The 72,089-nt window shown below is 34.8% G+C and overlaps 1 protein-coding gene across 1 annotated transcript; it reads left to right on the top strand.

Moving 5' to 3' along the window:
- The first annotated feature begins 8,861 nt into the window (after nucleotides 1-8,861).
- LOC149538570 (ribonuclease 3-like) lies at nucleotides 8,862-11,677 on the top strand. The gene is made up of 4 exons (XM_089799877.1): nucleotides 8,862-9,041; nucleotides 9,158-9,313; nucleotides 9,605-9,800; nucleotides 11,141-11,677. The coding sequence occupies exons 1-4, from the start codon at nucleotides 8,931-8,933 to the stop codon at nucleotides 11,407-11,409; spliced, it is 732 nt and encodes a 243-aa protein (XP_089656003.1). The 5' UTR covers nucleotides 8,862-8,930; the 3' UTR covers nucleotides 11,410-11,677.
- Nucleotides 11,678-72,089: the final 60,412 nt, after the last annotated feature.

Genomic DNA, 72,089 nt, shown 5'->3' on the forward strand with positions numbered 1-72,089 from the left:
TCTCCTTACTTATGCCACTGAGATATTGTGATAGTGTACACCCATCTTGGAAATTTAGGGAAGTCGATACCCAGTACCGGCAATCTGTATAAAAATCCACGCATGTACAAACACATATATTCTAAACTAAATAGGCAATGGTGGGAGTGGTACATCATGTAGGTCCTAAATATTAGGTGACTACAACTCCCTCCCTCAACCACATTAGGAACATCAAGCATAAAGTAAAACATACAAGTACACCATACACATGCAAGTATGGGGTAAGTAACCATAGAAACTGCATATAAATCATCCATCTACTAACATCATGAGATAATTGAAATCACTAACTTATCATACATATATCATCATAGAAATAATCCTGAATACATGAACTAAGTAAGTAACTCAACACACAAATCAACTGAGTCTAAAATAACATATAATCAAATCCAGTAACCAAGTACCGATAATCATAAAATATAATCATAAAACAAGCCTAAAAGAATCTGGCAATACAACAGAAAAGTCAAGTAGGGCTAGGCACTACATCTAGTCCCCCTAGACTTAGGCTTACTCCTGGAAGCCTACAAGAAAGATAAAACTAAACTAGGGGTAGGCATTACATCCGCTCCTCCTAGAATTAGGGTTACTCTTGGAAGCCTACTACAATGAGTAGGGTAACTAAAAGTCAAAGAGAACTATCTACAATGTCAAACAAAAAACACATTTAAGAAACTAATACAAAGAAGATAACTATGTATACACTTTTAGTGACTTGGAGCAATATGATCTTGGTTTAATAATAAACCAAAAACCATATTGATCCAATATTCATCTTTTTAACAATTACCAAATAGATCCCCTAAAATACTCCAAACAAAAGATCAGCATCTCTAAAAATAGACATAAATCAAAAGTCAAGAACATAAATGTCATGAGTTTCCAAGTTTCATGTTTAAAAGTTCTACTTCTTCTAATTTTTTTGTTCAAACTGTTTAGGTTCAAGTTTGTAACTCCACTAAAAACACCCAAACAAGGACAACATAATGTTTGCAAAGACAATCAAAGGCATACTACCTTAAAGCATAATCATAAGAAAATATGTCTAAAATCCAACTCAAGATTTATACAAGTTTTCCTTTTTCTATGTTTCAAGTATCAAATCTAAAGTTTTTAGGTTTCAAGTGTTCAAGTTTCAAGTTTCCAAGTCTTAAAGTTGCAAAAGATACATAACACTATTTAAGTTTCATTTCAGTTTAACTAGTTCAAGTGTTCAAGTTTGAAATAAATACATATAACAGTTTAAGTTTTGTTTCAATTCAACTAGTTGACAACTAATGGCATTCCAACATACCTAGAGCTCCCAATGTAGAAGCTTGAGCTTTGATACCAGATGTAATGCCCTGCTAGGTGACCCAAAAGAAATTAACCTAAAGTTTCACTAAGTTTGCAAAACTTTTTTTTTTTTGAAAGATAATAACTTAACAATAATAGATACATAATATAGCGGAAGCATTAACATTCACATAAACACATACCATAAAACAAAGTATAATTCTTAAGGGTCCCATGATGTTGAATCAAATTTAGTTCTTATTAATATTAAATCTAACACATAAAAATTCCACATCATGGAAAACTACAAGTATGAATCCATTTAAATAATATACAATTACTGAATACCACTTGCAAATAAACAAAATGCACAATCATCCACTGTACAAGTCATGAGGTATGAGAGGCTAAAATAATATACATCATGAAATAGATTACATCATCTCATAAGATCTATAAATAAAATATAATACACTTAGAGTATAACCATCCATCATAGAAATACAAGATCAAATAGAAAGGACCATTTGCACAAACACATCCAGTAACAACATCCAATGGTCGAATCTCAATGGTATAAGAAAATGCACTAACACCCAACCTCATGGAACCTAAATGGCTCACTCCCATGGCGATGAGGAGATAAACTCAAGTCCCAAACATGATAACAAACTCAAAAGTCAAAACCAATTACATCTAGGTTCAAGGAATCACTTGAAAGAGAACTATCTCAAAGGGTACCAAGACACAAGTATCAACTAATCCCAGAGGCAACATAGACACATAGGAAATATGCCTTGCAAGTGGACAAGTTTCATCGTATGAGCCCACTCTAAGGTTACCCTGGCAGCCACTACGGACTCTAGATCCACCTAGTATCTCTATGCAGCATCAATATCCTTTCATACAGATAAGGCATACTAACAAGTCAAATAATTTAATCATCTCAGTCCTATACAAGTAATTGGGAAGCAATCAAGGATAAATGATTGAAGACTCAAAGGTTATATCAGGAAAGTCACACCATTCACCTCAGTCTCACACAAGAAATTGGAAAGCACATCAAAACATCTAATCAAACTCATCATAGACCGCACATGACACATCACCATGGCCAGATATAAAAGATCATAATTCAAAACATCATCATGACATCACAGAAAAAAACTCCCAAGCGTCTAGTAGACATCCTAAAACTCGTCAACGCTCTAAGTCAACCCCAAACCTAATATACAAGAAAACATACAACAGATAGTATAGTTTCACACTTTTTTTTGGTTTAGAAAAACACTTTTTGAGTTTACAGTAAGGTTTCAAAATCACATTTCATAGTCAATTTTTCCAATTTAACATAGTTATAAAAATTTCATTCTACTTTTAGAATCAAATGCCTATCTACCACTAACTCACCAAACCGATGTCTCTCTAAGGATCACAAATTTAAATAATAATTAACCAGTAATTATTTAACAATATTAAATAATAAAATGAATTTCATTAATTAATTTCCTTCTAGCATCCTATTAAAAAATTAATTAATTAATTAAATTTCTAACAATATGACCTTCTAAAGAAAATACTTAATAAATTAAAATACTTTAATAATTAAAAGAAAACATATTAATCAAATATATTAATAATTTAATTTTAATTTAATTTTTTAAAAAAAAATTTAATAAATTAAAGTTTAAATAAATTAAATTTTAATAAAAATTAAAAAGAACACTGTGATTTTAAAGGCCCACTAACCTGACCTAAACAGGTTGTCGCAGGCAGCTCTACTGCGTCAGTAACAATACCACGGTGAGTACTGTTGCATGCATAGTAGTTACTATCATGGATAGGTACAGATGGGGGGTGGGGGGTTTGGTAGCCCTGCCCTAATATATATATATATATATATATATATATATATATATATATATATATATATATATATATATATATATATATATATATATATATAAATTGTTTTATAAAAAATAAAACAAAACAACACGACACCCTCCCTTTCAATTTTCATTTAATTTTTTTATTTATTTATAAAAACATGATCAAATACTCTGATAGGGAAACCCAGAAAAAAATTCAAATTTACATTCTAGAATTTGATTTTTAATCTAAAACCCATCTGTTTAAAATTTAAACGAATGAGGATTTCAAAAACTCCATTCCTCAAACACAGATAAGTTTGATATGAAGATAATTTAAGATTCACAATAGGGTTTCATCAATGACATCAAACAAATCTTCAAATATCTGAGAACGGGTCGATCCAAACACAAAGCAAACAAAAGATTGAACAATGGAAATCTCATTGTGTAAATCAATCACAAGATTCTACTTGAATTTGATGCTAAGATGCAAACACACAATCACACGAAGAATGCAAGAAAACCACTTTCTTCTAAAAACTTCCTTCTCTGAAAATCGCTTCTTTAAGTCCCAGTAATTGCAAAATGAGCTCTAGATCTCTGATAAAGAGTTCTCCCCTAAATTTGGGCTCTGATTGTGCAATCATGTGAGGGAACTCATTGATCATTATCTTTTTACATTTTCATGCACAAAGTTTTAGATATTTAATTACAAAATATCTTTATTTAAATAATTAGCTTTCTCTTTAATTAATTTTCAAGATGTTTTTTACAAAACTACTTATTAAGTAATAATAATATTTAACATTTATTTAAAAATGATCTCCTAAATATATTATTATTAAATTAAATAAATATTATTACACTCCAAAATTAGAACTATTACTTTATCTTTTAAAATTTAATTCTTTTATTTAATTAATTTCTTAATTAATTAAATATGATTAAATATCAAAATTTCTTCATACTGTTCTATTAAATTAAAACATTAAATACTCTTTTAATTTGATTTGATTATAATAGAAAATCATCACAGACCCACAAGACTAAATACGAAAACCCATCATAAAGTACATAATACCAAGAAAATCTCTAGGGTCAAAATCATGAATTCATGTCACTTGACGAATTCAGAGAGGTGAAACTAACTCAAAAAACTTGTCCTATTTTCTAGGACAATTAGCTTAGGTTAGGATTTGGACTCAAGAGTTATCTCCTCGGTTATACCATTGAGATACTGTGATAGGGTATGCTCACCCTAGCAATTCAGGAAAGTCGATACTTGGTTACTGCAATCTACATAAAATTGATGCATGTACAAACACATATATTCTAAACTAATCATGCAATGGCAAGGAGTGGTACATCTTGTAGATCCCGACTAGCAGGTGACTATGACTCCCTCCCTCAACCACATCAGGAACGTCAATCATAAAGTAAAACATACAAGTACACCATACACATGCAAGAATGGGGTAAGTAATCATAGAAACTACATATAAATAATCCATCTACTAACATCATGAGATAACTAAAATCACTAACTAGACATACATATATCATCATAGAAATAATCCCAAATACATGAACTAACTAAGTAACTCAACACACAAATCAACTGAGTCTGAAATAACATATAATCAAATCTAGTAACCAAGTACCGATAATCATAAAATAGGCCTAAAAGAATTTGGCAATACAACAGAAAATTCAAGTAGGGGTAGGCATTACATCTTTAATGTGGAGTAAATTATTGTTTTACTCTCTCATTATGGTATCAATTATCATCTTATTCTCTCATATTACTTATATTTCATACATATTACACATATTCTCCTCCTTCTTAGTCCATGATTACTCCACTTAAGCCTCTTATAGCTCCTACCACATCAATTGTCCCCACTACTTTTTTGACTATTATTATTCCTACTTGCAATATTATCTATTTTACCAACTTGACTACCTCTATTTTACCACCTTGACTACCTCTATTCCATTCATAGTTTTATTTTGTGGTCCCTCCCTATTTGAGAACCTCACTATGTTTTTTAATCTATTTGCATAAGCTACACTTATTTGAATTCCTTTTGGGAAAATAGGTGTCTTATATTGTTATGGAGTCTGATCAGTCCCCAAGTAGGAGATTGTTGTTAGGTGAAGCATAATTGAACTCAAAGGTTAATTATGGTTAATTATTTCCACTTTCTTGAGCACAATTTCCCCCCAGATTATTTATATAAGGATTGGGGGTAGCACCCTCAATATGGAGTTAAGGGGCAACACCCCTTGCAAGGTCCTAGGGCAAAGCCCCAGGTGCACTCTGTATCGCAATATAGGGTGGGGTTGAGAGGCAACACCTATGAGAAAGGGTTTTGGGGGGAAATGCCCCTCAAAGATCAACTGACTTTATTATAATAAAAGACGTTGTCTATTATTTTTCTATTGGATGACTTCTTCTAGCCCCAATTTTGTAAGCAACAAAAATCTTGTATGAAATGGCTTAGGATTATGGATTTCATAATGTAAGATGAGATTGTAGAGCTTCTTGTAGTGGTATTGAGTGATTATGGATTGTAATCAGGTTGTAATCGCTCGATAGTAAGAATATTGGACTCATTGTTTGGTAGATGTAGCCTAGTGATTGGGTGAACCACATTAAATATTTGTGTCCTGTGTTCTCTTCTATGTGCTTTATTATTTTCTAATATTGTATATATTTGCATGTAATTTTTATTTTTGTCTCGTTAATCCTAACATTTTACACCTTACGCAATAATATTTTTAATTTTAAGATTCTATTCATTTTGTAATGTTGCACCTAGATGGACTTGCACAACATCTAGAAAATTATATAGAATATTATTGGAACCACATAATGTTATATTCTAAGATTGCAATATTGTATTGTTGTAATTATCTAATATTGAGAAAATTAAATTAATAAAGTACCTAATATTAAATGTGGTGTCAAGTGTTTAAGAAACTAAGGATTTCAAAACATGTGGTTGATGTAATATTACTTGATGGATTTGTGTAAGATCTTGGTTCTACAAAAGTGATTGCAAGGGTTATTTTTGAAAGGAGATAGGGTTATCATTTGAAGAGATTAAGAGCATTACATGGGATATGCATGGTTTCATTCTTGTTCACACAAAGTTCTTGTTAATAGATTGAGTTTCAAAGGATTCTTTGGATGTATTATAAATTTTTTTTTGAATAATATATGGATGATTGATGTTTTTGGAGGCTGGGTTTTTCCATTATGAGTGTTTTCCTAAGGTATATCTCAAGTAGCACATTGTTGTGAATATGTTGTCTATTCTTATGCATGTATACTCTAAGAAATTATTTGATAGATTTATCTTATGAGTTAAGTAGAAATTGGAATATGTATGGTTACAAATTTCCTTACTATTCCATGTCTTATAATAAGAACTTTGCATACACATCATTTTTTTTCAAGTTTTCTTATGTACCTTGGAGACACTCATACAAAGTTTAGATAAATTTAAAATAATATTTAATGCCATGATTAAAGGAAAAATAATCAATAGGTAAAATATTATGATTTAATATTGTTACATATCATCTAAATTTTGACTTCATGGTACATTATTGAGATGTATAATGGAACATGTGACCCAAATACATAGTTTCTCTCTTTTATTGGAGCATGTATGTACATTCTTCATATGAGAGTAAAGCTAAATTTGATCTAATTAGTTCAAACAATTATGTAATTGAATGGTTATTTCATTTCCTCACACATCCATAGGTTTTATGATTTAATTTAATTGACCAATTAATTTGTTATGATTGAGATCAATTAGTTTACTTCTAGGTACTCCATTGAAAAATCTAAGTATGTTCTTGATTTTCTCTCAAAACTTTACATGAAATATTATGAGCCTACTCAAACTACCTTAACAAATAGAGTCAAGTTTGAGACTTAGTGCTCTTCATCATTAGTTGATGGTATTTTATATCAATAACTTGTGGTGAACCTCATATATCAAACTCATACTTTTCATTTCATATTGAATGGACACACTATCGTAGTTTATGCATGATCCACATGGCCTACACTATAAGGAAGTCAAGAACAAATTCTATTATATTGAGAATGAATTCATAGTTATCAAATTCACTATGTAATAGTTGCCAATATTGATTTGGTGTAATATACACATTAATTTTAGACAATAAATCCTCAAGAACAAAAGTCCACTTTTGTTTATGCCACATCTTTTGTAGGTTTAGGTTTCATTTTATTTTTAGCCAATAAGTTATCTACTATATCTCTATCTTTTTTAGAGCATAACTCTCTAGGGGTTATATTATTAAGATCACCAAAGGTATCTTCAAGACACCCTCACAATTTTGTTACCCATTACAAAAAACCATCTTTAATTTTCATTTTGATTGAGAGAATATTGTTTAGATATCATAGAATATAGTCCACATCAATTAGGTTTATATGAAATATTTTTTAGACCCCATTAATGAACATGTCATTGATCTCTGGTGCCAACTTTAGATTTGACAAGTGAAATTTTAAGCAAACCTTTCATAGAGATAAAGCTTTTAATGCTACACATTTATCTGGGTAGAGATAAAGCTTTTAATATTACACCTTTTATCTAGGGTGAAAGAAGCTTTATCTATAAGACTACTTGATCATCTCTATCATTTTCTTAATTTTATTGGAATATTCTTTTTAGGATGATTTTATTCCTTATATTTATCCTCCTCAAATCATTTTGCAAATAAATTCTTAATACAATTATACAATTATGAAAATCAAGCTTGATTTTTTCCATACTCATATAAGCTATTCTAATAAGTGACATTAATAGTAGCTATTACACCTACAATAATAATAGTTATTATTATATTATTCACCTAAGCTAAGTTGAATACCACTATGAATAATACTTATATTAGAATGAAGAATATACTACAAACGATCCTTTCTATATTCCTCATTAAAAAAATACCCTTTAAAGAGTAGAAATAACAAACCAGCATGAAAATAGATTAAGATTGGAGCACATATCAAACCTAACATTAAAAAAATGCCACTGTATGTTTGTTTAGAAATTTGATTTAGATTTGTTTGGCACGTCTAACTGATTAATAACACCATTGCTAACAACGAATATAACATATTTTTAAGCAAGGTTTGGAATCTTACATCATGTACTCACCTTAAAATATAAATCTACCTTAAAATATAATAGATAGGCAGGTTTTGTCAGGGACTGTAGTTTGCAGTTAAAAATAATTCAGTGGAAGAACGTGTACGAATCCCATGCTATTGATTAAGCTTAATGAATAAGAAATACAATTTGCAAAGCATATACCCAATTCACATATTCGGTTTGTAAGGCATATACCCAGCGAACTAACCCTAAAATGAAAGCAACTATCGTTTTCTCAAAGCAATTAGAAACTAGAAATTGCTTGTTTATTTACTTTACAGACGCGTACACTACATCATCTAACAACAACAAAAACAAGAATAAGAAGAAGAAGAAGAAGAAGTCGTATTGGCCAATACAAACACCACCAAATTTTCTAGAATTTTGTCCCGTGAAGTTTTGGAAGAAGTCTTTTTTAGTCTCATCTTAAACTGCTCGCGCTGCATGATTAGATGCGTCCTTGTTTATTACATCGATCCTCAAAAAGCTTATAAAAAGAGATCATCACCAATGTAGATAGAAAGGAAAATAAAAGATGGGAAGTTATAATCCTCTACGTCTGATTGTACTTGTAGTGTTTCTGTTTGAGTTTTGGGCTGTTTCAACAGCCACTACTTCCTTTGATTTCTATTATTTCGTGCAGCAGGTATTAAGTTATATGGTGGAGAAAAACATGTGTTTTTTCTACTTGGTTTTTTCCTTTGGTTTTGTTTTATGTAATGTGATTTGTTCGGTAAATAGATTGTGATTGATTGAATGCAGTGGCCGGGATCATATTGTAGTACAAGAAGAGGATGTTGTTATCCTCGCACTGGGAAACCTGCATCAGATTTTTCCATTCATGGCTTATGGCCCAACTATAACACTGGAAAATGGCCACAGTTTTGTGATTCCTCTAGTCAGTTTGATTTCTCCAAGGTGATCTTTCTGTACTTAAGTAAAAATCTAAGTCGGTTTGTATGGGGTTCTTAAATCGTTTATGTAGTATCCTTCACTGAGCAGATTTTGTGCCTTCGTCTCGTAGATTCGTAGATCTGAACCTTCCATACAAAAATAATTGGCTTAAAAAGAATAAATTAACTTTGATTATTTAACACTTCTAATCTAAGAATCCAAACCAATTGTCTTAGATATATCCATTTTTTTAAATTGATATAGAAAAATAAATGTTCAGGTTACATGCTGATTTATCTTTATTATTTTTCACAGCTCTCAGATCTAGTTGGGGAGTTGAATAGTTATTGGGGATCGTTGAGCTGCCCAAGTAATGATGGGCACAAATTTTGGGGCCACGAGTGGCAGAAGCATGGTACTTGTTCTCTCAATATGAACGAGCATGACTACTTTGAAAAGGCTCTTTCTTTACGACACAAGATTGATCTTCTCAATGCCCTTAAATCTGCAGGTAATTTACGTGCTTTTTTCAAGTAGTAGAAGATTTTGTAGAAGTTTGGTATTAGTATAGTGTGATGATTAAAATGTGAAGTCTTCGTTGTTGTTATTAAGATTCAAGTTTTATTGAGATGTTACTAACAATCTATATTGTGTTAAAGATGAGCTTTATTATTTGTTATCTAATTGATTTATAGGTTAGGTGTAAATGTGCTTTTCTTTCTTATAAAAAGTAACCGCGGAGTGTGATGATTTACATGTGGCATTCTTAATCAAGTTTCATTGAGATGTTACTAACAATATATATTGTGTTAAAGATGAGGTTTATTATTTGTTATCTAATTGATTTATAGGTTGGGTGTAAATGTGTTTTTCTTTCTTAAAAGTAACTGCGTAGTGTGATGATTTACATGTGGCATTCTTATTCAAGTTTCATTGAGATGTTACTAACAATCTATATTGTGTTAAAGATGAGGTTTATTATTTGTTATTTAATTGATTTATAGGTTGGGTGTAAATGTGTTTTTCTTTCTTAAAAGTAACTGCGTAGTGTGATGATTTACATGTGGCATTCTTGTTCTTGTCATCAAGATTCATATTTCATTAAGTTGTTATTGTCGGATATTGTGATGAAGATGAGATTCCCACTTTGTGATCTCACTAATTCAAAAGTCTGATTTAGAAGTTCTATCTCTCTTAAAAATGATCACATGGCATGATGATTTCATTGTGGGGTCTGTGTTCTTGTTATCAAGATTTGCATTTCATTGAGATGTTATTGTTGATTGGTACAGTAAAATATGAGATCCCCTTCTTGTGACCTCATTGATTTATAGGTCTAGTTTGAAAGTATTTATCCCTCTTAAAAATAACTAAATGTGGTAGTGTTGTACTTGTCATTAAGACTCATATTTCATTGAGCTGTTATTTTTTATTGTTAACATTGAAGATGAGAACTCCCATTTGCGACCTCACATAATTCATAGGTCCAACTCAAGGGTCTTTATCCCGCTTAGAAATAACCTTGTAATACAATGATTTAAATGTGATGTTGTTGTTCTTGTCATCAAGATTTACATTACATTGAAATGTTATTATAGATTATATCAAAAAAGAAGACCTCTTGTTTGTGATCTCACTGATTCAAAACTTTCAAAAAATTGATACAATATAATGATTTAGATATAATATTGGTCTACTTATCAGATCAAGATTAACATCTCATTTTGTTTATATTGTCAACTTGTATGCTAGAAACAAGGTTTCCTATATATGACTTCATTGATTTATAACTCCATGTCGAAAAAATTAACATTCATCCTATTTGTCTAACAATCTCCCACATATGTGCAGGCATTAAACCAGATGGAGGAGAATACAGCGTGAGTGATATCAAAGAAGCGATTAGGAATGCGATTGGGGAGGACGTAGGAGTGGATTGTAATGTAAGTGAGGAGGGTGAGCATCAACTGAACGAAGTATACGTGTGCGTTGATAAATCTGACGCTTCCACAGTTATCAAATGCCCCATTTACCCACATAGCAAGTGCCGTTCTACTGTTACGTTTCCTCCTTTTGGAGACGACGACGAGGTTTCAACTTCTGGATCGGACGAGCTTTAGGTCGAACAAGTCCACCAATGACACAAATTAGTGAAATAAAGCTTACCATGCAAAACTTCACCCCACACGTCATGAGCACTAGCGTTTTTTTCTTCTCATTCTTGGCAATGCCATGTCTTACGCTTTCTCACCAACTTTTGTTGTTTCATAATGTCAAATAAGTGAGTGGACCTAGTCACAAGTTATTCTATAACCTTGGTCCACAATTTTCCCTATTGTATTTGGAATAAGGAAAATAAATGCACAATACAATTGACTTAGGGAATCATTTGGTGGGTACAATCAACATAGCTAATTTATATTAGCGAAGAGTTAGAAAAGTTAGAAAATACATGCAATGATAAATTGTAATAAGGTAGAAGTACAATAATTTATGATTGGTTTCTTGTAACTAGGTTGAAATTAATTGATGAGATTCTAAATTTAGTTTACTTTGAACTAAGTTGGATCTACATTTAAGTTCTTCAAAGCTTTATATCCAAATAAATATGTCTAACAATAATACACAATACTAATTAGTTTTTTTATTAAAGTTATATTTGGAACATAAGTAGTGTTGAAAAGAACCTTGGATGTTTACTTTGTTTTAAGGGACCATTTATGACTTCTTTCAGAAAAGTGCAATCAATTTCTCCCCCAAAAATTATTGATGATGCACATTAAAATTGTTGTGGTTTGCTAGTGTTGCTAGTTTGTGTTTTTTGTTGGTTGTTGGATGTTTAGCGTGTTTTATCTTTATCTAGCAAAGTCTTACTTTTTGGTTTTTAGTGTAACTTATCTTATGTAACTTGACTAGGGTTTTGATTCCCTTAAAACCCGTTTTTACCTTAATCCAAAAATAAATTATAGTTTTTATGATTTTTTTATTAGAAAAATTATGTTTTGAGGGGACTAGAAACCCCTTGCAATAAATAGAAATGATTTAACATTAAGCTTCAAAATATAACTATGTCAAACAAGCTAGCAAGACAAGACACTAAAAATCAACATTTCCAAAAAAGATAACTGCCCAACACAAACCACATGAGTAGAGCAGAGAGCCACACTAAAGAGGGCCAAAAGAGATAGGCTAAGTATAAGAAAATAATAGTAAGCCCAATCTACCAAGAGGGAAAGAAACTAGGAATCCTCATCCTACACGAAACAAGGAAAATGTCAAGATTTTCCTTTGCCCTCCTTCTTTTTAGAGCATAGAGTCATGTCAAAATGAGGTGAGAACTTCTTATGGTGTTTTTCAATAACTGTGATCCACACCTCCTCAACTATAAAAGCCTTCTCTTGCAAATCCAAGGAAGATACCCCAAAATAGAAGCATGGGAAGATCCAACTACCACGAAACTAGGAGGATCATTCTGGATAGACCCAACAATATCAGAATAAACAATATGAACAAATCCAACACTAGTAGCTATCTTAGTGCATCACGCCTCCTCCATCAAAGGGAAGACATATGATCCAACATTACCAATTGCAATAGAAAACCTATAGGAGAAACAGAGTGGTAGCAATCCATGAGAAGATTTACCAATAGACCCAATAAGTGAAGAAACCAACACTAGAACCAAAAAAACCTATAAAATTTCAAGCATCAACACTAACATAAGCAACTCTAGTATCCTCAACCAAAACAAAATGAATGGGAGAGACTTTCATAGGACCAATAGGCCTAGTATAATAGAAGGGGAATCCTACATAATAATTTAGAAAAATCTCTTCTTAGCAATAGTATAATATTTAGAAGAGGCACCCTATTATTATGTGGAGCATAAGGGTGTGTACACGAAGATGGTGTACAAAAAGGGGGGTATAAGTGAACACGTTATTTATGAAATCAGGTAAATCTAATCTTAAAAGACCCATTTAGGGATCGTGCACTCAAAATGAAAAAAATGCAAAACACAAATATTGTACTAGTCTGAATCTAGTTTCTAAAATACTAAGGTTTTTTAAAAATGGATAAAATTAAGAGAGTCAAACTTCGTGTCTACAAAAAAAATTCCTATATTTTATTGAAAAATATATCATAGTAGTTTATGTGTGCTCCAAAAAACATGCAATGATATTTAGTATTTTGAATACCCCTTTGGTAGGATGATAGGTAAGAGTGAGATCGAGAAGTTGTGTAATTCTTCATAATTTCTAAAGAGTACTTTTTTTTTCTATGATTTTTTGAAGTGACTCCATCCTAAAATTATGTTACCTCTTTGTGTGTTGGGCATAACTTACATCAAAATAATCTAGAATCAATAATTTTTTCTAAAAGTATATAGAATCAAAAGTAGAAAAATAATATATAATTAATTTTTCATTTGGTTAAGTAGATCAAAAGTTATTAAAAAAATGGTACAAGTCTATCTAAGATGACTGTCAAAACATTGATGTAGAAATTTTAACTTTACAATGCTAATCTTGTTCAAAAATTTAAAAAAGTATATGGTTAGAAAGGTAAGAAAACATGTGATATTATGGTGGTAATTTTAGAGATACCCACTTCACCATTTGCAAACTTGATGAAGTCAAAGATGATAATTGATCTTAGAAGATGAAAAAATGTCTAAAATAACGAAATGGAGGAAAAATGTCAACCCAGGCTTTTGGGTAATTTAAAAAGCCTATTACCAAGTCTAAACGTGGTCACACTTTTTTTGTTAACAAAACATGATTGTGTTATGCTTCATATGAGTAAACTATGATACTAGACATAACATGATCACATTATGTTTAGTAAAATTATAGTGGCAATAACATGATCGCATTATGTCTATGTAAGCATAAAGTAAATTGTTCAAAGGCCTAATAGTTAAAGAAGTAACTACCTAAAATGGATTGATTTCATCAAATAAATGATTGTATCAGCTAGGGCACTTTAAAAAAGTCTAAATCTTAATTTTCACACTTTAAATCAGCCATGCATGGGACACATTAGAAACATTGAATTTTTCAATTGCTTCATCATTTCATTCAGAATATCGTGAGAGTAATCTGAAAAAATATTGTAAGGAAAACATATGTATTATCAAAGATTGTGTAAGGCCCACTGCAAAAGGAATGTGGTAGAGGAACTATGCACAATGGATTTTATATAGAGATTCAAATGCTAATTCTATCAAGGAAAGTTTAGCTACTAGAACTTAGACTACAGATCTTGGAAGATCATTAAGTTTTTTGTTCATCCAAATGAAAACCCTTATAGGGTAGACCTAATTGTATTGAAACAATACAAAGTAAGGTCAGGATATAAAAGATAGATTCTTGTTGCTATACTAGAAGATAAATTATCTTGTGAAGAAATGGAAAAGAGTTCCTATGAAAGTTTTGAGTTATATGTTGATTCATTTTAGTCAACTATCTCTTTGATTTTTATCATCTAGGAAAATTTAGTAATGAGTTTTTATGGTATGTTGAGAATAGGAGGAAGAAGATTTTGAAATTGAGCCAAAGTTGCATTACCATGACAAACAAGGAAACTTGCAACAATATTTCTCGGATAGCTAGACAAACTATTGGAGCTCTTTCCTAGATGAAATAAAAATTGACAGCTGACATTGATAGCCAATTTTGTGTAGATCTTGAAAAAAATTTCAGCATGTTGATAAGCGCTATGGTAAATGTATGGATATAATTGTGGAGGTTTCCAAATCTCTCTCTCTCTCTCTCTCTCTCTCTCTCTCTCTCTCTCTCTCTCTCTCTCTCTCTCTCTCTCTCTCCACCTGCCCCCCCACCCTACCATCCCCCCGCCATCTCCCTCTCTCCCCAATCTAATTAAATTGTGTTCCATGATAAAAGTAACAATTAATTATGTATGAATGAATAAAATCAAAGAAGACATAATTAACAAATAGAGAGGGAATTCAAATCCCATCAACCAACTTGTATATGTATGTGCACTCAAAAAAAAAATTGAAGCAAGAGAGATTAAATTTTCCATGACATTCTAGTAGTTGTAGGTGTCATCTTCATCACAATTTTTTCATGACAGCCTAGTAGATGGAGGTTCCATCTTCATCACAATTTTTCCACGAAAGTCTAGTAGTTGTAGGTGTCATCTCCATCACAATTTTTCCATGACACTCTATTAGTTGCAAGTGCCATTTTCATCAAAAAAATTTCATGGCACTCTAGTAGTTGCAAGTGTCATCTTCATTACAAGTTTTCCATGATAGTCTAGTAGTTGTTGGTGTCATTTTCATCACAAGTTTTTTCATGATAGTCTAGTAGTTGGAGGTTACATCTTCATCACAAGTTTTCCATGACAATCTAGTAGTTGGAGGTGACATCTTCATCACAAGTTTTCTATGAAAATCTAGTAGTTGGAGGTGCCATCTTAATCAAAATTTATCCATGATAGTCTAGTAGTTGTAGGTGTCATCTTTTATCACAAGTTTTCCATGAAAGTCTAGTAGTTGTAGGTGACATCTTCATCACAAGTTTTTAATGATAGTCTAGTAGGTACTATAAAATACAATGAGGTATAGTTGGGAGAAAACTCTAGAATTGGTGACATTGATCGAGGTGAGATATCTAAGATTATGTTTTTCTTCTTCATTTACAAAGTAGGGTGATCCTTGCTATCCTAATCATACCATTGTCTTTTATTAAGCTCTCTCTCTCTCTCTCTCTCTCTCTCTCTCTATATATATATATATATATATATATATATATATATATATATATATATATATATATATATATATATATATATATATATATAAGTTATTAAATATGTAGTCGATGTATCTCCTCCATTGAAAAATATAATTGCTTCCAAAGATTTGTTGGCTCTAATGTGTCAAAAGGAGGTCATGAGGGGTCCTAGTGTTTTGAAAGGGACATTGGGGCCTCTAATGATCCATTAAGATCCCATAATATGCCTTAGAACTTTTTTCTAATTACGTGTGCATTGAAGACCTTCTATCACTACTTCAGCTACTAGTAGATGGTTAGCATTCATCATAATCATCTAACATAGGCTCACATGCATGTCTTAATTCTTTCCTTCATAAATCTCCCATTCCTAGATCTTTAGGTAGTTATCTATAACTTATGTCATCGGTCTAGGAAGCCCTTCCCACCCTTTCTATTTTTCTAGGTGGTCTTTGACTCTTAATCATAGAAAGTTCATTAATAGTTTCATTCTTATTAGAATTGATAACCATATTCTCCATAGCCAATGTTCTTTATGATTGCTGTAATATTTTTTCCTCAACTAAATATTTTATAATCAACTAATACACTTGATCACAATTTTCTCTCGGCCAATGCTTTAAACACGCGATTGAGTCTATAGATCCACAAAAGGGTTGAAATCAAAATCTGTTGGAAGAATAGTATTAGATACATCAAGTTGGCCTAAAGGGGTTGTACTGTAAGGAAGAAAAGGTGTAGAGAATTTCTTCCTACAATAGTCCCAAGAGGATGATTATGCAACCTCAACTAACTATTACAAATATTTCAATGGACAAATAAACATGCATAAATAAAATATCATAATAAACACATAACATAGTAATTAGCATGGGGAAACCCTTCTAAGAGAAAAACCCCACCCTCCAAAACCTACATAATAAATTTTCAAATCAAGAAGATTACAATACACTTACAATGCAAGTTCTTACATGAGTGCATCACCACAACTCGAACTCAGAGAGACTCCTCCTAGCACCTAGTCTTGAAAACTGAACTCGATGATACAAACATCTCTCCAAGCCCTCATTTTCTAGTGATTTACAACCTAGTAACCATTTTTGGTTTTACAAAACCATGGGCAAAGCTACCATGCCACGTGTTACCCACTTGTCATTTGTAATTCCAAGATGGAAAAGCAACCAAGTTAAAATATCATTTTCGTCCATAATTTTATCCTATAGTTTAGACCCCCATAAAAGTCTCACATTGAATTGTCTATACTCTAAAAATAGCTCTCATATATTCTACTAGGGACACGACACATTTTTAACAACTCATACACCTTTTTCCAACACATGAACATGTGCATAACTACCACAAACAAATTCTACAATTTCTAGAAAAAGCTTGCAAGGTTGAGACATAATTCTCAACATTCTCCCACTTGTTGAACACGTTGCAAGGTTCGACGGATCCAAAGTTTAATGAACTTAATTGCTAAGGGCTTAGAGCCCCATAGACTCTGAACACCATCTAAATTTCTCTATGCTCGTGAGCTTAGTTAATGCATCAACAACATTTTCCAAAGTCTCCACCTTCTCTAGCTTGACCTTACTATCCTCGACCATATCTCTCACAAAATGATATTGTACATCAATGTGCTTGGTTCTAGAATGAAATGTCGAGTTCTTTGCTAGGCAAATTGCACTCTTATTGTTGTGCTACACCCTATTTGAACTCTATATCATAACATAATATATTTATCCAAATGGATTCCTTTTAGGCATGAGTAGCTACCATATACTTTTCCTCTATAGTGGAGAAATAAATCACAACTTTTACCTTGCTCATCCAACTGATTGCACCGCTGAACAATGTAAACACATATGCACTAGTGGATCTTCTTCTATCAATATCATTGGTCTAGTCTGAATCCATGTAGCTTTGAATATCCAATGAATGCTCATTTCTTGTTCCATGGAAACATATAGCATACTTTGAGATTCTCCACAAGTATCCAAAAACTCTTTTTACTACATCACAATGTGCTCTTTTGTGATTAGACATGTAATTGTAAAGTACTCTCACTTATTGGGCAATTTTGGTATTGTATTGACCATAGCTTACATAAAACTTCGAAAAACACTCTAATACGGTACTTAACTCATCTCTTCCATCTCCAATGGGGATGTAGGACACTGTGAGCTAGAAATATTTGTTCCCATAGTAACAAGAACACTCAATGTTCTAGAATCCTACATATTGAATCTTCTCAGAATAGTATCAACATACTTACTCTTTCCTAGTCAAATATTTCTATTTTTCCTATCTCTTATAATATTCATACCTAGATTGTGCCTTGTTGCACCAAGATCTTTCATTTCAAACTTTTCTAAGAGCTAAGGTTTTAATTCCACAATCAAATCTTTTCCTTTTCTAATAAGCAACATGTCACCAACATATAAGGAAATAACTAGGAAATAATCACCACTAGACTTGTAATATATATAATGATCAAATTTAGATTGCGCAAATGCCAAACTCAACACATATGTATCAAACTTCTAGTACCACATCCTAGGACTTTATTTTAAACCATACAAAGATTTCTTTAACTTACAAACCAAATGAATTTTACCTTTCATGAAAAAGTGCTATAGATGTGGCATATAAATTTCTTCCTCAAATCTCGGCTCTAGATCATCCATGTGCTCAGCTTCTAGATCATAAGAAGCTGCAATAGAATGTAAATATAGAATGGATGTCATTTTTTCTATAGGAGAAATTTTTTCACCATAATCAACTCTTGCAACATAGGAGTAACCTTTTGCAACCAAAAATTATTTATACAATTTATTAATACTTCCATATGAACTCATCTTCCTTTTGAAGAACCATTTACGACCAACAGGCTTACATCCTTTAGGAAATAGTACGAGGTTCCATGTGTCATTCATGTTAAGAGCTTCCATCTCTTCTTCCATGGCTACTTTGCAAGACTTTGAATCATTCATACCAAGAGAGTCTTCTACAGATATTGGTTCATCAATAATAACATTCAAAGAAAATATACACCTCCAATCATCAAGAGAATATCCATACCTTTCTAGTGCTTTCCTCTATCTACTAGACCTTCAAAAAAGATCTAGTGCAAGTTCAGGTTCATGTTCTCCCTCTTCCTCCAATTATATAGAACTCATAGAGATCTCCTCAACATCTTATCTTTCTAAGGTCCTCAATTCAACTTTCTCGAGTGTATCAGGCATTGACTCACATATTTCTTTCTTTCATCTATTCTAGTTACACTGTAATAGAATAAGGCTTAGTTTCTCTAAAAATAACATATTTGGAATAAAATACCTTTTGTGCAATAGGAACCCAAAGCTTTCCTCACAAACAAAAACTCTCAAATTTCTAAGGCTTGTGGCCCAACCATTCCTTCATTAGTTTCTTATTAATAAGCGCTGATGTAGGAGACCTATTCACCAGGTAGCAGGCATTGGCTACAGCTTTAGCCCTAAACTTTTGTTCTATCTTAGCTCCACTCAGCATACTCCTAGCCTTCTCCATCAAGGTCATGTTCATTCTTTCTACAACTCCATTCTTCTATGGAGAATAAAAAGTCATCTTCTCTCTTTTAAAACCAAAATGTTTACAAAATGTGTCTAAATCATTAGAGCAATATTCACCACAATTATCAGTTCAAAAACACTTTATCTTCTTTCGAGTTTGCAACTCAACCATTGCTTTAAATTCTTTGAAATTACTGAAAACTTCAGCTTTACTCCTAAGAAAATTAACCCATTTTCTTCTATGTTAGTTTGTGGTGACTAATCAGGGAAGTACTCTACATACTCCATATTTCCTTGGCAGGGTTTGGGGCTATTTTATTATAAATTTTTGTGCCAACATGTTGTTACTAATTTTAACCCTAAAGTGGAAAAATTACTTGTATAAAAAGGACTTAGGGTTAGGGAATTTCATAAGGTATGATGCAAATATTGCTTCTTGCAATGGTATTGAGCTATAATCATGTTGTCATCACTAGATCATAATAATATTGGACTTAGTGTTTGGTGGATGTTTTTGCCTAGGGATTGGGTGAACCACATTAAATCTTGGTGTCTTGTGTTCTCTTTTGTGCAATTTATTATTTTTTGATATTGGTTATTTTTGCATGTAATTATTTTATGTCTCTGGTCAATCCAAACAAGTGGTATCAGAGACAGGTTTTTTTTAGTTATCCTCTATAGGAAAGTCTCACGGTTGAGTGGAAGTCTTATGGTTGAGTGGGAGTGAGGGAAGATGAGGTTAAGCTAAATGTTGAGAAGTTTAATGGGCATACATTTTAGTTATGAAAATGCAAATGGAGAACTATCTTTATAAGAAGGATTTATGGAAGCCATTGGAAGGAAAAATAAGAAATAGGGAACTATGACAGATGAGAACTAGGAGATTTTAGATAGAAAGGAACTTGGAAGCATTCGGTTATGCTAGAACCATTGGTGACATTTAACATTACAAAAGAAAATATGAAGGAAGAGTTAATGCAAATCCTAGAGAATTTGTATGAAAAGCCCTCCACTTAAAATAAGGTATTCCTGATGAAGCATTTATTTAATATGAAGATGGTAGAAGGTGGATGTATTGCAGACCATTTAAATAGGTTTAATATTGTTGCTATTAGCTTGAATATTGATGGTATTCCTTTGGAGGATTACCTTAAACATTGGAGAGTATTGACATGTTGCATTCATGACTATGTTTGACATTGATGTCAACATAGCAGTACATTTGTGAAGATTGGTAGAGTAGAAGACAGAGATCATACATGTATGGTTAGAGTTTTGAGGTACAAGTGAAGCACTTTTAAGGAAATCTTGTTCCTTTTGTCTTGATGATGAGATTAAATGTGTAGAGTCTAAGTTGATGATACCAAATTTATAAGTGATTTATAGAGAGCAGTACAGAGAGAAAATGCATGAAAATTAATTTATGATGATCATATTATATCTTCTAGTAGATATATAATATGGTGATGTGTATTCAGCCAATGATTGAAGACAATATGATGGTGATGTCAGCAAGTGTGCAAGCCCTAGTAGTGCATGTGTAAAGTTTTGTATATGTTGTGAGCTGACAGTGCTAGTGTAATTGTAAATTAATTAATTGGCTTATTATAATTGATTTAAAAAGTCTCAAGGATGACTCAAGGAATTATTTGAAGATAAGGTATAAATGAAAGATTTTTTCCTTGTTTGTAAGATGATAATTGAAAATATGTTCTATGCAAACTGTGAAAAGGAGAAGAGTGTTTGGTCAATGTGAATAAGTGACCCAAGGGATTATTGAATGTGATATTTGTGATCTGGTTACAAGATCAGAAAGAGAAAACTTCCAGTTGATAGGACATAGAAAGAGGAAGGAAGTACAATTATATTCTATTATTCTATAAGGAATAATACATAGATCATTTGGATAGTGGGTTCACTGGTCCTTCCCTTGGAGCTATTTGGATAATAGGTTTATTTTCCTTCCATAACTCCTAAAAGGGATTGATATGTACTGAATATTGTTATAGACTCCTAACAGGAATTTCTCACATGGTTAAGTTTGATTAAGGTTGATAATTATGATAATAATCAGATAACTGATTCACCCCCCTGTCTCAATTATATTGGTGGACAATGTATTCTAATAATTTGTATCAGAGCATTAGGTCCTTAAAAGAAATCTTAACAACGTTGGGAGATTAGTAGCGAGTCACTTTAGAAAAGATAGTCCTAAGTCTAATGGAGGAAATTTTGACACCCAGAATATGGAGCTTTTTGGTCAGACATTAGAAATGTGTAAAGAATTGAGCATCAAAATTCCAAATCTAGAATCCTTTTGTTGCATTGAAAAGAATAGAAGCACAAGTGAAGACAGATCCAGATCCAAAGAAGACAAGGAGATCAAGGAAGATAATAATCTGCTTATGGAAAGAGAGCCAAAAGGTATGAAAATTTTCATTTGTTGGATGGGTATGTGCAAGATCATGGTGTACCAAACTATGGCCTTAAGTGGTAGTGAAAAATCAACAAATCAGGTTTATGTCAACTTGACACATAATTTTGAAGTGGTTATGGACTTTATATCAAAAATTTGTAAGAAAATAATTTGTAAAAAATTGAATGTAGTTTCTAAACTACTAGGCCTTATCAGGAAAAAAATAATTGATTGGTCAAAAGTTTGAATTTTAATGCAGTACTAAGAAAATTTCAGGGCGAAAATAAAAAGTAGGTGTATGTCTGACCACCTTAATCAAAATCAAATCATAATATTTTTTTAATATAATTATAGATACGAAAACTAGACTCACGCCTGGATGTGACGCATATTTTTTGATATTTTTATTCCAAATAAATAATTAAATATGAATTTTCTACCAAAACTTTTTCGGATTAAAAAAAGTCCCGTGTCTGACAACCCTAACTAATAGAAAATTTGATCAAATTTTTCTTTTTTTGTTTTTTTCTTATACTAGGCGAAGTATAGAATGTGACGCAACTTTTAGATTTAAAAAATGTTATACCGTTTGAAAGTTATAGCTATTTTTCATTCAGTATGTCAATCAGCACTTTACAATAATCTTCATTGATAATTAACTAATAAATACTTATCGAACTCAGAATTTGACAGAAATTATATTGATGGAATCTAGAGAGCGATATTAAAAAACCCATTTCGTTTCATTCAATTTCGATCAAAATAACATTGTCAGACGGCTACCCGAAGTCTGAGTATCACTAAAACTCTCTATAAACACGTCTTTGGGGTTGACCGGGCAAGCTTGGTAAATACCAAGCCTGATCGGATATCTGATTTGACATAGGATATCCGATTTGGCTCGGTAGTCAAATTCCAAAAATTTTCAAATTTTGGAGGGAAATTCGATTTAAACGTTTTAATTTTTTATTTTTAAATTATTTCACTTATAGTAATATGTAAAGGCATATTTTAATATATTATATATATATATATATATATATATAATAACGTAATGTAAACATACAAGATATAATTTAGTAATATATAATAATATCTTATGTTAATCTTATTACAATCTATAAATATAATATATATTATTATTATTTTGATTAAATATAATAACGTAATATCTTCATTAAATGTAATATATATTATATATTATTATATTAATATGTATAATAATATAATATTTATATAACAACGTAATATTTTTATTAAATATTTATATAATAACGTAATATTTTCATTAAATATAATAATGTAATATGTATATGTATATATATATATATATATATATATATATATTATTATATTGATATGTATATTATTAATATATATGTATATTATTAATATATAAGAGTCAAAGGGGGTCATAGGGGTCATAGGGTGACCTATAACCCTCTTTGACCCATTAAACAACGATATATGTCTCTAGGGGTCCTAGGACCCCTAGGGACATATGTCGTCCTTTAATGGGTCAAAGGGGGTCCCTTTGACCCATTAAATGACAACATATGTCCCTAGGACCCCCAGGGACATAGCCGAATCGTTCATATCGATCAAAGGGGGTCATAGGGTGACCTATGACCCCCTTTGACCCATTAAACGATGACATATGTCTCTAGGGGTCCTAGGACCCCTAGGGACATATTCGAATGGGTATTATGGGTCAAAGGGGGTCATAGGGTGACCTATGACCCTCTTTGACCCATTAAACGATGACATATGTCCCTAGTGGTCCCCTAGGGACATAGTCGAATCTTTCATATGGGTCAAAGGGGGTCATAGGGTGACCTATGACCCCCTTTGACCCATTAAATGATGACATATGTCCCTAGGGGTCCTAGGACCCCAAGGGACATAGTTGAATCATTCATATGGGTCAAAGGGGGTCATAGGGTGACCTATGACCCCCTTTGACCCATTAAACGACGACATATGTCCCTAGGGGTCCTAGGAGCTCTAGGGACATATTCGAATGGGTAATATGGGTCAAAGGGGGTCATAGGGTGACCTATGACCCTCTTTGACCCATTAAACGATGACATATGTCCCTAGGGGTCCTAGGACCCCTAAGAAAATATTCCAATCGTTCATATGGGTCAAAGGGGGTCATAGGGTGACCTATGACCCTCTTTGACCCATTAAAAGATGATATATGTCTCTAGGGGTCCTAGGACCCCTAGGGACATATTCGAATGGGTAATATGGGTCAAAGGGAGTCATAGGGTGACCTATGACCCTCTCTGACTCATTAAACGATGACATATTTCTCTAGGGGTCCTTGGACCCCTAGGGACATATTCGAATTGTTCATATGGGTCAAAGGGGGTCATAGGGTGACCTATGACCCCCTTTCACCCATTAAACGACGACATATGTCCCCAGGGGTCCTAGGACCCCTAGGGACATATTCGAATGGGTAATATGGGTCAAATGGGGTCATAGGGTAACCTATGACCCTCTTTGACCCATTAAACGATGACATATGTCCCTAGAGGTCCTCAGACCCCTAGAGAAATATTCGAATCATACATATGGGTCAAAGAGGGTCATAGGGTGACCTATGACCCTCTTTGACCCATTAAACGATGACATATGTCCCTAGGGGTCCTCGGACCCCTAGGGACATATTCGAATCGTTCATATGGGTCAAAGGGGGTCATAGAGTGACCTATGACCCTCTTTGACCCATTAAACGACGACATATGTCCCTAGGGGTCTTAAGACCCCTAGGGACATATTCGAATCGTACATATGGGTCAAAGGGGGTCATAAGGTGACCTATGACCCCCTTTGACCCATTAATCGATGATATATGTCTCTAGGGGTCCTAGGACCCCTAGGGACATATTTGAATGGGTATTATGGGTTAAAGGGGGTCATAGGGTGACCTATGACCCTCTTTGACCCATTAAACGATAACATATGTCCCTAGGGGTCCTTGGACCCCAAGAGACATATTCGAATGGGTAATATGGGTCAAAGGAGGTCATAGGGTGACCTATGACCCTCTTTGACTCATTAAATGACGACATATGTCCCTAGGGGTCCTAGGACCCTAGGGACGTATTCGAATTGTTCATATGGGTCAAAGGGGGTCATAGGTCTGACCCATTAAACGACAACATATGTCCCTAGGGGTCATAGGACCCTTAGGGACATATTAAAATGGGTAATATGGGTCAAATGGGGTCATAGGGTAACCTATGACCCTCTTTGACCCATTAAACGATGACATATGTCTCTAGAGGTCCTACGACCCCTAGGGACATATTCGAATCGTTCATATGGGTCAAAGGGGGTCATAGGTGACCCATTAAACGACGATATAAGTCTCTAGGAGTCCTAGGACCCCTAGGGACATATTCGAATGGGTAATATGAGTCAAAGGGGGTCATAGGGTGACCTATGACCCTCTTTGACCCATTAAATGACGACATATGTCCCTAGGGGTCCTCGGACCCCAAGGGACATATTCGAATGGGTAATATGGGTCAAAGGGGGTCATAGGGTGACCTATGACCCTCTTTGACCCATTAAACGATCACATATTTCCCTAAGGGTCCTAGGACCCTAGGGACATATTCGAATCGTTCATATGGGTCAAAGGGGGTCATAGGGTGACCTATGACCCCCTTTGACACATTAAACAACGACATATGTCCCTAGGGGTCCTAGGACCCCTAGGGACATATTTGAATCGTTCATATGAGTCAAAGGGGGTCGTAGGGTGACCTATGACCCACTTTGACCCATTAAACGACGACATATGTCCGACATATTCGAATGGGTAATATGAGTCAAATGGGGTCATAGGGTAACCTATGACCCTCTTTTACCCATTAAATGATAACATATGTCTCTAGGGGTCCTAGGACCCCTAGGGACATATTCCAATCGTTCATATTGGTCAAAGGGGGTCATAGGGTGACCTATGACCCTCTTGACCCATTAAACGACGATATATGTCTCTAGGGGTCTTAGGACCCCTAGGGACATATTCAAATGGGTAATATGTGTCAAAGGGGGTCATAGAGTGACTTATGACCCTCTTTGACCCATTAAACGACGAGATATGTCCCTAGGGGTCCTAGAACCCCTTGGGACATATTCGAATGGGTAATATGGGTCAAAGGGGACCTATGACCCTGTTTGACCCATTAAACGAAGACATATGTCCCTAGGGGTCCTAGGACCCTAGGGACATATTCGAATGGTTCATATGGGTCAAAGGGGGTCATAGGGTCCTAGGACCCCTAGGGACATATTTGAATCATTCATATGAGTCAAAGGGGGTCATAGGGTGACCTATGACCCTTTTGACCCATTAAACGACGACATATGTCCCTAGGGGTCCTAAGAACCTAGGGACATATTCGAATGGTTCATATGGGTCAAAGGGGGTTATAGGGTGACCTATGACCCCCTTTGACCCATTAAACGATGACATATGTCCCTAGGGCTCTTAGGACCCCTAGGGACATATTTGAATCGTTCATATGAGTCAAAGGGGGTCATAGGGTGACCTATGACCCCCTTTGACCCATTAAACGATGACATATGTCCCTAAGGGTCCTAGGACCCCTAGGGACATATTCGAATGGGTAATATGGGTCAAATGGGGTCATAGGGTAACCTATGACCCTCTTTGACCCATTAAACGATGACATATGTCTCTAGGGGTCCTAGGACCCCTAGGGATATATTCGAATCGTTCATATGGGTCAAAGGGGGTCATAGGTCACCCTATGACCCTCTTGACCCATTAAACGATGATATATGTCTCTAGTGGTCCTCGGACCCCTAGGAACATATTTGAATGGGTAATATGGGTCAAAGGGGGTCATAGGGTGACCTATGACCCTCTTTTATCCATTAAACGACGACATATGTCCCTAGGGGTCATAGGACCCCTAGGGACATATTCAAATGGGTAATATGGGTCAAATAGGGTCATAGGGTAACCTATGACCCTCTTTGACCCATTAAACGATGACATATGTCTCTAGAGGTCCTACGACCCCTAGGGACATATTCGAATCGTTCATATGGGTCAAAGGGGGTCATAGGGTGACCTATGACCCTCTTGACCCATTAAACGATGATATAAATCTCTAGGGGTCCTAGGACCCCTAGGGACATATTCGAATGGATAATATGGGTCAAAGGGGGTCATAGGGTGACCTATGACCCTCTTTGACCCATTAAACGATGACATATGTCCCTAGGGGTCCTTGTACCCCAAGGGACATATTCGAATTTGTAATATGGGTCAAAGGGGGTCATAGGGTGACCTATGACCCTTTTTAACCCATTAAACGATGACATATGTCCCTAGGGGTCTCAGGACCCTAGGGACATATTCCAATCGTTCATATGGGTCAAAGGGGGTCATAGGGTGACCTATGACCCCCTTTGATGCATTAAACGATGACATATGTCCTTAGGGGTCCTAGGACCCTTAGGGACATATTCGAATGGGTAATATGGGTTAAATGGGGTCATAGGGTAACCTATGACCCTCTTTGACCCTTTAAATGACGACATATGTCTCTAGGGGTCCTAGGACCCCTAGGGACATATTCGAATCGTACATATGGGTCAAAGGGGGTCATAGGGTGACCTATGACCCTCTTTGACCCATTAAACAATGATATATGTCTTTAGGGGTCCTAGGACCCCTAGGGACATATTCGAATGGGTAATATGGGTCAAAGGGGGTCATAGGGTGACCTATGACCCTCTTTGACCCATTAAACGATGATATATGTCGCTAGGGGTCCTAAGACCCCTAGGGACATATTCGAATGGGTTATATGGGTCAAAGGGGGTCATAGGGTGACCTATGACTCCCTTTGACCCATTAAACAATGACATATGTCTCTAGGGGTCCTAGGACCCCTAGGGACATATTCAAATGGGTATTATGGGTCAAAGTGGGTAATAGGGTGACCTATGACCCTCTTTGACCCATTAAACGATGACATATGTCCCTAGGGGTCCTCGGACCCCAAGGGGCATATTCGAATGGGTAATATGGATCAAATGGGGTCATAGGGTGACCTATGACCCTCTTTGACCCATTAAACGATGACATATGTCCCTAGGGTTCCTAGGACCTCTAGGGACATATTCGAATGGGTAAGATGGGTCAAAGGGGGTCATAGGGTGACCTATGACCCTCTTTGACCCATCAAATGACGACATATGTCCCTAGGGGTCCTAGGACCCCTAGGGACATATTCCAATCGTTCATATGGGTCAAAGGGGGTCATAGGGTGACCTATGACCCTCTTTGACCCATTAAACGACGATATATGTCTCTAGGGGTCCAAGGACCCCTAGGGACATATTCGAATGGGTAATATGGGTCAAATGGGGTCATAGGTCACTCTGACTCATTAAATGATGACATATTTCTCTAGGGGTCCTTGGACCCCTAGGGACATATTCGAATTGTTCATATGGGTCAAAGGGGGTCATAGGGTGACCTATGACCCCCTTTGACCCATTAAACGACGATATATGTCCCTAGGGGTCATAGGACCCCTAGGGACATATTCGAATGGGTAATATGGGTCAAATGGGGTCATAGGGTAACCTATGACCCTCTTTGACCCATTAAACGACAACATATGTCCCTAGGGGTCTTCGAACCCCTAGGGACATATTCGAATCGTTCATTTGGATCAAAGGGGGTCATAGGGTGACCTATGACCCTCTTTGACCCATTAAACGACGACATATGTCCCTAGGGGTCCTAGGACCCCTAGGGACATATTCGAATCGTTTAATGGGTCAAACGGGGTCATAGGATGACCTATGACCCTCTTTGACCCATTAAATGACGACATATGTCTCTAGGGGTCCTAGGACCCCTAGGGACATATTCGAATGGTTATTATGGGTCAAAGGGGGTCATAGGGTGACTTAAGACCCTCTTTGACCCATTAAACGATGACATATGTCCCTAGGGGTCCTTGGACCCCAAGAGACATATTCGAATGGGTAATATGGGTCAAAAGGGGTCATAGGGTGACCTATGACCCTCTTTGACCCATTAAACGATGACATATGTCCCTAGGGGTGCTAGGACCCTAGGGACATATTCGAATTGTTCATATGGGTCAAAGGGGGTCATAGGGTGACCTATGACCCCCTTTGACCCATTAAACGACGACATATGTCCCTAGGGGTCCTAGGACCCTTAGGGACATATTCGAATGGGTAATATGGGTCAAATGGGGTCATAGGTCACCCTATGACCCTCTTTGACCCATTAAACGATGACTTATGTCTCTAGAGGTCCTAGGACCCCTAGGGACATATTTGAATTGTTCATATGGGTCAAAGGGGGTCATAGGCTGACCTATGACCCTCTTGACCCATTAAACAACGATATATGTCTCTAGGGGTCCTAGGACCCCTAGGGACATATTCGAATGGGTAATAGGGGTCAAAGGGGGTCATAGGGCAACCTATGATCCTCTTTGACCCTTTAAATGATGACATATGTCTCTAGTGGTCCTAGGACCCCTAGGGACATATTCGAATCGTACATATGGGTCAAAGGGGGTCATAGGGTGACCTATGACCCCCTTTGACCCATTAAACAATGACATATGTCTTTAGGGGTCCTAGGACCCCTAGGGACATATTCGAATGGGTATTATGGGTCAAAGGGGGTCATAGGGTGACCTATGACCCTCTTTGACCCATTAAACGACGAGATATGTCGCTAGGGGTCCAAGGACCCCTAGGGACATATTCGAATAGGTAAAATGGGTAAAATGGATAGTGAAGAAGTGCTAGGGTGGATAGAGGCCCTTGAGAACTACTTTGATCTTGAAGACGTAGAGGCAGATAAGAAGGTAAAAGTAGCAACAACAAGACTGAGAGGAACATCACTCACTTGGTGGACTAGTGTTCAGAATGAGAGAGAGGAAAGGTGGTGCAGGGCACCTAACCTATGTGGCAGGGGGGAACAAGTATCTCTATTGCCGGACACCTTGCCACTCCATGAAAGCGAGGATTCAAGTAGATTAGGAAGTTGGAATAAAGGTTTGGTCCATATTTTACAAGTTGGTCTATGTTTTTTAATAAAGGCACATGTAAGGCCCACAAGCATTTTGGTGATGTTATAAACCAAGTGACTCCATGGGACCAAAAGGCCTTAGAATAAGGTATTTAGAGTCTAAACAATATTAGCAAAAAGTGGTTGTTTGTTTGTTTTATGGTTGGGAACGCCTATATGGTTGTTCCAACGGTCATGTAGACCTTTATATATGTCATATGTGATCTCAGTTGAAAGGGGGAGATCAGAGTGTATGGTGGTTTGGAGAAAAAATAATAAAAACTTCAATTTTCTGGAAATTTACTTAGTTGCATTTAATAAATCCATATGACCAATTTTGAGTCAATGGAATAGTTTAGAAAGTTAGGGAATGCATAAAAACTATAGTTTGAAATTTGAATTTCAAATTCAAATGGTCATATTAGTTTTGGAGGGAAAGTAGTAATTTGGTATTTGTTTGATTAAATAAACCTTTGTAACCAACTTGGTCGGTTGGACAGGTGCATATAAGCCTATTTAAGTTGTAATGAACATATGCAAGACATGAATCATTATTGGTACAGAAAAAATGATAGAAATTGTATAGAACAACAATCATATTTTCCTCTGCATCAATTAAAAAAATAAAAAATAAATGATACTTATGCATACAATGGGGCTCTCTGTGCGAATGAAAATCCTTGATGATCTAGGACGCCGAATCTGTACAGGCTCATCGTCAGTAGCCACACCCTATATACAATAAATAATGTAATTAAATGAGATTACCACAAACATTTTACAAGAATGCATCAATATTTAATCAATTAGAAAACATCTAATTACCTTTCCTTTGTCAATGCATGCTGGCTCACCCCTCGCACTTTGTCCCCCCGGGGCAGGTGGTATATGCAAGATAAAAGAAAGATTAGCAACCATATATGCTACAATATCAAATAGAAAAAAGAAATGCGAACACAACATAATGTACCGTAGATGTCTCAAGGCAAAATGAAATGGCCGAGAGTGTAGCATCATCTATCTGTCTGAGCTCCTCCTCGGTCATCAACTAAACATGAATGAAGATCACATACATGTAAAAGTCAGTATGGCTTAAAAATTAAAATTACTCTATTATAAAAATTAACTTTAAATCACATATGTCATAACAAAAAAATGTATACACGTACCGACACCGAAGGAGTCCGTGCCTCTACATTCCCCTCCTCTCTCGCATCAGGGTTTGTAGACTCTGCACGTGCTTCTGGTGTATCCTCATCTAATACAAAATGATACTCAAGAAGATCACCTATGGGACCCAGACAAATATTTTTGCATGTAATGCAAGTGTGAGGCACACAAATGTGTGATGAGCTAGCCGATGATGAACTGGCACCAACATCATCAACACGAGGAGGCAAGACTGACCTAGCCTAAGATATCATTAGGCTACTCAGCCTATGAATGGTCTGATGGTCTGAGAGCTAGCCTCTGCCATAATATCTGGATGCTGCACTCGAGGAGGGGGGGAGATATCGGGGGGGGGACAAAAGTGCCAAGTTTCTTCCGCTGGGAAGAGGGTCTATCCTGAGGAGCTCCTAGTCCTAAGCCCATGTTGGGCTTCATGCTCCAATAGTTCACTTTAAGTTTCAACACAAATTCTGCATATAATTTTTTAAGGAAATAAAATGGTATGTCTAAATTTCCATGTGGAGGGATATCAAAGACCATCCACCAACGGTCCCAAAAATTTGCACTTCTGGCGTCATTTGTGCACCATTTAATCGATAGTTTGGTTTTTTTTGGGTCAACTGGTATACCCATTTTTGGGTTAGCAAAAAGGCTTGCCAAATCGTCTTTGGTTATGTTGAGGGCCGCGACCTCATCATAATCCAAACCATCATCAAACATTTGGTGCATTTCATCACGCCAACGAAGAGCGGCATTTTGTTGGTTTGTAAGAGTTTCAATGTTATCCACTATGGTGTTTAACGTGGATAACATAGGAGCCAGTGCACGTACATTATTATATGTTCTATGCAAACCTCTCAACTCAGTGAGATTTTCATTTATCAAATCCTCGATTCGAGGAGGGTTTTGAGGAGGTAGAGGATCATTTGGTGGACGGTTTTGTGGGGATACTAGATCGTTTGGTGGTGGGTTGCGAGGAATATTATTCCCTGCCTCAGTGTCATCATTTTGATCAGCCATTCCTATTGAATTGCAAAACGTAATATATATTAAAAAAAAATCTAAATTTTAACCATTTTTGTCAAAAAAACCCTAGATTCAACTAAAACAAAAAAAATCTTGTTAAAATCTATTAAATTTAGGTTAAAAATGAGTCAGGGGGGGGGGGGGGGGAACATACCTGATATCTGATATCCGATTTATTATCTAATATCCAATCTGACTGGCCCAAATTTGCGTGAAAATAAGGGCCGCGGGTTTGTGATTTTGTGTTTAATCCATGCACAGGTATCGGATATCCGATATTATTATATTATAGTATAATAATTATTATAATAATAATATTAAATAATATATCATACTATTATATGATTTTAATTATTAGTCAGATATTGGATTTAAAATCGGATATCCGATATCAAATCGGATATCCGATATAATATCGGATATCCGATATCAAATCGGATATCCGATATAATATCGGATATCTGATATGGCTCAGCTTAACCTTCCAGGTTTGGTTCCTGGATAGGTAAAAAAAAGTCAGAGCGCATTTTGAAGCGCTTTTAGGCGTCTTCAAACTCTTTTTTTTTCACATCACCACTTTTTGGCACACCATGGTCCTGCACATACCCGGATGTGTAAAGAGTTTGGTCAATTTTTGTCTAGATGTCTTAACAGAGTAAGAAAAGCTAGAAATAATTCTCTTTCTAATGAAGATGAAGAATTTAATGTAAGTATGGAAAGATTCCTGAATTACTATGATGATAAAGATAATGATCTTTAATTGGTTAAGAAATCTAAAGTAATAGAAGAGAAAGATTTGGTAACTATAGTTAATCCAAATGATAACCACAAGAATGTACAAGTTTTCTTTGAGACTAACAATGACTTGTAGAATGATGTGCAAATTGTTGAGAAAAGAGAAGAACACAAATCTAATCCTAGAGCATGAGAGAGAGTTGAGTTGACAAATCCTAGCAAAAGTATATCAAAAAAATAACCCCCTAGAGAAGATAATTGGAAGCAAAGACAAAGGAGTGATGACAAGGAATTTAATGAAGAGATATGTTTGATTTCTCAATTTGAACATAAGAGTATAGTTGAAGCATATAAAGATGATTATTGGATTCAAGTAATGAAGAAAGAATTAGATAAAATTGTGAAGAATGAAACATGGGAATTAGTTCCAAGGCCTAAAGACAAGAATGTTATTGGAACCAAATGGGTATTCAAAAACAAGATGAATGAGCAAGGAAAAGTTGTAAGGAACAAGACTAGCCTTGTGGGCAAAGGATATTCACAAAAATAAGGAATAGACTATGAAGAGACTTATGCTCATATAGCCATAATGGAAGTAGTAAGAATGTTCTTTGCATATGCAGCGAACAAGAAATTCAAAGTGTATCAGATGGATGTAAAATTAGCCTTCCTAAATGAAGAATTTGAAGGTATACATGAGCAGCCTGAAGGTTTTCATCTGATAGAAGGAAAAGACATGGTATGCAAACTAAAGAAAGCTATATATGGTCTAAAGTAAGCACCTAGAACCTAGTGTGCAAGGTTGGACATCTATTTGGAAAAAAATGGTTTTGCTAAAGGTACAATGAATAATAACTTATATTCGAAATAAATAGAGATAATGACATAATACTAATATTTGATAATACTAATATTTGTTGATGACATAATATGTGGAGATAATGATGAAGCAAGTGATAAGTTTTTTTAAGAAATGAAGAATGAGTCTAAGATAAGCATGATAGGAGATATGAAATTTGTCCTAGGTTTGTAGATTGTGCAAAATAGTGATGGGATTTTTATTTCACAAGCTAAGTATTTGAAAGACTTGTTGAAGAGATTTGGCTTGGAATGTTGTAAGTATGTTGGTACACCAATGATAAGTGGTCACAAGTTATCTAGCAAAGATGAGACACCTATAGTTGAGTAGAAGAAGTATAGATCCATGATTGGAGGTTTGCAATATCTGACTCACACCACAGTAGATATAAAAAAAAATTTAGTTGGTATTGTAGCTAAATTTCAAGATGATCCTAAGGAGTATCACTATGTAGTAGTGAAAGGGATATTTAGATATTTGAACAGACATCTAATTATGGAATGTGGTATGATAGATCAAGTGATTTCACTCTATGTGCATATACTAATGTGGATTGGGTAGGCAATATGGATGATAGAAAGAGCACCAGTGGTGGATCATTCTTTCTTGGAGGAATATTGGTTTCTTGGATGAGAAAGAAACAAGATTGTATATCATAGAGTATAGGTAAGGTAGAGTATGTGGCAGTAGCAAATAATAATAATCAAGTGATGTGGATGAAGAAGATGATGAAAGACATTAGGTAAGAATTTTTAGAAATTTTTATCATATATTATGATAACACAAGTACAATGAGTATGTCTATGAATCCTATATTGCATTCTAAGACTAAGCATATATCTATTAAGTATCATGTTCTAAGAGAGAAGGTAGTAGAAAAAGAGATTAGATTGGACTATTTCAGTACTATAGATCAAATTGTAGATATCTTTATGAAGCCCTTACCTAAAGATACATTTGATTACTTGAAAGGTATGCTTGGGGTTATGCCCTTGCCTATTTCTAAGTAGATGATGTAAATATTGCATTAGTCTAATGGTACATAGAACTATTGTTTGATTGCACTAAATGTTGATGATTTTGTATGGGGGAGTATTTATGATGAGTAGAGTCATTAAGGACTCTTGGTATTTGGTATTGAAAAATGTCTTTGGACACTTGAGCTAGTTAAAATCTTTGAGAAGCAATTGACACAATGAGGTCTTTTTCATTTATGTCAATGGGGGAGAAGAGTGTATGAAAAAAATCTCCTAAGTATGTATGGGGGAGAGATACTTTATTAGGGAGATTTAGAAAGATTCATGAAGATACAAAACAAGCACTATTCTAAAAGATTTTCAGATTTGATTGATGAAGAGGATTTGAAAATATGCTCGTTCAACAATAGCAGTAGTAGAGTATCATTTGGTATTCTTGGAACCTAGATGTTTTTCATCTATGTTGCCATCAGTGCCAAAGGGGGAGATTGTTAGCATGAATTATGATGGTATTGTTTTGGGAGATTATCATAAGGATTGGAGAGTATTGACATGTTGCATTCATGACTATGTTTGTCATTAGTGTCAACATAGTAGTAAGTCTATGAATATTGGAAGAGTAGTAGACAAAGATCATGCTTGTATGGATAGAGTTTTGATGTACAAGTGAAGCACATTTAAGGACATGGTGTACCTTGTGTCATGATGATGAGGTTAAATGTAAAGAGTCTAAGTCAATGATTTATGAAAGTTATAAGTGATTTGCAGAGAGTAGTACAGAGATACAGTGCATGGAAAGCATTTTATGATGATCCTTTTATATCTTCTAGCAGAGATATAATATGGTGATGTGTTGTCAACCAGTAATTAAAGATAGTCTTATGGTGATATTAGCAAGTGCGCAGCTCCTTAGTATCACAAGTGTGCATTTTTATATATAATATGAGCTGACAATGCAATTATAATTTTGGATTAATTATTTATCTTATTATAATAATTAATTGGGAAAGTCTCAAGGGCAACTCAAGGGATTATTTTGAAGATATGTTATAAAGGAAAGATGTTTTCCTTGTTTGTAAAATGGTAATTGAAAAATAATTTCTATGAGAAGAGTTAAAAGGAGCAGAGCGTTTGGTGAATGTGAGTAAGCCATCCAACATATTATTGGATGTGAGATTTGTGATCTGGTTACAAGAATAGAAGAAGAAAAGGTTTGGTTAATGGGACAGAGAAAGAGGAAGGAATCACAATTCAATTTTATTATTCTATAAGGAATAATATAGAGATCATTTGGATAGTGGGTTCATTGATCTTGTCCTTGAAGCTGTTTGGATAGTGGGTCCATCTTCCTTCCACAACTCTTAATAGGGTTGGAATCTCCTAACATGGATCCAAAGTCTCCTAACAGGGACTGATATGTACTTAATGTTGTTATAGACTCCTAATAGGGTCCATTCTCTAATAAAGGAATATATATATTTATATATATATATATATATCAGTACACCATCTTTTGGGTATCATCACCATCGAGGTTTTCCCTTTCATAAAGGGTTTCCCTAGTTAACATATATGGTATTATTGTGCATGAGTATGTAGTTGTGGTTTATGATTATATTGCTCACATCATTGAGTTTGATTAAGGTTGATAATTGTGATAATAGTTGGATAACTAATTCACCCCCTCTCCCCCTCCCTCAATTATATTTGTGGAGTATATATTCTAATAGTTACTAGTCAGTTATCTTCTATGAATGTCAATTTTGATGAAGAAGTCAAGGCTCATTTGATTTTGTGTTCTTTGCTTGAAAGATGGAATGGATTTGTAATGGCTATGATTAAATTTTTTTTGGATCATCCTAAATTTTGATGATGTAATTCTAGAAATCATGGGAAATCAAGAGGAAAGTCAAAGGGAAAGAGGTATCGATCTAGAGGACCCAAAGATTGTTGGTACTATGGGAAGCTAGGACATAAGAAGAAAGATCATTGGACTCAAAAGGAAAATGAAGGAGATAAACCAAAAGAGAACAATGATGAAAATATGATAAGTAAAAAATCTGAAGAGGATGGTTTTCTTCTTTCTTTAGAAAGTGTTGATGATTCTTGGGTTTTAGATTATGATGCTTCGTTTCATGATACACCTCATAGAGGTTATTTTATTGATTATGTCCAAGGGGATTTTGGGCTTGTTTATTTTGTGGATAATGAACCCTATCAAATTTTTGGAAAGGGAAAAGTTAAGATTAAGTTGTAGAATGAGAATCATTGGCTACTACATAAGGTAAGACATGTTCCAAAGTTGAGTAAAAATTTAATTTCAGCAGGGCAATTGGGTGATGAGGTTTTCATAGTTACTTCTAATGAAAAAAATTGGAAGGTTAAAAAAGGTTCCCTTGTAGTAGCAAAAGGTGTGAAAGTAGGAACCTTATATCTTTGTGCGGGTCATATTGTTCCTTCTACTTTAATTGTTCAATGAAAAATGAATGTTTAGGAACAATTGTTGCAGTTGAGCAGGGAGAACAAATAGTTTTTATAGATTCTCATACACTGTTGTGGTACTAAAAACTTGGGCACATGAGTGAAAAATGTATGAAATTACTCCATTCAAAGAAAGTTTTACCAGGTCTGAAATGCGTCAGTATGGACTTCTGTGAAAGTTGTGTGAATGGAAAACAAAAGAGAGAGTTTTGTGAAGAGTGGGAAGGAAAATAAAAATGAGAAATTAGAGCTTGTGCATACATATGTATGGGGACCAGCTCATGTATCTTCTCTTGGTGGCTTTCATTATCATGTTACATTTATTGATGATGCAATTAGAAAAGTTTGGGTTTATTTTCTTAGACATAAATCTAATGTATTCAAACTTTTAAGAAATGGAAATGCTTGGTTGAAAATGAGACTAGTAAGAAATTAAAATGTCTTAGATTTGATAATGATGGTGAGTGTTGCAATCATGAATTTGAATATTATTGCTCCACTAATGGTATTCATAGATAGAAATTTATTCTAAGGACTTCACATGAAAATGGAGTGGCTAGACGCATGAACATGACAATAATGGAGCATGCAAGGAGAATGAGGTTACATGTTGGGTTGCCCTTAAACATGTGGGAAGAGGTTGTCAATACTCCTATATATTTGATTAATAGAGCTCCCTATACTCCTTTAGGTTATGGTATTATAAAGGAAACATAAAGTGGTAAGAAGGTGAGTTATTCTTTTCTCAAAACCTCGGGTTGTGAAGCATTTGCATATATAGATTCTAAAAATAGAACCAAGTTGGAAGCTAAGTCAAAGAAATGTATATTTTTTGGATATGAAATTGATGAATTTTCTTATAGGCTTTGGGATTTTGAAAATCGTAAAATTGTAAGAAGCAGGGATTTCATAGTCAATGAGAAAGTGTTGTAGAAAGATCTATTGCAGCAACATGAGAAGAAAGAAGATGATTATGTAGTGTCAAATGATGCTCCAAAAGATGATGTCCTAGTAATTCCTCATAATCTGTAGCAACCATAGCAAAAAATAACACAAACCCCAATGAATATTAGATGGTCAACAAGGCTAAGTAGACCTCCAAAAACATTTTCTCCCTCTTTGTACTCTATTTTACTAACATATTTTGGTGAATGTGAATTTTATGATGAAGTTGTGCAAGTGGATACTAAGATTTAGTGGGAGTCTACAATAAAAGAAGAAATGGACTCCTTTCTGAAAAATAAGAATTGAGATTTATGTACGTTGCCTATAGGTAAAAGGGTTTTACAAAATAAATGGGTTCACAAGTTGAAAGAAGATGATGGAGGTAAGAAAATATTTAAGGCCAGGTTAGTTGTAAAAGGATTTACATAGAAAAGGGGCATTGATTTTGATGCGATAATCTCTCATGTTGTTAAAATGACTTCTATTCACACAGTTTTAAGTATTGTGGCTACTGGAGATTTTCATTTCGACAAGCTTGATGTTTAAATATCCTTTCTTCATGGTGATTTGAATGAAGAGATATATATGACATGTCCACAAGGATTTAAGGTCAAAGGTAAGGAGAACATAGTGTGCATATTGCAGAAAAATTTATATGGCTTGAAGCAAGCACCTTAGAAATGGTATCTAAAATTTGATAGCTTTATGCATGAGCATGGGTATAATAGGTATCATTTAGATCATTATGTTTATTTTAAGAGGTTGGTTGATGACAGCTACATTATTTATGTTTATATGTTGATGATATCCTTGTAGATAGGTCTAACATGGATCACATTAAGGAGTTGAAACACCAGTTAGCACATTCATTTTCTATGAATGATTTGGGGGCAGCAAAACAAATCCTTGGTATGAAAAATTTTTGAGATGGGAAGAAAAAAAAATCTGCGTTATCTCAAGCTAATGATATTATGAAAGTGTTGCAGTGTTTCTATGTAGAGAATGATAAAGTTGTTAGCACACCTTTACTTGATAATTTGAAATTGACTAAAGAGATGTGTCCAAAGCCATAAGAAGAGGAGGATAAGATGTCCAAGGTACCTTATGCTTCAGCTATAGGAATTTTGATAGATAATATGGTATGTATGAGGCTAGATATTGCACATACAATGAGATTTGTTAGTAGGTATATGAATCATCTAGGAATTGAGCATTGGAATATAGTCAAAAGGATTCTTGAATATTTGAGAGGAACCTCCAATAAGTGTTTATATTTTGATGGCTCTACTACTGACTTACAAGGTTACATTAACTTAGATTTGGTAGGGGATATTGATACCAAGTAGAGTACTATAGGTTATGCATTTACTGTTAGTGGGGCAGTAGTGAGCTAGGTTTCTTGATTACAGAAAGTTAATGATTTATCCACTACAAAGGTAGAGTGTATTGTTGCTAAAAAGGTAGCCAAGAAAATGATATGGCTTTAGTTATTAACTAGAAGAATTGGACACCTTCAAAGGGATAATTATTTGTTTATAGATAGCTAAAGTTCCATTCATCTTGCAAATAATTATACTCTACTTTTAAAGACAAAACACATAAAGTTACCATACCATTTCATTCTATTAGTTTTGGATGATGGATAGTTAAAGTTGGACAAGATACATACAGATGATAATCCAATAGATATATTTACAAAGGTAGTGACAAGGGAGAAGTTGAACTTCTCTTCAGGTTTGGTTGACCTTCTTGTCTAAACAGAATAAAAGAATAGCTGAGTCTAGGGTGGTTTGATCTAGTGGGAGCCTCATGGAGTAGTGACATTGCTAAAGGATCAGTCTCCAAGTGGGAGATTTTTGTTTAGTGTGGAGCCTGATAAGTCCCCAAGTAGGACATTATTAGTTTGCGGTGATTAATCATGGAAGAACTGTACATTTTTTGGGTAGACATTTTATAACTAATTTTAACCCTAAAGTGACAAAAATGTTTGTATAAAAAGGGCTTAGGGTTAGGGAATTTCACAAGGTGTGATGTAAAAATTGCTTCTTGTGGTGATATTGAGTTGTAAGGGATTATAGATTGTAATCATTTTGTAATCATTGCATCATAATAATATTGGACTTAGTGTTTGGTGAAAGTAGCCCAATGATTAGGTGAACCATGTTAAATCTTGGTGTCTTGTGTTCTCTTCTGTGTGATTTATTATTTTTAGATATTGGTTATTTTTCATGTAATTGTTATTTTTTTCTATGGTTAATCCTAACATTCTATTGAAATCATCAAATAAAGAAACATAATAAATTGATCAAATAATAGAAGGAACATCAACTAGACCAAATACATCTGAATGGATAAGATCCAAAATACATTAAGACTTATGAGAACTTGCATAAAATTGAATGTGGTTTTGTTTACAATAGATACAATGCTCACAAAAACTAAATTCAAGATTGTAGTCATTCAACCCATCAACAAGGTTTTTATTTTTCAAGGTTCATAGACCCTTCTCAACTATGTGGCTAAGTCTTTGTGCCATAACATGATATTCTCTACAAGAAACTTTGATTTGGTAGATAGAGCACCCTTGGGTACCCAAAATCCATGACCATCTTTTGAAAGAGAAACCCTCTCCTTCAACAAAGTAGTCCTTTTCACAATCTTACCAGAAGTACTATTGCACTCAACCATACATGCATCAAGCTGGTATAATGTACCCAATCTACTTCCTATTTATATTACCATAACACCTCTCACTATTTTCACATCTGCTTCATAAAATTGTACAAGCACACCCACATCTATTAGTTTGCTAACAGATAGAAATTCCTTGCTAATCCTAGGATATGCAAGACACCATCAAATCTTCTAATTCTACCATCAGAAAATTTCACACAAATACTTTCATGACCAACAATATCAAGAACTGAGTTATCATCCAAATACACCTTACCATCATCAAACTTTTCATACTTACTAAACTAGTTTCTATTATGACTTATTTGGAAAGATGCACCTAACTCTATCAACCATGCATTATGACTTGCATGAATGGCCAAGGCTATGATGAAAGAATCTTCATCTTCCTTCTCAAACTTAGAAACAAAATCTTTCTTCTTCTTCTTCTTCTTATTCTCCTCTTTGTAGTCCTTTCGAAAGTGTACAGGATTGCTACAATTCCAGCATATTTCCTTGGACTTACTAAGAGATTTTGATCTCCTCTTATTCTTGGACTTAGAATGACCATGCTACTTTTTTTCTTGCTTCTTTATTTTGGTCTTCCTCAAATACTCAAAGCCTATCCAAGTATTCTTCTTATCTCGTTGGAAAGTAGAGAACCAACAAAATTCTGTATCTTCAAGACAACTAATTTGCTCCCTGTGGCCATGACAAGGTTGTCCCATGAGTCTAGCAACAAATATAGCAAGATTTGGAACCTTTCATCTTCATCCATCAACAACCCAATCGAGGTCAGTAGAGTCACCAACATATTAAAACTTTCAAGATGCTGATAAATCTATCCACCTTCTTCTACTCTTGAGGAATAAAACTTCTTCCTCGAGAAATTATTGTTCACAAGTGATTTCTCTTGATGGATCTCACTTAGCTTCTTCCTAGTAGGTTCTTCATGGACATTAATCAAAATTGAGTTTACAAGACACAATCTAATGATACCTTTAGATTTTCTATCAATCACATCATACTATGTGGCTAAAGTTGGATCTCAAGGCCTTAGCTTATTTTCATCAATCGCATCCCATAGATGTCAATAAATCAACAAATATTCCTTCTTTAGCTTCCACATTTTAAAGTTTGTGCCAAAAAAAATTTCTACATCAATCCTACTCGATATGCTTTCCATCTTTGCAATCTTGTAATACAAAAATAAAAACATCTACATAAGCTCCCAATTAAACCTTAATTAGCTCAAAAAACTATGTACCCAACAAATAGAACCAAAATTGACCAAGCTCTGATACCACTTGTAAAGGAATAAAAGGTTTTCAAAATCATTTCCTACACTAATATTGAGAGGATGATTATGCAACTTCAACTAACTATTAAAAATAATTCAATAGACAAATAAACATGCATAAATTAAATATCATAATTAACATATAACACAATAATTACCATGGGGAAACCTTCCGGGAGAAAAACCCCACCCTCTAAAACCTACACAATGTATTTTAAAATAAAGAAGACTACAATACACTTAAAATGCAATTCCTTATAGTAGTGCATCACCACAACTTGAACTCGAAGAGACTCCTTCTAGCACCTAGTCTTGCAAAATAAACTCGATGATACAAACACCTCCCCAAGCCCTCCTTTTATAGTGATTTACAACCTAAAAATCATTTTTGGTTTTACAAAACCATGGACAAAACAACCATGCCACATGTTACCTACTTGTCATTTGTAACTCCAATATGAGAAAACAACCAAGTTAAAATAACATTTTCATCCATAATTTTGTCCTCTAGTTTAGACCCCCATAAAAGTCATATAAGATTTGTTTATACTCTAAAAATATCCCTTCTATATTCTACTAGGGACAAGGCACATTTTCAACAACTCATATACCTTTTTCCAACACATAAACATGTGGAGAATTACCAAAAACAAATTCTAGAATTTTTTAGAAAAAGCTTGCAAGGTTGAGACACAATTCTCAATATGTAAGACCCCTTATGGAATACTTGATGGTTGTAACTTGTTAAAAGGGACCATAGGGGGTCCTATAACTTCTTTAACGGGACATTACCTAACCCCTAATGACCTCATATGACTCCTTGGGACACATTAAAACCATCAAGTGTGGCTTAAGGGGTCTTATGACCACTTAGAAAACACTTGATGGATTTAATACTATCCTTCCACTAGATCTAGATTTCAGCCCTATTGTGAATCTACAGACTCAATCACAAACTTAAAGGATTAGACAAGAGAAAATTGTGATTATATATCAGTTGATTAGAAAATCTTCAATTGAGGAGAAAACATTATAGTGATCAAGAAGAAAACTAGCTATGGAGAATTTGCGTATCAATTCTATTAAGAATAGAACTATTAATGAATTTCTCAATATTAAGAGACAAAGCCTACCTAGATAATGTAAAAGAGTGGGAAGAGCTTCTTAAGCCCATGAATTTTTTTATAAATAAGGACCTAAAGAGATAGGAAGGGGAAAGTGGCAATGGAAAGAAGATATGCATTTGAGCCTATGTTAGATGATGATAATGAATACTCACCATCTACTAGTAACTCAAGTAGTAACATAAGGCCTTTACTATTAATATTCTCAAAAACAAAAATTTTAGATAGAGAAGGGACAAATGTTGTGGAATTATCCATAGAGCAATGTAAACTCTACCACCCCCCTCCCCCACATACATACATATATATATATATATACACATACACACACACACACGCGCGCGCGCGCGCGCGCGCGCACACACACACACATCACTCTCAATCTCTCTCATTAACCATCTATTTCTATAGAACTTGATGGGGTTATGGATCTAACTAGATACAATGCTTCTAGATCCTAATAATGTGATTGAATTATATTAAGAATAGTGCATTCAAATTTAAATTGTAATTGTGTTATGTCCAAAATCTTATTTTTTAATGTTATTATGTTGACTCATTAGTGATCCAAGTCCAATTTTTAAATTTGATAAAAAGTACACAAAACTCAATCATATTATATGTAAATTTGAATTTTTTTCATGTGATGTCCCCATTTTTCCACATTATCTTGGTGCATATGCCCCTAATAAGACTCGTAGATTAATTGTTCCCCACTTCATTTAGCGTAATTTTCCCTAGATTTTTTTATGAGGGTTTGTGGCCAATGCCCCTTGCTAGGAGCCAAGGGGAAACTCCCCTTATAGGATCAAGGCCAACACCCCTTACAGGGTCCTGGGGTCTACATCCCTAGGCGAGCTCACTATCACAATTCAAGGTGGGGTCAAGTTGCAGTGCTCTTGAAGCCAAAAATGAATTTACTATTGTAAAAGGCATCAAGAGTTAATTTTTCTATTGGATGACTTATTCTACCCCTAATTTTGTAATCATCAAAAAGATTGTTCAAAATGGATTAGAGTTAGGGATTTTACAATGTCTAATAATTTGGTAGCTTCTTGTATAAATATTGAGTTGTCAGAGATTGTAGATTGTAATTACATTAAATCTTTGCGTCTTGTGTTCTTTTCTATGTTCTTTATTATTTTTTATAATCATTATATTTACATGTGATTGGTATTTCTATCCCTATGATACTAACAAGTGGTATCAAAGAAATTTTATTTTTTTTATCATCTACATCAAGGTCTCATTCTTTAGAGAGAGTTTCATGGTTGAGTGATAACAATATAAAATGAGAGTAAGCTAAAGGTTGAGAAGTTTAATGGAAAAACTTTAAGTGATAGAAAATGAAAGTTGGGGCTATCTTTATCAGAAAGTATTCATGGCAACCATCGGGAGGAAAGGCTAAGAAAGATGCAAATATGATAGATGAGGAATGATATATTTTAGATAGAAAGAAACTTGGAAGTACTCATTTATGCCCGGCATAATTGGTGGCATTTAATATTATGAAAGAAAAGATAAGGGCATATGCACCAAGACGGTATACAAAAAAGTGGACACCATGAAAAAAAATTCAAAAGTACACATAAGGTGATCATGTTATGTGTACTTTTCATCAAATTTAAAAATGGAGCTTGCATCATTAATGAGACAAGAAAATGACATTAATTTTTATTTTATTTAACTTGGCCATAATGCAATCACATTATGATTTATAAAATGTGATCTTGTTATTAATAACCAGAAGGATTGCTTCTAGTTCTCCACAACCCCACCAAGTTATGAAGAACTTGGAGAAATGGGAGTGATATATATAGAAAGAGGGAGGCTAGAGGAGATACAAGGGAGGATTGAGAGAGAGAGAGAGAGAGAGAGAGAGAGAGAGAGAGAGAGAGAGAGAGAGAGAGAGAGAGAGAGAGAGAGAGATCACATTTCTCTATGGATAATTTGACATCACTTGTCACTTCTCTATCTAAAAATAATTCTTTTGAGTACATGTTCACTAAAGACCTTCTATCACTACTTGAGATACTCATAGATGGTGAGTATTCATCATCATCATCTGACATAGGATTACATGCATATCATACTTCTTTCCTTTGTTTCTTTTCCCTTCCTAGCTCTGTAGGTCCTTACCTCTAACTTTTGTCATGGGTCCAAGAAGCTCTTCCTACTCTTTCCCATTAAGCAAGTGTCCATTGTTTCTTAATCATGAAATGTGTTAATAGTTTCATTCTTAAAAGAATTCATATTTAGATTCTTCTTAGCTATTTTCCTTCTTGATCGCTACAATATTTTTTCCTAATTTGAACATTTTGTAATCACTTGATATATAGTCATAATTTTCTCTTTCCCAATCCTTTAAACTCATGATTAACATTATAGATTCATAAAGGGTTGAAATCTAGATCCAGTGGAAGAATAGAGTTAGATTTATCAAATGTTCCCTAGGAGTTGTATGACCCCTTAAGAAACACTTGATGGTTGTAATGTGTCCCAAGGGGTCATATGGGGTTATAAGGGATTAGCTAATGTTCTTTCAAGAATTTCTAAGACCCTTATGGCCCCTTTTGATACATTATATCCATCAACTGTATCCTAAGTGGATCTAATACTATTCTTCTACTAGATATAGATTTGAATCCTTTTGTGGATTTGTAGGCTCAATATCATGCCTAAAAATTAGCAAAGAGAGAATTGTGATTGTATATCAAGTGGTTATAAAATGTTCATTGAAGGAGAAAATATTGCATTGATCAAGAAGAAAACTAGATATGGTGAATTTAGTTATCATTTCTATTAAGAATGAAACTATTAACAAAATACTTAGGATTCATAGACAAATCCAACCTGGTTCATGAGAAAGAGTGGGAAGATTTTCTTCGACCCATGACTAAAGTTATAGATAAGGACCTGAAGAGCTAGGAAGGGGAAGAAGAAAATGAAATAAGTAAGATATGCATGCGAACCTATGTTATATGATGATGATGATTATGATGATGATGATGATGATGAATAATCACCATCTAATAGTAGCTCAAATAGTGCTAGAAGGTCTTTAGTGCGCATGCACCGAAAGAACAATAGATAGTTAAGTGATAAGGGTTGTGGAATTATCCATATAGAAATGTGAAATATATCATCACCCCCCACCCCCCCCCCCCCCCCCCCCCCTCTCTCCTCTTTAAAAACTAGTCCATCATTTTTCTTAGTCCAAAAATAAATTAAAGCTCTAATAGTGATCTTTTCTACAGATAGAAAAGAACCCAAAGGATGAGAAACCCTAGCAGCTAACAAGGACATTGTACACTAAAAATACCCAACAAAAAAATTTCCAATCTAAGCTTGACTAGTTGAAAAAAATAACCCAACATACTCCAAAAAAACAAAACATGATGATACTCCATGAGAAAATAAAACCCCTGCTTTAGCTGGGTATCTGTAGGATCATGGTCAACCAAACTATGCTCTTAAGTGGCAATAGAAAATTGGCAAATCAAGGTTACACCAACTTGACATGCAATTCTCTACTTAGTATAAACTTTATATCAAAATTTTGAGAGAAAATAATCTCTATGAAATTGAATTTAGTTTCTAAACTACTAGGCCTTATCTAAAAATAAATTAAAAATTGATTGGTCAAAATTTTAAATTTTAATGCAATAGTAAAAAAAAATTAGGACAAAAATAAGAAGTAGATGTATGTCCAAACATATTAATCAAATTCAAATAAGAATAATTTTAAATAATATTCTAGATAGAAGAAGTAGACTCATGCCTAGATGTCACACATATTTTTGCACATTTTTATTCTAAATAAATAAATAATTATTAATTTTCTGCTTTAGTATTTTTGAAATTAAAAAAACTCTCATGTCTAACCACTTTAACTAATTCTAAACTCTACAAAATTTATTTTTTCTTTTTTTTCCTTGTAGTAGAAGCATAGAATGTGATGCATCTTTTAGATTTCAAAAATGTTGTACCATTTGAGATTTATAGTTATTTTTCAAGTAGTTTGTCAATCAACACTTTATACATAACTTCATTAGAAACAAGTAATAGTTACTGAACTCATAATTTGAAAAAACTTACATTTATGGAAAGCTAAGAACATTCTTAATAAACCCTTTTCATTTCATCAAAATTTCATGAAAAAAAGTTGTCATCTACATGTTTGAAGTAAAAAATACATAAAAATAGGCCAAAAACACTTTGGGACAGTTTTAGAGTTGACCATATAGGGTTGGTATCAAAATATATAGTAGGCCTTATAAAGGTATTAGTTATTTGTGTTTAGTATCAGGATGGGTGGGAAAAAAGTTGGAATAAATTTTGAAATGCTTTGAGGCATTTCAGGACTACATATTTTTTAGATCACTACTTTTTGGCACACCATGATCTTGTATATGCCCAACGCCAACAAATGAAAACTATCCATGTGTAGATGACATAACCTTAACCTGAGAACTATGTGATGATAAAACCTCATTTGAGGGAAAGAAAACCCCTAAATAAAGCCAATCGAGCCCCAATAGATAGTGAAGCTCCAATTGATAGTGAGACCTTAGCTAGAGATCAAATAGATGGTGGAGCTCCATCAACAAACAATATAATCCTGTATGAAACTAGAAAAATCCCAATAGATTGCAAAGCTTTGGTAGAAGGAAAAAAACATAGCAAAAGAATTAGTACTAGAACCAACAATGGCACCTATGAAAGGAAAGACCCTAGTAGAAGTAGAAGAGCCAGCACCAACTCCAACAAAAGGAAAAACCCTAGTGGAAGCATTTATTACCACCTTGATCAATAATTACCTTCTTCATAATGGGTTTTATAATGTTGATGTGATTATTTATTACGTAATTTTTTTCAACAAATGTTGTATGAAATTTCTTTATTATACAATCTAATAAAAATTTATGTTTATTTGATGAGTAGGTTTTTAAATTGGAACTCGCTTAATATAGAAGATTATATGTGTTTGAACTACGATGTTTTGATCATTAAATTGATGGGTAATGATTAATTTTTTAAAGGAACATTATCAAGAAGAAGAAATTTGGAATTGATAATGAAGATACAAGCTTACAATAGATTTAGTCTAGTAAACAACAAGGTAATTACAACCTACTATAGAAAGGTCAAAAGTATTATATGGAATTTAAATTAGTCCTTAAGTAGATCCATGATTTTTAGATTAGCATACATGTATAGATCCTTATATAAAATGGAGCTTACATATGTATTCTTATGTGTGGATGTGTGTGTGTGGGTGTGTGTGTACAGACACAAATACACTCACACACACACACACATATATAGCTATAGATATTCATATGCATATGTATATGTACACACACACACACACACACACACACACACACACACACACACAAACGAACATATATGCATGTGTGTGTGCATGCACACACGTGTGTGTAGTGTGATAGTATGCATTTCTAAAGAGTATTATAATATATAATTTAGATATGATATTCCCAGATAATTTCTATACTTTATCTAGAACTAGATGAAGATAAAATTTAGTTTATCTTCCAAAATCAACAATTTATGAACTTCAATGAGAATTTGAAGATAGTTAGGATCAAAAATTCAAGATATGACAAAAAAAGTCACAGTCCTATGAATCTAGTTTTTAAACTACTATTTCTTTTAAATGATGGATTTTAAGGCCCTCAAAAGAAGGGCTTCACAAAGTGGTACTATTTTTTCAATAAAAAAACATAACATAGTGTTAGGTGTGGTCCCCCTAAAATGGTAACGTTTTAAAATTAAATTTGTTAATAACTCCAAACAAAAGTTACCTAACACCATGTAATGTATCCCATGTTTTAGGATTATTTTTTTAACTTTTATTTTATTTTTTACGAATTTTATAAGTGGACACATCTCAAAAATGTGAAATAGTTATTAGAGAGAAGTTGCCATTACACCAAAAGACTGACCTATCAATGCTTGGTACACCAGTCAATTATAATAAACATTTGGTGATTACTCCCTTGTCAAAAATCTCAAGAGGGGTGCTGAAAAAATTTCCAATAATCTCCCCCTTAGCATTACCTGAGGTTCAAAGGATTCAAACCTATAACCACGCTCTGATACCACTTGTTAGAAAGTAAAGTACACCAAGATAACTTTGAGGGGTGGGGAGTGAATCAATTATCAAATAAATATTACTTTTATCAACCTTATTAAACTTTGGTAAGTAAACCAAGTTGTGGTGCCACAAAGATACAACCTTTTTTTTTTCTAGTTTTACAAAGTGCGCATGCACTATGGCTTGGGCTGCCCAAGCCATAGTGCATATGCACTATAGCATGTACGCACTTTGTGAAAAAAAAAAATTATAAATGGGTTGCAAACCCACAACCGATCTCATATTAACTTCATTTTGCAAGATTTCCTCCTCATAACGCATATGTGAGTTGAAGGATTTGAATATTTTTGCCACCCATCTCCTTAAAATGCCTCCTCGTTGCCAAAGTTTGAGATTGAGATCACATCGTATGTTTTCTACCCTTGTTTTTTCATTGTTTTGTAGGTTTTTTTCAATTTTTTTTAAAATTTGTCTATTTATTTAGATTTCAATTGGTTTCTTATCAAAAAATGTGAATAATGAACCAGCAAATCCCCAACAAGATCAAAACCAAAACCCTCCGAAAGATCCAAACAAAAACCCTCCACAAGTTGAGAATCAAAACCCTCCACAACAAGAACAAGAAATTTTGCAACCTACACTAATTGGAAGACCTCCTCCTGGCACACAAAACAACATAATAAATGAAATAGAAAGAGGGAAAAATGAATTAGAAGCACTCATTGATAGGTTGAAATATTTGGACAAACCAATCCAATGAGAGCACAATTGGCATCCTCCCTCAAGTCCATTATGACCCATATAGCTTCTATTAGTGGTCAATTGGATATTTGGCATGTTAAGAGGGAGAAACTAAAAAGATATTATGCAAACAAATTATCATATCAAGATGTTAAAAAAAAAGATATACCAAAAGGTAGCATTTGTGCATTGTTTAGAAACCCTGGTGAACAAAATATTGTTAGAGAGATAGCTAAATGGTTTTCCATCCATTGGTGCATACACGATGGTATTAGAAATAATTTTTGGGATAGATGGTGGATGGTCTTTGATGCCCCTCCTTGCAATAATATGAGGTCCTAATGTATTTCTTAAGGAAATTATATTGTGAATTTATCCTTGGGGAGATCCCCAATTATTTTGATATATTAGAATCTCAAGGTAGAGGTGGGAGGTCATCATTTGAGAGGCTAGGGGCACGTTGTGACCCTAATGTAGTTAGGGCACCTATTGTCAAGCCACAGGGTGAGCATGTGATTATTCCTTCAGTTGTAAAGGAACATGTAGAGACCAGCACTCTAGGGACTATTAATGCTTTGACGAAACCCTCATTCACTGCACAAGTTCATTAGTTGAGGAGGAGCCTTCTATGTGTCACAGTCACATGTGCACATCATGTAGATCCTTATGCACATTTGGAAATCATGCTAGAGATAGTATGAATGATGGGCTAGTCACTGATCAGTTCCTAAATGAGACATTTGGCATTAAAACATAGGTAAATTACAATTATAATAAACTAATTTGATCACATTTCATATGTATAGTGAATGACTAATTAATTAGCATGTATTGACATTGTTCAAAATTTAGGGTCAGAGTATTGGTGGCCCTAGTAGAGATCCCCCGACCCCATTTTTTGTCTCATCGATGAGTCCAGAGGTATGTATCGATAAAATTATTTAAATTAATACATATATTTTAAGTAATAATATAAAGGATTGATAACAAAATTTATGCATGTGCATTAGTTCTCTACTGGACCATTGACATTCATTAGGGACTTCGAGCCTAGGTGTGATACGAGCTTCATAAAGGTACATTTGTTTCATGTTAATTTAATTCATTTGATAATATTTGTTTCATGTTTCATGTTACATGTAATGTGTATTGCATGACATGTAGCTGTTGACATCTAAGACTCCTCGTCATCTTCAATAGTCCATTGATCATGGAGTTGTTGCAGTGATGGCTAGTTCAGAGCCATTGACTAAGGTATGAAAGAATTTTCTTGGTTTTAGTTGGTTATAATAGTTAGTATCAAAATTTATAATGTTATTTATAAGTGATTATATTGATTAAATTATTGTAGGGCCTTGTTACACCTGATCATCCGTGAGCTTTTGAGGTGGACTTGTAGAGTGACTATTTGATGGTGGTAAGAAACTAATCAATTTTGTGTGTACATATATTTGATTTCAATGTATAATAATTATTGATTCATATCTACTTTATTTGTATCGGCTCAAGTTAGAGAAGAGCCTAAACAAGAGGATGAGTGAGCGTGTGAGGAAGACCCCATCATCCCCATCATCTCCCTCCACATGATGACCAAAGACCTCTAGGGATTTGTTTCCTTCCCCTCATGGGAAGGAGAAAATATAGTTGATAGACACACATGTATAGGCATCAGTAGACATATATGTTGGATTTTATTTTAGTAGACATATTTGATAAACATTTGATGTATATATGACATTTTATATTCGATGCATGACATTATTAGACTTATGACATTACTGGTTAATATACAATGTGTTTGTTTATGTACGACATGATTGGTTATCATAATATATTATGTGTTTGTTAATGTATGACATTATTGGTTATCATTTTATATGATATGTTTGTTCATGTATGACATTATTGGTTATCATAATATATTATATGTTCATTCATGTATGACATTATTGGTTATCATAATATATTATATCTTTGTTCATGTATGACATTATTGGTTATCATAATATATTATAAGTTCATTCATGTATGACATTATTGGTTATCATAATATATTATGAGTTTGCATGGGTACTTGTACCCACACCCCTGGTACTTGTACCCACATACCCAAGTATAGGCTACATGTATTCCAAGTACCAAGTACTCGGTGGAGAGCATCATAGCGATGGACCTTGATTGAGATTTATGATTTTTTTTTAGTTTTTTGTTTGTGTATCCACTCGTTGTTTATCAATCTTAATTCAATACCTAATCAGTTCAAAACTTTGATAGAATATTGATTAACAATAAACTTTGTCACTGTGCAAGCGTAAGTTTATCATTTCCAATATGTCATCGTCATGTGATTTATGATCTTGTTCATGTTTAAAGTTTTCCTTCTCTATTATTTGTTTATCAAGCTTAATTCAATACCTAGTTAGTTTACAACTTTGATACAATATTGATCAACAATAAACTTTATCAATGTTAAAGCCAGAAATTTATCATTTGCAATATGTCATTGTCATATGATTTATGATCTTCTTGTTCATGTTTAAAGTCTGCCTTCTATGTTATGCATCTAAACATTTCTCATTAATTATTATTACAAAAAAATAACAAATCTGAAACTAAAAACAATACATTACATTTGCAAACTTTATCACTGTTCTTGATTTGAAAAATCATTTTCATGACTCATAAATTCAGGTTTTCTATAAATATAAAAGTATAATTAAAAATAAATTTTGACATAACCAAGTACCCCCATCCCCTACTATAAAAAAAAAAAAAAAATGGACCCATACCCGTACCCCAAGTACCCCCATCCCCGTGCAACCTTGTATATTATATGTTTGTTCATGTATGACATTATTGGTTATCATATATTAGTGAACAGATTATCCTCCAAAAGAAATAAATATAAATTAACTCTAAATGCCCTGATAGGAAGTTTGAATCAGCACTAATAGTTGGATAGGTTATTATTGAATTGATAACCTTCCTCTAAAATTTATCAGGTACAACTCCCTGTACATGATTTACAATGAATTAAATATGGATGCTTTTAACCAAAAAGCACAAAAGGTTTACAAACATCTACTCATAAACACGAAATAGATGTGGAAACTAAGTGACTAAAAGAAAAGAATAGGAAATAACACATTCTATTTGCTTAGATGTTGCATTATAAAAATGAATGTAAGTATTGAGAAAGTGAAGAATCAAAACTTTAAAGGTATCTTGAAATCAAATATATTTAGGAAATAGTGATACTAAATGCATTTAGAGAAAATTGAAACTTACACCAAGATAATAGCCAGTGGAAAGAAATCTGCCCAAACTCAAAGTATTGGTATACAATTTTCTCCTAAATCTCCCTTCCCTAATATGTATAAGATTACACATACCTCAACACATATTGCATCAGAATCACTTTCTGAAATAAAATAAATTCTCCCTTCATTACACCTAAAATCAAAATTTCCTATTCTTACTAACACAAAAATCAGAAAAGACAATAAAGAAAAGCTCTCCTACAGTCCCAAAATCTATTGTCTCTCTTTCCTGCTATAGCACCCCAGTCTACCTCTGGCTCTCTCCCTTTATATAATTTTTCATCTTTTTGACAGGTCTTATCAGTTATAATAACTGATTCTTGAAAGAAAACCACCTCCCTCTATTCTCTTATACTTCTATATGTGCATAATGCTTAATTCATAATTAAACATTTTATTATGATTCACTTTTCGCATTACATTGGCTTATTTTGTATGGAATGGATAGCATCTTCAAATTTATATTTGGTTAAGAAATAAGTAATGATGCCTATTTAAAGGAATATATGTACTTTGTATATTAACCTCCATATGTCATTGTTTACCAACACCACGTCTTCTTTTCACCACATTGTTCGAGTTCCCACAACTTTGAATTTGTGATAGTCATCTTTTGATGAGGAATAGAAGGCTCAACTTTGGTGAGGGTGCTCCATAAATTGTGATTCCTTTGAATCTTGAATAACTTGAACTTTCATGAAAAACTCCTGCCTTCTATCTAAATGCCATGGCTTTGAGCCTTCATGTGCTGGTCCAACTTGAGACAAAGGAAAATACATTAGTCGATGCTAGTTCAAAATTTATTGTACACTCATATCTCCCTCAATATCATAAGTGCTCTGTCACTTATACAGTGGTTTTCTTCTATGGCTTGAAGAACCTTCAATGAAATTCAGCACACATTCTTTTTACTTTGCCCACAGGTTCTCCTAGGGTTAGATCATGTTCAATGCAAGTGCATAGGTGTTTTAACCAACACTTGATGGATGTGGGTTAAACTTTAATTTTTCTATGCAAGGCTCAATCCAATCCCATTAATGGAGAGTGTATAGTACTGGTATTTGAAAGAAGAGTCATCATAATAAGTTTGATCTAATGATCTTTTTCTGCACTCGAGTCATTGGCTTTATTTTTAAACCCATAGCCAGACTAGTGTAGAGCAATGAGGGATGATTTTGTGGTGAGATTTCTAAATTCTCCCTAGCAAATTTTCCTCTTCATGGAAGAAGATGAGCATTAATCTTCTTTCTTTTATTGAAATCTAAGACTCCACCTTGCTAAGGCTTCATGTTAAGTCCAACTTCTCAACTCAAGATGTGACAACCGAATGGTGAATATGAATTTACAATTCTTCACACTCATGTTTCTACTTGTGAGTATTTCAAACATGGAGATGATGGCATTGAATCTCACCTTTTAATGTTAAATTATAAACTATGATTTTCATTTGGGTGTTAAAAACCACCAAACCAATTTGTGCCTCTTAGAGGGGATCAAGAGTCCTAATTAGTCATTGTAGAATGGCTTTGCTTTCTATTATATCTTCACATACTTGGTGCGGAAACTAACCTACATCTTTCATGTGAATGGCTTGGTGGAGATCGAGATGCTAATCACCCTAGAGTGATTCCATCCATGAGATAATGTCCCTGAGTCTCTTTATTCATTCTATTGAATCTCTACCAATATTCAAACAAACAAGTTATGATGAAGAAAGAGTGTATCTGCATTGTTGTATCTAGCCATGGGAATCAAAAATGAGGAATAATCAATACATCCTAGAATAATGAGTGTCTATTTTTGCAACTTGAAATCATCATTCCTCATATTTTTAGATTCATCTAATTTGTATTTAAAATTGCAGTGCTTGTTGAGTAAATGTATAAATTCTTTTGGTCCCTCTCATGATATTATTGGTATCCAATGCACTTTATTCTCTTCTTCGAAACTATGATAGTTTTGCATATTCTTTAAGTCCATTTTCCCAACATACCTCATGAATTTGGTCTTCATAACTGGTACCATGAATCTTAAGAAAAGATCTTGAGTTTCTACTTTTAGTCTTAAAAAGTTATCAATGTCTGATCATCTCATGATAAACAGCTATAATTGCCACTTCTTTTTATATAAAGATTCAATGTCTTTATTTTTCTTAACACTTAGCCCGAATCTCCCTCAACAAAATCACAAATAGAATTGAGAAAAAATATGTATTTGATCTTTTCAATATTGACTCTTGAGCCTTTTGAATTTAAACTGAAACTAGAGGTTGAACTTCAATCTTGACAACCATCGAATTCTGGTGTTAAATCAAACATGGATTCTAAACTTTTCTTGAACTGAACCTGGAAGATACCTCTTTGAACCACTTCAAACTTCTTTGAACCTTAGTTCAAAGCGGTTTGAAACCATAAATTTTTTTTTTTTTAAATGTGTCTATATTGGGTACAACCATCATAAAATATATCTTGTTTTTATTGTTTATGTTTTAAGTACCCAGAGCTAACAAAATAGACAATTCAATCCCATGACAAAAGGTGAGAGAGATTTGGCAGTTGGCACCTTTGTACTGGCCAACACTACAAGTTTCAACATCACTCAAGATAGCATCACAAAATCAAAATGGAGTAAGATCACCAAAAAGTGAGAGAGGTTATTGTAGGTATTTTCAACACAATCCTATAGCACCTAGAATCACATTCATACCTCACATGAGCTTTGAGATATGCCTCATCAAAGATCGCTGCCCTATGGCATTTAGTGACCCTTAAGGAGGTTTTAGTTCAGTGTGCCCAAGATTATTTGAGTGCTCAACAAGATCGGACAAGCTTGGGGCTAGGGTTTACCCAGCCACCTAGAGCTAACAAAATAGATAGTTTGATCCCACGACAAATGGTGAGAGAGATTTGGCAGTTGGCAACTTTGTATTGGCCAATACTGTGAGCTTTAGCATCACCCGAGATGGCATTGCAAAATCAAAAAGGAGTAATACCTCCAAAAGCTGAGAGAGGTTATTGTAGGTCTTTGTAACATGGTCCTATAGGACCTAGAATCACATCCATACCTCGCATGAGCTCTGAGATATACCCCATCAAAGATCGCTGCCCTATGGCATTTAGTGACCCTTAGGGACGTTTTGATTTGGCATGCCCGAGAATGTTCAAGCACTCAATAGGATTGGACAAGCCTGGGGCTAGGGTTTACCTGGCCACCTAGAGCTAATAGAATAGACAGTTTGATCCCACAACGAATGGTGAGGGAGATTTAGCAATTGGCAACTTTGTATTGGCCAACACTATAAGTTTCAACATCACGCTAGATGGAGTCGTAAAATCAAAATGGAGTAAGATCTCCAAAAAGGGAGAAAGGTTATTGTAGGTCTCCACAACATGGTCCTATAGGACCTAGAATCACATCCATACCTCACATGAGCTTTGAGATATGCCCCGTCAAAGATTTTTGCCCTATGGCATTTAGTGACCCTTAGGGATGTTTTAGTTTGACATGCTTGAGAATGATTGAGCACTCAAAGAGACTGGATGAGCTTGGGGCTAGGGTTTAATTTGCCACTTAGAGCTAACAAAATAGACTATCCAATCCCATGATGAATGGTGAGGGAGATTTGGCAGTTGGCAACTTTGTACTTGCCAACACTACGAGTTTCAACATCACCCAAGATGGCGTTGCAAAATCAAAACAAAGTAAGATCTCTAAAAAGAGAGAGATATTTTATTGTAGGTCTCTGCAACATGGTCCTATAGGACCTAGAATTCAATCCATATCTCACACAAGCTTCTAGATATGCCTCGTCAAATATCACTACCCTATGGCATTTAGTGACCCTTAGGGACATTTCGATTTGGCATGCCTGAGAATGTTCAAGTGCTCAACAACACTAGAAAAGCTTGGGGCTAGGGTTTAACTAGCCACCTAGAGCTAATAGAATAGATAGTTTGATCCCATTAGGAGTGATGAGGGAGATTTGGGAGTCGACAACTTTGTACTGGCCAAAACTATGAGTTTCAGCATCACCCAAGATGGCATCACAAAATCAAAACAAAGTAAGATCACCAAAAAGTGAGAGAGGTTATTGTAGGTCTCCACAACATGGTCTTATAGGACTTATAATCACATCCATACCTCACATGAGCTTCAAGATATGCCCAATCAAAGATCATTTCCCTAATGCATTTAGTGACCCTTAGGGATGTTTCAATTCAGCATGCCCGAGAACATTCAAGTGCTTAATGAGACTAGAAAAGCTTGGGGATAGGGTTTACCTAGCCACCTAGAGCTAACAAAAAAAATAGTTCGATCCCATGATGAATAGCGAGGAAGATTTGGTAGTTGCCAACTTTGTACTGGCCAACACTACGAGTTTCAATATCACCCGAGATGGCATCGCAAAATAAAAATGGAGTGAGATCTCCAAAAAGTGAGAGAGGTTATTGTAGGTCTCTACAACACGGTCCTATAGGACCTAGAATCACATCCATACCTCACACAAGCTCTGAGATATGCCCCATCAAATATCGATGCCCTATGGTATTTAGTGACCCTTAGGGATGTTTTGGTTTAGTGCGCCCAAGAATGTTTGAGCACTCAATAGGACTAGACGAGCTTGGGGCTAGGATTTACTTAGCCACTCAAAGCTAATGGAATAGATAGTTTGATCCCATGATGAATAGTGAGGGAGATTTGGTAGTTGGTAACTTTGTACTGGCCAACACTATGAGTTTTAGCATCACTCGAGATGGCGTTGCAAAATCAAAATGGAGTAAGATATCCAAAAAGAAAGAGAGGTTATTGTAGGTCTCTGCAACATGGTCATATAGCACCTAGAATTGAATCTATACCTCACATGAGGTCTGAGATATGTCCCATCAAAGATTGCTGCCCTATGGCATTTAGTGATCCTTAGGGACATTTCAGTTCGATGTGCCTGAGAACGTTCGGGTGCTTAATGGGACTAGAAAATCTTAGGGCTAGGGTTCACCCAGCCACTTGGAGCTAATGGAATAGATAGTTCAATCTCACAATGAATAGTAAGGGAGATTTGGTAGTTGGCAAATTTTTACTAGCCAACACTACGAGTTTCAACATAACCCAAGATGGCATCACAAAATCAAAATGGAGTAAGATCTTCAAAAAGTGAGAAAGGTTATTATAGATCTCTGCAACAAGATCCTATAGTATCTAGAATCACATCCATACATTACACGAGCTCTGAGATATGCTCCATCAAAGATTTCTACCCTATGGAATTTAATGACCCTTAAGGACATTTTAGTTCAGAATTCTTGAGATTTTTTTAGTGCTGAATGGGATGGGACGAGCTAGGGGCTAGGGTTTACCTAACCACCCAGAGCTAATAGAATAGATGGTTTGATCCCATGACGAACGGTGAGAGAGATATGAGCAAGATATGAGAAAAAGTTGCTAATTAGGCCAAATTGAGTCTTTTACTATTTTTTGTTAAGATAGCCTAGGATTATATGTATTTAGTTGTTTTTTAATAGTTTGGAACCTTTTCCAAGTCCTAGAAGTGAAATCTAGTGAACTTTGCATTAGTTGCACTTTTTGTGCAAAATTGTAAAAGTTGTAAAAGTTGCTTTAAAAAATCTGACCGAAAACCTTCTAACCCTCAAAAAAATATTTTCCATGATCATATACCTGAGCATGGATAGTTACAACTTACCAAACTTCCATTTGCAACTTTTTTGCAAAAATTGCAAAAGTTGCTCAAGCAACTTTTTGAGCAATATTGCAACTTTGCATTTACAGGACTTGGGAAGCCAAGATACTCAAGTTGGCCATGATCCCTCAAAGTTCTCATCAAAATATATTAATTATCTTAAATAAACAACAAAAATCTCATTTCCACCTTTAAATGGAGACTTCAGCTTAAATGGAGATTATCAGTTCCCAAACATGTCCCAGTCAAGTAGATGACTAATTTACAAAGAAACTAGTAGGAAATGGGGTTGTGGAAATGAACTCAATTTTCAAAAAGGTTTGATAACACTAAAATAACTTATTTCCGAGTGCTCATCCCTTCACCAATTTCCAAACTCCTACCATTTACAAATCAACACGCTACAAGAGGTCAAATCCTTCATGGTACTTGACCTAGGGCTTGATTGGAAAAATCACAAAACACATCCTCCAGTCTTGAAACCCTGGAATCTAAAAAATGACCCTAATAACTACCATTTCTCAAGTGGCCATGAAATTTCAACAGAGGAAATTGTAGATAGAGGCACATTTTTAATGTGTGCACCAAAATGCTATCCTAAAAACCTAGTTTAACTAAAAATGCAATAACTTGAGTTAGAAAATACATAGAACGATGAGACAAAAAGTAAAAGAAAGATAATTCAAAGATTTATCTCAAAAATCCATCACATCTAGTTTTAAATTCTGTAAATTTCGTGCATCATGCAAACAATATTAAAAATGACTCAAAAACTGAATTTCTTTCTTTGCAACTTCTTCCAATTTGTATATTAATGTCCTCCAGACCTCAAAAATGAGGTATATATATCTCCTATGTATATTTCAATGGTTAGACCAAATATTTTAATAGTTATAACTCTTTTCCCACTAAGTTACAAATTTGAGCAACTTTTACAACTTTCAACAATGTAATTTTGGACAAAAAGTGCAATTTTTACATTTTTCACTTGATTCCACTTCTTGGAATTGGAAAAGGTTCCAATATATGTAAAATCAACTAAAAACAACTCAATCCTAGGATTCTTGACCAAAAACATTAAAAATCCCAAATTTTCCTAATGAGCAACTTTTGTTTATAAATTGCATAAAGTGCCTTAAGCATACAAAATGGTATCTTTCTTTGACAACCATGGACTTCTCATCCAAGGGTTGTTTATTCTAGCCTAAGTAGGTAAAAAAACCATGAAAAATAAAATATAAACCAAGTACCTTGGTACTCTACACCAAGAACATAGCCCCAAACATGAATGAAAAGAGAACAATGACCATGGACATAGTGGGATTGGTGAAATGCAGCAATAAAAATCTTCGTGTTTGCAAGTTTGCAATAAATGACATCCAATACCCATACTACCACACCTAGGTCCAATTTGAAGTTTTCATTTATTTAGATGAAGTGTTGTAGATAGTCATTTTCACATTGTTTTTGATGTAGAGCTTACAACCTTCTTTCACCAAAAGCTTCCTAAGTGCCTAGTAGCACCCAACCCACTACAAGATGCCAATCAGGCTTACCAGCCTTTACCTAATGCTGACCATTGTCTCTCCAAGTGGAGTCCACTTTTCTAAGGTCTTTCCCCTTCTCTAGGGCTCTTAGAAAACTTGGGTTAGTTATAGGTTTTAGGGACACTAGCCCTCAACTAGGCCAAATAAGGAAACATGTGAAATCTAGTTTCCAAACTCCAAACTTAGGCTAGGATCAATATCGCCAGGCTCATACCATAGAGATTCATGCACTTTTAGGGTTCTAACAACCCCAAAAGACTAAATTCCCAAAATCAGGCCTAGAAACCCTAGTAGGTCAATTTTCAATTTTCTATGGCTAACTTCCAAACTTTCCAAATGAGGTATCAAAAAAATTACCTTTTAAAATACCCTTTACTAGGTTTTTGAAGACTACAAAATATCTTGGGTTGAACCTACTCCAACATGTCCTGACTCCCACTTGGTTCACAGACCTAACAGGCCTAATTAGGTTAGCTTTCCAAAGAAAGTGTTAGGAAATGGGTTCATACAACGAGCACAACTACATGGAACTCTTCCTCCCCATGCCACATCTATATTTCATCCTTTTCCTAGGTCAGATCAGTTGGTTTGGAAGTTTAATCACCACTTCTACAAATTTGGGCTAAACACATAGGGATGTTCAACGTAGTGTCTGTTGGTAAAAACATGAAACCTTCTCCTCTAGGCCTGAAACTCTACCATATCAAAGAACACTCCCCTAACATGCATCCCTCCAAGTGGCATCAAATTCTAACTGTGGGATTGCAAGTTAGAGGCACATGTTTGCCAACATCCTTGAATTCAGCCCCAAACAAGCAACTTGAACAAAAAATACAATAAATTGAACAAACGGAAAGATAAATCCTTCAAACCAAAAGAAAATGAAGCCTAGTTCATCTAACCATGTCAACCGATCCCTTCTCCCAATCTATACAGTTCCGTACAACACATAAAAATAGTGAAAACGTTAGAAAATTAGAGCTTTATTCATACAAATCTTCACCCATCATGTTCTCCTCTCCATGTACAACATATTTAAACATGTCCTCTATGTCTTCAATGGTCATAACCATATTACAACCATTTTTGCAACCATATTGCAAAGTTGTCAGCATTTTTGCAATTTTGCTTGATAATTTTTGCAATTTTTGACAATTTTTGACAACTAACTTTCTATACATCTAGGACTTGACCAAATGACCTAAGGACCATCAAAACCTTCTAAGGATCACAAAAATCCTATCTACATTTGAAAACCATCAAAATTGCTTATTTTTGACCCATTTGTACAATTTTCCACTCTAGCTTACAATGGCACCTAGAGCCTAATTGACCTTACATTTTGGTCTTATTACAACATTCTTATTAATGTTCCAAATCCAAAACTAGGACCACTATCCATTTGCCTTGGTGCCCTGAACCAGTTTCCTTCAAGAAAAATGATGTAACCATCCCCTCTCTATTCTAACTATGACTCGAGGATGGATTATTAACATGCATCATATGTAATTATGCATACTAATGCAGGTAAGAGTTAGAGGATGCAGATGATCATCCAACTAGACAAGTTTGGAGTGCTTAGGTGCATGAAAATGCATTAAATGTGATGCCATAGGTATAGTAGCGGGAGATCTTCCTAAAGGAGGCCATGGTTTTATGTAAAATAGTCAAATTAATCATCATAAACATGGTGTAGGATCAACTAATAGGTCCTAGAAGTGATTTCTTGGTCAGATTTAAGACGCCCTAGTTTTTGGCCTTGTTTGGTGAGGGTTTCATAAAAAGCACATATAGAGAGTTGATGGGTTCAATCCACTTGAAGAATCCTCACTCTAGGATCATATTAAGATACTTTAACAAGTTCTATTTTTTGGGGATAATTATTCCATATAGTTCCTTTGTAAATGGAGGGGTTTTTATGCCTAAAAAGTGGCCCATAGTGTAACAGCAGAGACTTTGTCCAAAAAAACCATACCTCATCTTTTGATATGTTATATATAATCCAAATGGGCATCCTAATCTTCAATATATTTTCTTTATGTTATGGTAAAATGTGGAGAAAATAACAAGAGGACAACATTTGAGGGCTAATTGGGGCTTGTAGGCCTAATAGGCTGGGATGATTGGTTTACCTTAGAGATAGGCTCTTGATATTTGGTAAACTAGTTATTTGGGGTGTATTAGGGTATTCAAAACCATTATATTACTAAGAAGTCTTTGGCTAAGTCATTTACTTGATTTGGGAAACTTAAGCCTTAAGGTTGCATTCGAAAACCTTTGGGAAAACACATTGTTTGGAGTATTTTCTCATTGAACTTGGAAGTGCCCATCTTGATCTAAATGACTTTTCCTAAAATTGTCTATAAAGAAGATATGTAATCATACCATAAAGGCTTTATTATAAGTGTAGAAGAGATATAATATGTAGTTGGGTGTTAGAGCTACATTACAAGTCAAGTCTCAAATACTTAACTATGATTGTGTTAAGAGGGTGATATGCAATTAGGTCTTCAAGACTAGATTTTAGGGATGAAATACTTAACCCAATGACATATGAAGATGCTTAAAATGCTTGCAGTCAATTCCTAGAAACTTGATTATAATATGTGCCTATCAACATAGAAGGATGACTTATTGGTTGGTTCTTCAGGCCTACCAACCACTTAGGCATGAGAAAACTTGCAATCAAGTTTGTGAGACCCAATTGCATTTTGTTAATGCATGTAACTTATGACTTGTAATTGATGTTAAGGACCTTGACTACATATAAGAACTAAGACAAACTATTCACATGTTGAGATTCAAATATCAACCTATACACTAGTAACTATAAGGATAATGCAAGGGAATTCAAAGATATAAAAAAAGTGCCTAAGTGATGCAAGTGGAAAGGTACTAACAAGGTATATTGGAAGAGTACAACCTACAAGAACAACCTAACAAGGTTTGATAGCCCAAACAAGGCTCAAGACCCCATACTTGCACCTTGACAACAAATATTGCTTAATACAAGAAACCTACACCAGACATGGAAAAAAGAACATAGACTCAAGAAATGATGTTCTTACATTAGCATAGGCATATGGATTGGGATTGAAGACCCCAAGCTGAGAAAAGGACATAGTTCCTTCATTAACCTATTAGATTCCTAGTAGCCCAAGGAATGAGACTTAGGTCTGCAACTTGTAAACTTAGCATGAAAAGAAAAGACTAAAACCAAGATTACTTCCTATTTCTGACATACTATCAGATTCCAAAGTGGAGAGATCTCATTAGCAAGAAAATTGTCAAAACCCGTGGGGACAACATTTATACACAAGGGCTAATTAGGCCACATTTACAAAGGAGGTACCATTTAACATGTGCTAAAAACATTATACCAATTGGAGATGTTGAGGAATGATCCAAATATGTCAATTACCAAGTTACAAACCATAGTATGGAGTTTTGAGGCCTTAAAATGTTGGGATACCGCATTTGTGTATTGATGCATACAAGGTATATGCATCTAGGGAATTATGTTTCTTCCTCTCCCTACATCTTATCAACTAAAACCAAAAGCATCTTAAAGTGCATTAAAAATACAAGGATTCCATCAAAGGCCATAATTTTCCTATGGTGGAATCTCACATTAAATCTTGATTTCAATCAAAACTCTTGAATTTTGGGTTTTCAACACTAAAAGATTTCAAGACCTCAAAACAATTGCATTAGAAAGGTGATTCAAACATCTATCCAACCATACCAAGCATAGATCCCTAAGCATCCATACATGAATGTAACATGCAAAAAAATAGCCCAAAATGCAAAAAACAAGGTTCTTTTTTATTGATTTCAATGCCAAAAATGTGCATTGTACCTTCCACCCACCTGAAAGGGCTATATGTAGGTCTTCTCCAATTTATGCAATCATATTTGGAAGGTTGTGACTGTTGGAGGAAAGATTAGAAGCATTTTTGCTTAGTTATGCAAAAAGTTGCAAAGTTGCATAGCAACTTTTGCACTTTTAATGCATTTTAACCATTCAAATGAGTCTAGATTGACCCAACACAACTAACAGACCCTAGATTATAAGTATATGCATTCAAATTACATAAATTGTGCCCTTGTGACCTCATTGAGCAATGAGTTCATAATATACCCAAATTGCTAATGAGTCACACAAAAGGGTTAAAGGTGAACCTAAGAGGCCCAAACACCCTTATTTCATCATTCCATGTGAGAGTGCTCCTACACCACTAAGAGACATGAGCCACAATGCAAATGGATTTTTGTGTAGATTTATACTTAATTCTTTCCAAGTAAAAATCAAGAGCAACATATTGAAAGGTTATGTTAAACAAAAATAATGTTGATGATGACCTTCAATCTACCTTTGAACCATTTTAAAGAAAATCAAATCTCAATATACTTCATTATTTAAGATGAAACAATATTTTCATTGTTCAATTCACTTGCTTCATATGTTCTTTACTCTTTTCTATACCCGCCTATACAATTCAAACTTCTACTACATGCAAAATACTTTCTAACACTTCCAACTTGTTATATGGGCTATCCCTTAGCAATTTCATGCTTGGGACCCTTCCCTAAGCTAGAGACTTATCCCTTAAGTTTCTCATTTCCCTATGGTAAGGTATTCTTGACTTTTAGGCCGATTGGTGACTCTTCCAAATACATTGTGACTTCCTACACCCTAGCTATCACACCTAGGTCTAATGACCCTTATTGATGCAGAGCACACAACCTACTTTTGTCACTTGGTTCTTAAACCTCTAAGGGTATCCAAACCCACTTCGGGATGATGTCTTGGTTACTAGCATTTTCCAAATGATGACCTTTAATTATCCAAGTGGATTCCACTCTCTTAAGGTCCTTCCCTTTTCCTAGGGCTCTTGCCAAACTTGGATCAAAATATGGCTTTAGGGACACTTGCCCTCAACTAGACCAATTAAGGTAAAACAAGTAAAAAGGTTTCAAGACTTCAAAATTAGACTTGATTCATCTTTTCTAGGACTAAACCACTAGGATTCATGCACTTTGAAGGCCCCAACACCTTCAAAGGATCAATATCCCTAACTTAGGCCTAGAAATCCTAGTAGGTCAAAATTTAGTTTTCCTTGGAAAACTTCCAAAAATTTTAAATTAAAATGCCAACTTATCAACTTTTAAAATACCTTTTACCTGGTTCTTGAAGACTTCAAAGCATCAAGGGCTAACTGCATTTTAGCATACCCAAACTCCACTTTAGTTTGTAGACCTAATAGGCCTAATTAGGCTAGGCTTCCAATGCAAGTTCTTGAAGATGGGTTCATAATCAACTCAACCCCATGGAACTCTTCCTCTTCTTCCTACAAATCCATTTCTCCCTTCACCTAGGTTTAGACAATCAGTTTGGAAGCCTAAATGTCGCTTCTTCTTCAATTCCTGGCTAAACACATAGGGATGTTCAACCTAGGGCTGGCTAGTAAAAATATCAAACCAATTCCTCCAGGTCTATAACTCTGCCATATGAAATTTCACTCCCTTAAATTTCATCCCCCAAATATTCATTAAATTCCAACCATGGGTTTGCAAGTTAGAGGCACATGTTTGCCAAAACCCTTGAATTTAGGCCCAAATAAGCAACCTTCACAAAAACTGCAATAACTTAAGAAAATGAAAAGATATAACCTTCAAAACAAATGCAAATGAGCTATCTCTTCAATATATCCAACCATGATAGTTGATCTCATTTACCAATCCATACACATCTGTACAACTCATAAAAATAGAGAAAAAGGCATAAAATTAGAGTTTTATTCATGTAAATCTTCACCAGTACGTACAACTATGTTGTCCTTTCCATGTACAACATTTTTAAACATGTATTCATTGCCTCCAATGGTCATAACCATCATTCAAATGGTTATGCCAACATTCAACTTCCTTTTCAATTATTTAGCAAGAAAAGTTGTCATTTTGCATTTTTTTTGCATGACAACATTAACATTTTTGCTTTAATAACCTCCTAGACACCTAAATCTTTGCACAAATACCCCAAGGAATTTAAATCTATCTAAAGAAATAAAAAATCCTTATTGCATACAAAATAACTCAAATTCCTCAAATTTGACCTTTGGTTCAATTTGGTATCCTGGCTTATAATGACACCAAGGATCCAATTGACCACTCTTTCTCTCTCTCCCTCCCTCCTTATTCATTCTAATGAACCAACTAGATCTACTCTACATTTTAATGTCTCAAGTATTACCTCGTGGTCTAACTCACAAACTTTCCAAAGAGTCTTATTTTGTGGTTTTCCACCATATTTTATGAAGTGGACATTTGATGTGACAAGGAGGTTTGAATAATGAAGAATCTTCCTCTGTGTTTGCCAATCCTCGAATAACCAAGTTAGGGTTCTTCATAGAATATCATCTATGCCATGTGTAAATTACAACCACCACATTGATATGGTACTCTAAACATTCACCATCTATAGCTGAGTGATCCAATTTTTGTTTGGCTTGGACACAATGACACAAATAATAATATGTTCCTTCTTCATTGTCTTCAGGTGCAATAATAGCAAAAACATGGCCTACAGTGATAAATGTACAAAATGTGGTCATTAATTTAGAAAATACTTAGGTAAAAGTTATAAAGTCACATATTGAAATTACAAAGCTTTATAAATATATATATATTACCACGTTACACTAGATTAGACAAGATGTCAAAGTCAACAGATGAATCCATCTCTACCATTTTTAGTGCTTGGGAATGATAGGTGTCAATTGGGTCCAAAACCTATATATCCCATTTGTCCACCCATTCAATCGACTCACAGTCATACCAATTTTCTTCTACACATGATGGACAATAACATGTCATTTTTCATGTGTGGATACTCCATGAACCTACATCAGAGCTTCTAAAAGAGTGCAACTCACTTGATCCTATCAGTGTGCAATAATCCTCATATGGTGCAACGTTAGTATTATCTATCAACCGAAAAAATCTACAAACCATAGAAGTTCACCTTCCTTACCTAGACCCATTGTAGCATTACACCACTAGATGATGGATTTTGCATCTATCAATATTGCTTCATCTTTGTACTTTAGTTCTTCATGAGGTAAGGCTCTTTTGATGCATGTGCCTGCACCATCATGTTCTCCCTTTCCATGACCAACCTCTGTGAAATTCCACATATATTGAATTCTACACAAACTGTGCATCCTGCTCAACCAATAGAACATTCGTGCATTCTTGAATTGAGATGTACAATTGTCTGACCAAATAATGTACTAATGATATGGTATGCCCCTATTTGCCAAATCGCCATAAAATAGTTTGAAACTTGTTGAGAAGTATAATACTTTGCTTGCACCTCATTTTGTGGTTATAGTGTGTAGTTCTTTGTGAATTCTACAACCAAAACAATGGTATCTAGTGGGAACATATCCTTGCACCACTTGAATTGCAAATCTAGCCATTGAGCTCTATGTGTATGCCTTGCATACTCATAAATAATATTTTGACAAAAAATATTCATGAACTCATACACTGAAATATTTTCAATGACTAAATCACATCTTTTACCCTGTTTCCCATCTTTTAGAGCATATGTCACTGTCTTAAATTTTTCATAATATACTATTTCATTTTCAATTGCATGTGTACTATCCATATGTTCAAAAGTTGATAAAAGTTGCAAAGAACCACAAAATAAGCATGTACCATCCAAGCATGATGTCCTCTAAAATTTTTGGTCATCCCCTATTTCACATAAAATGTTGGATATGAATTCCCTTGAAGATCTCGATGGATCATTTATGTCACAATTTTGCAAAATAAACTTAGAATGCAAAAACACACATATATGCCTAAAAACATCAAAATGGTTAGAAAATTCAATATGTATCCTAAAACAACAAGTTGTTCATGTGTGATTTATCTTCACATAAAAAGGTCTATCCATCTCAAAAAATCTTTGACTTATTCAAATTTGAGGATACATACCAATAAAATTGTGTCTAAGTTAAGTCCAAAAAATGTTTCGCATGTAGGTCACGATTTTAGCTACCAATCCTCCTTCTTACAACATCTCTTTGATCAGGGGAAACACATGTGTTATTTTTCCAAAAATATTTGATCAATGATTTCAAAGCTTCACTAATTTCTTTATCCTTTCATGGTAGTATACCACTAAATATCCATAACTCATTTTTTGTTGGATCTTCAAATCTCTCACACCTTAGCATGGCTCTCCTTAGAGTACCTCAACCAATTTTCAATGTTTTTCTTGTCTTTCTCATGAGTTGAGCTTTCTTCATTTGGGTACTTACTATTGTTAATGTAAGTACTCATCTTGTGATATTATTATCTTTGGTTTGTGATTTAGAACCCACTTTGTCATAAGCACTCAATAGATTTTTTACAATGCTTTTTTCATTTGAATTATCCATCATTCTTAGCCCAAGAATCTTCATGATAGGCCTAAATTTAAAATTTCTCATCATTTCAACAAATAATTGGCATTGACCTGTAATATTTAATTCTTCAAAGAATAATCTCCACATGTGATTAACTTTTCTTTGACAAGTACGCTTGCTAATCTTGTCAGGCATTGATTTCAAAATGTTAGTATTAATATCAATCAAATGTTTTGGTCTTCTAAAATGAATTCTAGAAGGTTTTATAATCTCTTCCATTCCCTCAAAATTTTGAACATCAACATAAGGTTGAGTGTTTTGTGTACCTTGAACTGAAGATAATGTGCATTGGCAATAAGATGCAAAAGATGGAATATCACCTACCTGATATGTTGATGTTGTGCCTTCAACATGACATGATGGAGTGTGTACATCATCAGATCTACAAATTAGCATCTCTTCAACATGAGAGGATGATCTGACTCCAACATTGGAAGATGGTGTAGCTTCACAATTCAATTGTCTTCTTGAGTGTAATAGTCTCATTTGTTCTCTTTGTCTTTCAAATTATTCATCTTTGTTTATTTGTATCGGTGGTTCTTGTTCCTCTCCAAAAGTCAATTCTTCATTATTGCTTTACAATTTTCTTTGTTCACATAGTAGTTTCATTTTATCTCTTTTAATTGCCAAATCTGTCTCCCTCTCTTCCTTTGTTTGAGATTTTGGTTTCTTCCTTGACATGATGATGATTTCTATATGTCAAATTATTCAAACATTTGAATTACTTACAATTTGTAAATTAAAAATCATTAGAATACATATAAAAATTACAATTATTTCAATTAATACACAATTTATATTAAACAACTTGCCAAATTTTTAACCATTTTCAAATAAAAATTCATTCAAACATACAAATTTCAATGAATTCATTATATATTAAACATGTCAAATTATAATCAAATTTGTCCCTATATATCAACAAACAATATTTAAAAAGGACTACACTAACCTTTTCTATAGAAAGAATATTCAAAAAAGCCTTCAAATAACATATCCAATGATTGAATTTAGTGTTTGCTAGCTTCAAAAAATCTTCAAATAGTGAAGTTAGCTTAAAACCTATGTTTTCTGTTGGAAAAATAGAATGAACAATAGAAAAAAAGTAGAATATGGATCAACAGGGACCCAAACTTGCTTTATGACCATTTTTTGGTGATTTCACAAAGTGCATACACACTATAGTGCATACGCACTATGTGAAAATAAATCTCTCCCTAGCCCACCATCCCCCATTTTCTACTCTCTCTCCCTACTCTCTCTCTCTCCTCTCCCATCCCATACTCTCTCTCACTCTCTCTCTCATCTCCCATCCCCTACTCTCTCTCACTCTCCCTCTCCTACTCCCTCTCCCATTGCCTACTCTCTCTTTTTCTCTCTCCCATCCCCTACTCTCTCTTGCTCTCTCTCTCCTATCTCATCCCCTACTCTCTCTCTCTCACTCTCTCTCCTCTCCCATCCCCTACTCTCTCTTGCTCTCCCTCTCCCATTGCCTACTCTCTCTCACATCCCATACTATCTCTCCCCTCTCCCATCACCTACTCTCTCTCTCCTCTCCCATACCCTACTCTCTCTCTCACTCTCCCTCCTCTACTCCCTCTCTCACCACCTACTCACTCTCACTCTCTCTCCCATCCCCTACTCTCTCACTCTCTCCTCTGCCATCCCCTACTCTCTCACTCTCTCTCTCCTCTCTCACCCTCTACTCTCTCTCTCACTCTCCCTCTCCTACTCCCTCTCTCCCAACCCCTACTCTCTCAAGCTACTCACTCTCTATCCCCCCTCTCACATCCCCTACTCTCTCACTCACACACTCTCATCCTCCTCTCTCTCTCGCTCTCCCTCTCCCACTCCCTCTCCCATTTCTTACTCTCACTCTCTCTCTCCCATCTCGTTCTCTCTCTTTGCCACCTCCTACTCTCTCTCTCTCACTCTCACACTCTCTCCCAACCCCTACTCTATCTCTTACATACACTCCCATCCCCCTCTCTCTCTCCCTCTCCCACTCCCTCTCCCACCACCTACTCTCTATCTCCCATCTGCTACTCTCTCTCTCTTTCACACACACAGACACTCCCATCCCCCCTCTCTCTCCTCTCCCATCATCTACTCTCTAGATCTCACACACACACTCCCATCCCCCCTCCCCCTCCCTCTCCCACTCCCTCTTCCACCATCTACTATCTCTCTCTCTCTCTCTCTCTCTCTCTCTCTCTCTCTCCCTCTCTACTCTCTCTCCCCCATCCCCTAATCTCACTCTCTCTCTCTCTGTGTCTCTCTCTCTCCCCCATCCCCTACTCTCATTCTCTCTCCCATCTCATACTCTCTCTCTCTCTACCACCCCTACTCTCTCACTCTCTCCCATCCCCTGCTCTATCTCTCTCTTACACACATTCACATCCCCCCTCTCCTACTCGCTCTCCCACTACCTACTCTCTCTGTCCCATCCCCTACTCTCTCTCTCTCTCTCAAGCTACTCTCTCTCTCCCCTCTCCCATCCCCTACTCTCTCTCTTTCACACACCCACACACTCACATCCCCCCTCTCTCTCTCCTATCCCATCCCCTACTCTCTAGATCTCTCTCACACACACTCCCATTCCCCCTCTCTCTCACTCTCCCACTCCCTCTCCCACCACCTACTATCTCTCTCTCTCTCACTCTCTCTCTCCCATCCCCTACTCTCTCTCACATTCTCACACTCTCTCCCATCCCCTACTCTCTCTTACACACACTCCCATCCCCCCTCTC

Source organism: Cupressus sempervirens, chromosome 9 (genome assembly GCF_028749045.1).
Source record: "Cupressus sempervirens isolate cs-2001-9-10 chromosome 9, ASM2874904v1, whole genome shotgun sequence".
NCBI classification, from domain to species: domain Eukaryota; kingdom Viridiplantae; phylum Streptophyta; class Pinopsida; order Cupressales; family Cupressaceae; genus Cupressus; species Cupressus sempervirens.

Excerpts from the sequence above, each read along its gene's own strand:
- LOC149538570 (XM_089799877.1), top strand. The coding sequence starts at position 8,931 with ATGGGAAGTTATAATCCTCTACGTCTGATTGTACTTGTAGTGTTTCTG. Across the intron at positions 9,314-9,604 it reads GTCAGTTTGATTTCTCCAAG|CTCTCAGATCTAGTTGGGGA; the intron begins GTGATCTTTCTG and ends TATTTTTCACAG. Across the intron at positions 9,801-11,140 it reads CAATGCCCTTAAATCTGCAG|GCATTAAACCAGATGGAGGA; the intron begins GTAATTTACGTG and ends ACATATGTGCAG.